The sequence below is a fragment of the Lissotriton vulgaris genome, chromosome 5, assembly GCF_964263255.1.
Source record: "Lissotriton vulgaris chromosome 5, aLisVul1.2, whole genome shotgun sequence".
NCBI classification, from domain to species: domain Eukaryota; kingdom Metazoa; phylum Chordata; class Amphibia; order Caudata; family Salamandridae; genus Lissotriton; species Lissotriton vulgaris.
In genome coordinates, this window is record NC_141693.1 from 1,591,144,299 (window position 1) to 1,591,216,387 (window position 72,089).

General features: G+C 47.0%; 1 protein-coding gene across 3 annotated transcripts; it reads right to left on the minus strand.

The window, feature by feature from the left end:
* Positions 1 to 6,064: 6,064 nt before the first annotated feature.
* LOC147716760 (neuritin-like) lies at positions 6,065 to 55,741 on the minus strand. 3 transcript variants are annotated; one of them, XM_086923711.1, is made up of 3 exons: positions 54,385 to 55,741; positions 30,629 to 30,791; positions 20,939 to 22,451 (listed from the first exon to the last, which is right to left on the minus strand). In XM_086923711.1, the coding sequence occupies exons 1-3, from the start codon at positions 54,434 to 54,436 to the stop codon at positions 22,190 to 22,192; spliced, it is 477 nt and encodes a 158-aa protein (XP_086779837.1). In that variant the 5' UTR covers positions 54,437 to 55,741; the 3' UTR covers positions 20,939 to 22,189. The 3 variants fall into 3 exon arrangements, with proteins under 3 accessions (XP_086779835.1, XP_086779837.1, XP_086779836.1); XM_086923710.1 differs by having other exon boundaries at positions 30,629 to 30,794; XM_086923709.1 differs by lacking the exons at positions 20,939 to 22,451; positions 54,385 to 55,741 and adding an exon at positions 6,065 to 10,121 and having other exon boundaries at positions 30,629 to 30,742.
* Between the last annotated feature and the right edge of the window lie 16,348 nt (positions 55,742 to 72,089).

A 72,089-nucleotide genomic window follows, 5' to 3' on the forward strand; every position in this document is an offset into this window, starting at 1 on the left:
AATTATGTATTAGTGAGCACACCAGACAATACTGAGTTGCTCTGTTGACACTGGTGGACTTCAGGGAGGAGGACCGATAACTGATAACTACTGATGCACAAGATGGAAACTACTCAAGGGACTCTGAGTCCCGAGTGTGCTCCCAATGCAGGGGGGCTGGTACCAGTGATAGAGAGACAGAAGAGAGATGCTAATAGGTCTTAAATCAAGGGCTGTTAGCAATGGTGTATGGATGCTAACGTTGCATTTTGGAACTGGTCTTCACATTGTGGGCTCGAGCCTCGTATTGGGAAGTGACTGTCCTGCTGGTTGGTGAGGATTGGTAAATTCTAAACAATGATGTTAAAACAAACACATTGTCTAAATAGAAATGGGGCACATTGGAGTAAGGGGGCACTTGTATATTAGACGTAGGCTCTGTTTGTGTGTAAGGGTTTAAGAAGTAGTCTGCAAAGGAGACTGTGGGGTTCTTGGTCTGTATAGCACTCCTGGTGGCTAAGAGGTTCGGTGTGAGAAGAGATAAGCAGAATGGGCAGGCAAGGAGTACCAAGCAGTCTCAACGAGACACGTATGTCTGACAGCTAACAGTATGGACCCAGGTAGTGTGTGAGGCATGCTGGGACATGGTAGATGTGGCAGATTGTGAGCGGTTGGATAGTTCTTCTCATGGCTGTAGTTTCGCCTTGCTTTGTCTTTTCTGGGTTGTAATTGTATGTTCCTCATACGCCTATCTCTTGGTCTTTTCTGAAGATCCTATTCTTGGTATTCTCTCTTCATTCTTTATGTAACTTCTTCTTTGCGATCTTTCTCTAGGTTTTCAGTTTTTGTCTTGTCGGTTCAAATATGGAGGTCGTGTGACAAAGATTCATAACCTTGTGTAGGCACGTGTAATGTGGAGGGTTGTAGGTGGTGTCTGGAGTTTGGTCCTGGTGCTGCTGGGGATGCTGTGTGGACAGGATGGTTGCACTAAACTATCTTCATCCGCTCCCTGTGCGGGAAGGAATAATGTGGGCCAGCGTCGGGGGGCCAGCGATGGTCTGAGAAGCTGGCAGGCTCACGGGCCTCGGGCTTGGAGCTTACACAGGCACATGGTGGGCCCTCCTTGAAACACGCCGGTGTCAGTAGGTGATCAGTGTGTCTTGGCTTGGCTGCACAAGGGCGGGCCTGACGTGTTTGTGGACCAGCGGCCCGGGGTACGGCAGGCACACAAGATCGTAGGCAACTCCGCTCACGAGGCAGCGTCAGCCTCGTGGTGGAGTGGGAGGCATCGCCCTGGCAGAGACATTGGACTTTCCGGAGGAGGACCACGCCCACGGCTTTTTATTCACACCCCTATGCTGGCCTCGCGTACTGCAGGCCATCCCACTCTGCTCACGCTTACGGGGGCGTAGCAGGCAACATTTCCGCAAGGATCCCCAGTGGCTGGGGTGACATCGTAGCGTCCACTGTCCACTACACTCCATACACCAGAGGTGTATGTCACCATGGATATGGGTGTGTTCTGGATACTGTGGTCTGTCCAGCACATCGCTGCCACTCTTAGCATTGTGTACTTTCCCAATCATGGTTCTACTGCATCATTCACACATGCCTGGTTGCCACTTCTCCCCACATTTGGCTATTGTGTGGCTGAAGTGCCATGCCGTTGATGGCTCATTTGCACGGCTTGCCCAGGTTACCATTGTAAGTTGTTCTGTCGTGTCTGGTGGGTGGGCATGTTGTTGTGCATGTTGGTTGTGATTTTTTGACGTGTGCATTGCCAGAGTTGTGGATTGTATCGTTGTGGAGTTGAGGTGATTGGGGTGTTAATTTGGAACTTGCCAAGGGGCTGTGCATTTCCCTTGGTGCTATCCTGGGAATGCTGGTTGCTGATGTGCTGTCAGAGGAGGAAGGGATCATGCACACTGGCTTTGTATTTGGAGACAACATTGGTGAAGGACCCACGGTGTTCTGATGTTGCCTGCACATTGATGTGTGACGTGTGCTTCCTGTTGTGGTGTTTTGTACTGTTTCACCAGGGGGCACAGGTAAGACATGTGTGCTGTGGATAGCCCCCGACATGTGTGTGCATCCGGATATGATGTATGGTCCTTGCTTGGTCTCCAGCAGTTCTTGGGCATTGTGTTGGACGTATGGGGACTGGGGTACCAGGGTGATGGTGATGTCCAGGCCAGGTGTGGGGGACTTGGGTATGGCTGGCTGTGAGACTCCTCCGACTCTGGCCATTGTTGGTTGGGGTGTGCCGGGGGTAACAGGTGCAGCACAGCCAGCAATTTGGTGTGGGGTGGGATGTTGGTTGTCCGCTGTGTTGGTGCTGTAGGCCTGTTAGGCGATGATGGTCAGGATGTGTAGGATGGTTGTCCCTTTCAGCCTGTTTTGGACAGTGAAATTGTCAGATGTTGGGTCTGTGAGGCTGGTGCGTTTCCTGTGGGGCCACTGTCTTTGTCTGTGCTGCCTCTGTGGTGGTCCGGGGGGTGTTCTGGGTGGGGGTTGGGGTCCTGGGATGGTGGCAGTGGGTGTTGTGGCCCGTTTGGGTGTTCGTGCTGCATGTTGTGTGGCTCCATGGCATCTGTTGATCTTCCGATGACGCCCTGGGCTAGGCTCCCTTTTGTGGTGCAAGCTGCCGGCTGACTTTACACCAGGTCAGAGCAGGTGTTAATTTCCTGCTGCTAACGCACCTTATTGCGTGTTTTATGTTCTTATCAACGATCTGGCTGGTCGTTTAGAATGTTAAGGTCTTGTGTTGTCGCAGCTTTTTGCACGGAAACGCCTACTCTGCATCTCATTAGCGATAGTTGCTGGGGTCCTCTGTGGCGATGTTTTTTGCTGCTGCTATCGCGGGTTAACTGGTGCTGTGAGCTGTAAAGACCAGCTTGTGAATGGAGAGGGAAATGTATCACGACTTTGGCTGCGATAAAGTGCCGTTAATTCGGAGATAACTCCTCGTGAATATACCCCTTAAACTTTGTTCAGATTTGCACCATTTTATAGCATTTTGAAAAGTTCGCCATCTTTCAGTAACACTTAGAGCATGTTCAGATTTACATAATATATCAGTGACATTTAGAGCATGCTGCACCCAAGTAGTAATCATCCTTCAATTTGATTTGCACAATCACTAGTGTAATCCTTGGTGCATGTTCAGATTTGCATAATCATACATTAATGTATCCGTGGGCACTATAAAATCACAGCTCCTTATGCTACCTGGACACTGTACATTCACAGTCCAGTGGCACTACAGACCCACAGTTTCCACACTAAGTACATTAAGATCGATAGGTCTTGGAGTTGGACAATGTAGATTTGTGTCACGTTGGCTCAGTCTCAGGACACTATAAGCCCACCAGTGACACAAACATCCACAGACCCTGCATTTAGCTGTTCACTACAGACTCTAGATCAGATTCCCAAAGCTATTTGCAGGTTTAATTGAAGTTTATTTGTGCAAATTACTTTAGGAGTGAGAGGAGTTCACAAAAGGGGTACTTGCACTTGTAAATCTATTTATCCATCCCTAATGTGTCAGTGGTGTAGTATTACCTATGAGTAAATTCTACTCCAGAGGTAGGAAGTGGATGTTCCAGGGTGGGCATTCACTGGGAAGTAATGGGGCATTCACTAACTATCTTTCAACCCTTCTCAGCCTGGAAATGATCAGACATTTACTGCTATAAAGGGCAGGAGTAAATCCTGTCCTAGATGTGGCAATGGTATGGGAACACCCTCACAATTACTTGCTGGATATGGGAAAGGATTTCTCCACAGGAAAAAAGTGCAATTCTGCAAATTTGGTGTCATTTCCACCTGAACAATCATACTCACTCTGCAGCTGTGCGCGTGGAAAGCCCTTCACATACACATAATTCGGAAATCTCTAAACTTCTCCAGAAGCACTACTGAAAGTCGGCGACTGTTGCAGTTTTCCACGAATACTCTTGTAAAGGATTGTGCCCTCCTGATATTCATAAATTTGCTCTCAAGTGAGAGTGTAAACCTGCGGATACACATTTCTGAATATCCCACACGCCATCACGAACACACTTGTGACATCATCAGTCACCCACGAGATATATCTCGAAACCTGAAGCAGAAAATACTTGCTGCATGAATTGGAAATAATAATACTTTAATAGAGCCAAAGTAAAAAACAAAACTTTTTTTAACAAACTTAGAAGAATGGGCGCACTACGTATACTCGACAGGAGAACACTTTGTTACGTATTTAAGATTGTTTTCAGATTATTTCGTTATGACTGTTTTGGAGTTCAGACAGTTAGAGGAAGCCCCAGGGTAAGACATGGTTCATTTTAACATGTATTGTGTATAGTCCCATGAAACAAACGGTAAATGTTGCGTTATTTTGTTTTTTGTAGAAATATCCCCTGGAAGAAGGCATGTGATGTGCCGAAATGCATTGGGAGAGATGAAATGTTCAGTACAATAATGAAAATGAAAACATTGGTTTATGAATAAAATGACCAGTGAGAAATGAGAAATAAAATGTGAAACCTAACTACCAAAATTTGTTATGAACTTATTGAACCTCTACTTCACGAGGATTTAAAGGAGCCCGGGGGACACACCCCAAATGCATGTAATTGTATGTTCCTCATACGCCTATCTCTTGGTCTTTTCCGAAGATCCTATTCTTGGTATTCTCTCTTCATTCTTTATGTAACTTCTTCTTTGCGATCTTTCTCTAAGTTTTCAGTTTTTGTCTTGTTGGTTCAAATATGGAGGTCGTGTGACAAAGATTCATAACCTTGTGTAGGCACGTGTAATGTGGAGGGTTGTAGGTGGTGTCTGGAGTTTGGTCCTGGTGCTGCTGGGGATGCTGTGTGGACAGGATGGTTGCACTAAACTATCTTCATCCGCTCCCTGTGCGGACACGCCTTACTTCGGGCTGTTTGGGTGGGATGAATACTTCGTGTGAGAACGCTTTCCTTCTGATTTAGTAGCAGTAGTAGTAGGCAGACATTGCTGCCACATCTGGCTCCTGCAGCCAGCTTCCAGGGCAATGACGCCTGTCACAGCTGTCAATAGCTCACTTGTGGGTTGGATACATTTAAAGAATAATGGCCCACCAACTCAAATGCACCAAGGGCGTATTCCTCTGACTCTGGCTTCCCCAAAGTCGATCCTGGAGGGTTGGATCCATGTCATATTTTTAAAATAACTACACATATCTAAATGGGGCTATGCTAAAAATTTAGCATGGATCTGGCCCTTGGGGACCAACTTTGAAGAACCCTCCTGTGACTGAAAGACAATGGGATGAGATTTTAGACAGCGTAGTATGTATCAATAACTTTGGCCCTACCAGTAGCACTGTAGCCACCCACATTAAGCACAACTGGCATACCATGACCTCAGGTAGTAGCACATAGACCTTGGCCAAATTCTTTCTGCTTCCCGTCAGCTTAGTTCTGAGGGAAATTGTTTCTTTAACAGTGGAGTTAGTATGACATGCTTCAAAGCACAAAGGACTGATCCTGGCTGTATTGAGGGACCGAGTAGCTCAGCAAGGAGTGAACTGAGGATGTCAGTGGCCCACGCCCATCTTTACAGAGTGGAGACAAGCATTGGTGGTTAGTGAGCTTGAGGCTTTCGCTGGTTTATTGCCATGAATAACTTGAGCTGTGAGTAATGTGGTTGCACCCCCATGCATTTGGGGTGTGTCCCCCGGGCTCCTTTAAATCCTCGTGAAGTAGAGGTTCAATAAGTTCATAACAAATTTTGGTAGTTAGGTTTCACATTTTATTTCTCATTTCTCACTGGTCATTTCATTCATAAACCAATGTTTTCATTTTCATTATTGTACTGAACATTTCATCTCTCCCAATGCATTTCGGCACATCACATGCCTTCTTCCAGGGGATATTTCTACAAAAAACAAAATAACGCAACATTTACCGTTTGTTTCATGGGACTATACACAATACATGTTAAAATGAACCATGTCTTACCCTGGGGCTTCCTCTAACTGTCTGAACTCCAAAACAGTCATAACGAAATAATCTGAAAACAATCTTACATACGTAACACAGTGTTCTCCTGTCGAATATCTATGTGAAGTGTGTATAAACTGAATGTTAAAACGTGATGCGCGTTGATTAAACAATAAAGCTCTTTAGTTACCTAAATTCGCTGAACGAGTTCTAAGAACTAAACTGCACAAGTTTAAACCCTAGAGTTCCTAGAATACTCTTCAAGCTGCGCTGGCTTACACTCGAGAATGCGGGCTTACCGTGAAATGTTTGTCTCTCCCACGACCGTTCTCCTAACCCGGAAGTGTTTGGTGTTCCGTATCCGGAAGATCTAACTATATAGGGCTATCGTTGCTAGGCAACGCTCGTCAGTGGTTTATACGCGCTGTTATTTTCATGATGTGTGATGAAAATAAATTGTGAGCTGAATGCGAGTATGACTAAACAATAAATTACCAAATCTCAAAATGACGGAGTAAACACGAGTCGTGTAGAAAAGTGTATAATTTACCGAGTAAGTAAGAAAATCCTAAACGTAGTAAAGGGGTGTGATGTAGTGTTTCAACCATGATATACATGTATGTGAATACGAAACGGTTCTTATTACAATTACATAGTCACTTAGCGCATTAAAGGAACAAACAATCGTTCTTTACAGATAGCAAGTAAATTCCATACGGTCATTAAGGCCGTGTGGGGTCATGCTGGTTAATAAGGAAATCCAATAGTTTTCTCTTTGCAATAGTCTCTTTTTATGGTCTTGACCTTCCCTTCGGTGTACATTTTCTAGAACACAGAATCTAAGTTGGCTGATGTTATGGTTCATTTCCACGAAATGTTGAGCTACTGTTGATTTGGTCTGCTTGGTCCTGATATTCGATTTGTGCTCATTCAGTCTCGTTTTTATTTTACGCTCCGTTTGACCCACATATGTCTTTCCGCATGGACATTTGAGCATATACACTACGCTGGCGGTATCACACGTAGCTGTTGCTCTTATGTGAATTTTGTTGCCCTTCATGGGATGATTTATGACTGTACCTTTAATTACACTATTGCAGTGATTGCAATTCCAACAGGGTAATGTCCCCTTATGTACCATTGGAACGATCTGTGATTGTTTCAATCTTTCACCTAAGTTCTTGGCTCTGGTATAAGCGAAGACGGGATCCTCATCGAAAATGTGTTGAAAGTCCTGTTCAATTCTCAGAATTTCCCAATGTCTCTTAATGATGGTTTTATATTTCTTGCTGGCTGTAGAATATTTAGAAACTACTGTAATTGAATCTTTGACCTTTGGTTGTGTTTTCGTCATTAGTTCTGTTCTGGTTTTTGATTTAACTCGTTCTTGCGCCTGTTGGAGGATATGATCAGGATACCCTCGTTTTTTGAACCTCAGTATCATGTCTTTAGACTGTTGCTCCAATCTGTTTGAATCAGAGACTATTCTTTTGGCTCGCAATAATTGACTGTATGGTAAATGTTCTTTCAACGGTTGGGGATGGAAGCTCGAATAGTGTAATGTATTGTTTCTATCTGTGCTTTTTCTAAATAGATCAGTCTGTATTCCAGTTGATGTTTTTGTAACTCTCACATCCAGAAATGATATTCACTCCTGTATTTCGTAAGTGAATTGAATGCGGGGATCTATGTTATTCAATTGTTTCAGTTGTGTTTCCAAGATGTTTTTTGGACCTTCCCAGAGCAGAAAGATATAATCGATGAACCTTAAAAATATCTTGATATGGTTTTTCCAAATTTCATTGTTCAATATGTTCTCTTCTTCAAATCTGCTCATGAAAATATTGGCATACGCCGGGGCTGCCGAATTTCCCATTGAGGGGCCTGTCTTTTGTTGATACCATTGATCATTCCATGTGAAATAGCTATGAAATAGCGTGAATTCTATTAGTTGCATCAGAAATACTTTGAAACTCTCATCTAGCTCTGTTTTCAATAAACAATATTCAATTGCTTCAATTCCTTTTGAATGGGGTATTGATGTGTACAAAGCTGTGACATCAATGCTACATAATAGTATGTCTTCGATGTTTGTTAACTCAAGACTTTGTAACTTCAATAAAAAATCTGTGGTGTCTTTGATGTATGTCTGAGTTGATGTCACACTAGGTTGTAAATATTTATCCAAAAATCTTCCAACTGGATCATGTATACTGCCTACTGTGGAGACTATAGGTCTGCACGGAGGAGTTTGCTGATTTTTATGTATTTTTGGTACCAAAAAGAATTTTGGACTTCTGGGGTGTTCCTGTGTGAGATATTTCTTCGTTTTCTGATTGATGATTCCCTGTTGTAATGAGTTTGAAAGAACAGTATCAATGATTGCTTTGAATTGTGTGGTTGGGTCTCCATCTAGTTTGAGATATGTATCTTGGTCCGAGAGGTGGAGGATTGCTTGGCTGTTGTAATATGTGATATTCATGATTACAATTGCTCCTCCTTTGTCTGCTTTAGTGCTTGTTATATCAGGATTAGAGGCTATGGTTTTGAGAATGCTCATTTGTTTCTGAGTGAAGTTTTTATGTTTAGATACTCGTTGGCAATTCATTTTGTTGATGTCATTTCTTACCAATGTTTCAAATGTATCAAGTGTTTTATGAGATGTTGGAGCCATATATGTACTGGTTGGTCTTAGTCCTCTTAATTGATCCTCTGTTGCCTCCGTGGTTGTTTGAACTACATTATTGAAAAAATGATGTAAGCGTAGTTTTCTCATTAGTTTAAAGAAAGAGATATCGATCTCAAGTTTATTCGTGTTAGACATTGGGACAAATGATGTTCCCTTTTGTAATGTTTGAATCTGAATTTGACTCAACTGAAAATCCGAGATATTTATTACTAGATTCTCTTCTATTCCACTGTCTTGGGTTTGTCTTTCTTGGCCGTTACCATCCGTGTTTGTGGAGGTTCTTTTGTTTTTTCTTTTTGCCCTCCTGGGTCTTCTTGTCTGTCTTGGCCTGCCTCTAAAAAAGGATCTGTAGAAGTTTAAGCTGTTTCTGTCTGACTCTGTACTGTACCCAATGTTGTTTCTGTCCTCTGTGGTTGGTAACGGTTCCCTCTTCTCTGTTGGTTAGTGGTTTCTCCTTCCGAGGAAGACGTGTCGGTATTGGCTGTATACGGTTTATTTTGGCGCCTCTTGGCGTAGATATCCGCCCACGTATAAACTTCTCCCATCTTATAGTCGATGGTGTCCCTTCTCAGTTTCCTTGTCTTGCATTCACTTACTTCAGTTGAATGTTTAGTTAACTGGATGTTGATATCTTCAAGAATTTTTGTTAATTCTTCCGGTGTGTAGCTGTTTTGCAGTTCTGATTTTACTATACTGATATCTCTGGCCAGTTCTTCCAAAATACTTGAAAGTTCTTCGATTATCAATAAGATCAGATCTAATGAACATTTATTTAAAATTGCATACCATCTATCCTTGAATTTTTGAACATTTTTACACAATGAGGGTTTAAGTGGAATCCTCAAGCCTCTCGGTATCCTCTGGGCCCTGTGGTATTTGATCATAGTACTCGCGTGCAGGCGTTGATTTATTTCTTTTTTTGACAGATAAAGTAGTTGTCTTATATTTTGTTCCTTTGTACGGTTCGTGGCTATGTCTGTTGCTTCTTCGTTAATAAGAGCATAAATCCTGGAAGCTTTGTCATCTTTATATGTGAATGTTTCAGCTCTGTTATCAGTCATACCTAGAATTTCTTCGTGTTGCATTTTGTTGTTATGCCTCCTGTAGGGTGTGCTGCCCTTGGTGAATCAGATAGTTCGTATAATCAAAAGGGAAGAATGGGCGCACTACGTATTTTATGTCTATCTTCGAAGTTGTATGGTGCTCCGGGGTGTCACTCTCCGTTACAAGTGTAGTTGATAGTAATGTGGTTGCACCCCCATGCATTTGGGGTGTGTCCCCCGGGCTCCTTTAAATCCTCGTGAAGTAGAGGTTCAATAAGTTCATAACAAATTTTGGTAGTTAGGTTTCACATTTTATTTCTCATTTCTCACTGGTCATTTCATTCACAAACCATTGTTTTCATTTTCATTATTGTACTGAACATTTCATCTCTCCCAATGCATTTCGGCACATCACATGCCTTCTTCCAGGGGATATTTCTACAAAAACAAAATAACGCAACATTTACCGTTTGTTTCATGGGACTATACACAATACATGTTAAAATGAACCATGTCTTACCCTGGGGCTTCCTCTAACTGTCTGAACTCCAAAACAGTCATAACGAAATAATCTGAAAACAATCTTACATACGTAACACAGTGTTCTCCTGTCGAGTATCTATGTGAAGTGTGTATAAACTGAATGTTAAAACGTGATGCGCGCTGATTAAACAATAAAGCTCTTTAGTTACCTAAATTCGCTGAACGAGTTCTAAGAACTAAACTGCACAAGTTTAAACCCTAGAGTTCCTAGAATACTCTACAAGCTGCGCTGGCTTACACTCGAGAATGCGGGCTTACCGTGAAATGTTTGTCTCTCCTTCGACCGTTCTCCTAACCCGGAAGTGTTTGGTGTTCCGTATCCGGAAGATCTAACTATGTAGGGCTATCGTTGCTAGGCAACGCTCGTCAGTGCTTTATACGCGCTGTTATTTTCACACTTCACATAGATACTCGACAGGAGAACACTGTGTTACGTATGTAAGATTGTTTTCAGATTATTTCGTTATGACTGTTTTGGAGTTCAGACAGTTAGAGGAAGTCCCAGGGTAAGACATGGTTCATTTTAACATGTATTGTGTATAGTCCCATGAAACAAACGGTAAATGTTGCGTTATTTTGTTTTTGTAGAAATATCCCCTGGAAGAAGGCATGTGATGTGCCGAAATGCATTGGGAGAGATGAAATGTTCAGTACAATAATGAAAATGAAAACATTGGTTTATGAATGAAATGACCAGTGAGAAATGAGAAATAAAATGTGAAACCTAACTACCAAAATTTGTTATGAACTTATTGAACCTCTACTTCACGAGGATTTAAAGGAGCCCGGGGGACACACCCCAAATGCATGGGGGTGCAACCACATTACTATCAACTACACTTGTAACGGAGAGTGATACCCGGGAGCACCATACAACTTCGAAGATAGACATAAAATACGTAGTGCGCCCATTCTTCCCTTTTAACTTGAGCTGTGCTCATCCGCTGGCAGTTGGGTAAATGGAACTTGGATTATGGGGGGTTAGTGGGTTAGGGCAGTCAGTCAGTATCTACTGATGTGTACATATTAGTCTAAAATAAATTACGTAGTTCATCAGAAAGCTGCAGCAATGCCAGAGAGGACCTTATCTGAAATTGGTTCCATAATCTAACGCTGCATTTTGAAGGGATACCCCTTTTCTTTCATGCTTCATGGGTTCGGAACACCAAACAAGTCTTATGTGACTTTCATACAGATATTCACTTGTGACAGCTGTAACATTGTAACTACATGTATTTTTTACCTTTGACTATGGCATTTTAATAAATTAATTACATTTCTTGTAAATGGTAGGTTAATGTTTGGAAACAGCAGTGGGTAACGTAACTTTTATCTGAAGTCTTCCAGAAACCTCCTTAGAATGTGAATTGATTGGAGATTGGTCATTAATCACCTTTTTGTCAGGCATAGTTATTTTACTGATGTGTAATTTTAAACATCACGTTCATTGAGGAAGCTTACCTTTACAAGGACCTTCAGTAACCCTGGTGTGCGGGTTTTCCTAGTCACAGGAGCTTGGCACAACACCTTTAGGTTGCAGGCAGGAGATCACCTTCTGTGGTCACTCACTTCGGGCTGGTACGGGGTTGCCCATGTGCTGCATGGTATGTAGCCTCTCTCCTAGGAGTGGACACACCGTGTAACCAGACACACAAGCTAGGGTCCAAAGAGGCTGCAGAAGCACCGCCAGTGAACCATGAGGGGTTTCAGAGGGAGCATAGTGTGTGTCCCCTGTGCTTTCACTGAGGCATCTCATAAGGAGCTGGTAGGGTCTCCCAGGCTGGGAAACCTGCCATGAAATAAAGCTGAGGTCAACCTGAAATTTCCATAACAGTATATGGCTGAAAGATCAGCATTAAAAAGGGAAAAATGAAGTGGCTAAGAAAAATTAAAATATTTCATGCACTTGAGTCAGAGATGTCCTGTCCATCTTTGTTGCAGAATCGGTGTCAAGGTAAGAGGGTGAACCTAGAGGAGGAGTGATAACGAGTTGGTATCACCCACTCTCTCTTTCCAGCTTCATCTGTGCTCCTCTCACGTCATGGCCAGTTGGGATGCGGGGTCCAGCTTTCTTTTACAGTTATGTCCCACTCATTTTCCTAGATAAAACTACCCTTATAACAAATTAGGTTGAGCAGAAATGGAGTATTGCCCAGTAGTGGAAGCCTATCCCACCTCCTTCCCAAACCATCACCTTCTTCCACAAGTAAAGATTTCGGGGGATAATCAGTGCAAAATAAGCATAACGCAACATTGCACATCGCAGTCTATCACAGAAAAACAACACTGTGTTAACAGTATATTCACAACATGACAGTACATGCGATAGGCTCACGATAACGCGTCAAATGTCCACGTTAAAACCAACGCCACGGCGAAAAAACGCGAAACACCAAAGCGAAAATAGTAGCGATGAGGCCAATCTTGATACAAACATCAGCGATAACCAGCAACAGGCCTGCAATTCCCATGCGTCATGCGGGAAAATGCTCCATTAAAGCAGAGTAAAAAAGACGGTGAGATGACAACGTATGAGCACAACACCACAGCTGTGACATAGAGCAAATAACCATTGTCCCGCATCAGATAGGCATCTCCTCAGAAACAGCCACAATGTACATTGGCATGCATTCTGTATGCAACCGGGGCCAATGCGGAAACATACAAGGGACACACTGTGAAACCGTATCTCCTCTTCACATTGCAGAGGGACAATTAACACCCCCTACACAGAGACGTGCCCTGTCCATGATCAAACTATAATGAAAGCATGGACTAATGTAGGGGCAGTGACTCCCCCTTACGTACATGTTGCCCATGTCGTGGGACTTGAGTCACAGGGTGCATCACTGCATCATGGCGGCACATATCAGAGCCCAAAAGAAGCCCTGTTGTCACTTGGAGGACACAAATGAAAGCCAAAATGGAATGAATCGGGACACATGTGAAACGCAGAGGAGTGGGATACAATACCAACTGTGACACACAGAACTGACAGTTTGAATACGTGACACACTAAACAGCCTCACTGCACCGAGGTGACACACTCACCATCCATTAACAAATTCCAAAATTGCGAGCACTACATGTCGCACCCACACCTTTCTGAGTGAAGTGCATGTACAGATGAGTGACATGCATGCAGGGAATGTGTCTTGGAATGCATTTCTTTGATGTGCCTGTGGTCATTCATCGTACTATCCCATGATTGCTAAGGACCGTCACAATGTGACGTCAACATGAGAAGAAATTGTCAATGATGGGGTTCTTACAGGCTATTCCTGCTGCAGCTGTAGTGGGGTGTGTCCACCTGCCTCATTTTCATCATCATCTTCCGGTGCATCTGTCACTCGTATCCATGTGGCATTGCTGCTTACACATATGTTGTGCAACACACAACATTTAACGATCATCTTGCACACGATGTCTGGGCTGTACAGGTGCCTTCCACCTGTGACATCTGGGCACCTGAAACGTGATTTCAACAAACCAAATGTGCGCACTGCGTTGCCCCTGCTGCATTTGTGGAGCAAATTGTACTGCCTCTGGGCCTGTGTGTTCGGGGCTCGGAGGGGTGTCATCATCCAAGAGCAGAGTGCATATCCGTTGTCACCTGTGACAGTGCAGAGAGACATGAGTCAAGACTACGTACTGCATGTGTGTTGGCAGGCTCTCTGGTTCATTGGTGTGTGATATGTGTGACTTAGTGATTCCTGTATGACATGAACTGCTTGTTGCAAATGAGCATCATCAATGTGTATTAAGTCGCCTGACTGCTGCTCCTCCCTCCCTCGAACATAGTCACTAGTGTGCGCAGAGGGGTTGCATCACTTGCACCCCTATGGCACACCATTGTCATGCCTGTCGGCGCATTTCCACAAGCCTGACTACTACACAGTGATCAGTGATGATGTGTGCTGAAGATGGCTGGCCACGTGAGTGTAGGCCCATTGTACGGACAGGGCTGACACAGATGTAGAGTACCTGCCTGGCTGAACTCGCCATGCGGTTGAGGGTAGACATTTGGTGCATGCTGCGCTAATGGCGACACACACAACAGTTGGCATGTGTGATCCTTGACCTCCCTCATGTACCCCTTCGGCCGAGCACGCACTCCGGGGGCATGCCACATAGCAACATTGTTCATTGCGGGACGGGTGGTGCAGACACTACAACAGAGACACACGCATTAGTCACTTCCTTGGCAAGGCCTAAACTTAACCACACCCAGATTTACATGTGTAAGAGCCACACCCTACACTGTACTGTTGTACGCCTGTCCACTCCGCTTATGCTCACACCGAGGTATGACACGGCTACATGCCCCAGGTCTACCCTACTGCCTGCAGTGACATGGTTGGACCCGCTGTACACAGCACAATGTAATGTGGTATGGCCTGGGGCCCTCATGCATACATTATGACTACATGGACACACTGAGTGAGTTTGTGGAACAGGCTACGGGCACGTGCGCCCGACCCCTTTTATTGTCAGGGTCACATGTCCAGTGACGCCTGTGCTGGATGGGTGTTGGGTAGGGTATGCCACCCCTCAGGGGTTGGTTGGTGCTGGCAACAACCACATCAGTGATCAGACAATCAGCAGATATGAACTCTGCCATAAAATTAGTACTCTGCCATAGTGTAATCAAGACTCGGTTCCAAATGTGTTCTACAGGCCTGTGTCGCAGAGGCTGTGATGGTCTGAGGAGACTGCCAAGGTCGGGCTTGGAGCTTGCATCGGCATGTGGTGGACCCTCCTTGACACACGCCGGTGTCGGCAGGTGAGCAGTGATGCCTGGATGCTCAGGGGCAGGCAAGACGGCTTCGGGGACCAGCGGCCCGGGGTGCAGCAAGCGCACAGGATCACAGGCAACACCACTCACGGCTTTGGCCTCGTGGTGAGGTGAGAGGCACCGCTCTGGCAGGGATGTTGGCCATTCTGTAAGAGGACCATGCTTTTTATTCACACCCCTACGCGGGTGTAGGACGGACCAGCCCACTCGGCACACGCTTTCAGGGGGGACGTATCAAGCTACATTTCTGTGATCTCCCCCACTGGCTGGGGTGACATGGTTGCGTCTACTGTCCACTAGATTCCATACAACAGTGGTGTATGTAGACATGGATATGTCTGTAGTCTGCATACTGGAGTCTGTCCAGCACATCCACGCCACACTTGTCATTGTGTACAATCTCATTCATCTGTCACTTGCCTCCTTGGCTCATGCCTGGTTCCCACCTCTCCCCACATTCTGCTATTGTGTGGCTGAGGTGCCATACCGTTGATGGCTTATGTACATGGCTGACCCAGGTTCTCACAGTAAGTTGTGCTGTTGTGTCTGGTGGGTGAGCATGCTGTTTGGCATGTTGTATGTGACTTTGTGACATGTGCATTCCCAGAGTTGTGAATTGCATGATTGTGGATTTGAGGTGTGTGGTGTGTTCATTTTGTACTTACCAATGAGCAGTGCATTTTTGCAGGTACCAGCCTAGAAGCTCTGGTCGATGATGGACTGTCGGAAGATGTAGGAATCATGCACACTGCTTGGGTAGTTGGCGACGACGTTGGTGAAGAGTCTCCGGTGGTCCACTATTGCCTGCACATTGATGGAATGCTTGTGCTTTCTGTTGCAGTAATTGTGTGCAGTGTCGGCAGGGGGCACAAGTAGGACATGTGTGCAGTCGATTGCCCCCAACACGTGCGGGAAGCCAGCTATGGCGTAGAAGCCTTGCTTGGTCTCCAGCTGTTCCTGCGCAGTGTGGGGGGGGAAGTATAGGTACTGGGGTACCACGCTGATGATGGCATCCAGGACAGGTTTGAGATACTTTGATAGGGCTGGCTGTGAGACTCCTCCCACTCTGGCAGTTGTTGGATGGAAGGTACCAGAGGCCAACAGGTGCAGCACAGCCAGCAGCTTTGTCTGAGGAGGGATGTTGGTTGTCCGCTCTGTTGGTACCATCAGCCGGTGGGCAATGATGTTCAGGATGCGGAGGATGGTTGTCCTTTTGAGCCTGTAGTGGGCAATGACATACTCTGGTGTTAAGTCTGTGAGGCTGGTGCGTTTTCTGAAGGTCCACTGTCTGTGTCTGCGCGGCCTCTGTGGTGGTCGGGAGGGAAGGGGGGTTCAGGGTGGGCCTAGGGGTGGTGGCGGTTGGTGTTGTGGCCCTGTTGGGGCTTCGAGCTGCATGATCAGGAGCTCCATGGCTTCTGTTTGTCTTCAGTTGTGGCTCAGACCTGTGCTCCCTTTTCTGGTACAGGCTGTAGTCACTGGCACCTGGAGTGCTGAGCAGGGTATCAGGCTGATGATGGCATCCAGAACAGGTCTGAGCAACTCTGTAGGTCTATTAGGACCACCGTTTAGACTCTGGCAGATGGAGGTTGGAGGTGGTCCTAGTGGTGGCGGCGTGTTGCTCCTGCGGTGATGCGACGTACGGGCCGATCTGGACTCCCTTTGGTGTGTGAGCCCTGGTGGGACGCATTTGGGCCCGGAGGATGCGTACAGTGCAAGCCACAGAGAAATGGCGTTGATAAGCTGAAGGCCACAGCTTCAAGGGCCATCTAATATCTTAGAAGAAGGGGTCCTGGCCCGGACCAGCACAGAATTAGTGGCCCTGGATGCACTGCGGCTGGCACAGGCCCCCAGCCACAGGACGGTGACTTGCAGTGTATCCTGATGGGCCATGCTACCTGAGCAGGTCCTCATCAATGTCCGAGGTGTATGTTGCGGAGGGTTGCGGGGGACGGTGGAAGGTGTCCTCCAGGGCATGATGCAGAAGGTTTGATTTTATCCGGAAGCAGCAAATTGTGGGGTGGAAAGCTCAAGCCTCGTTTTCACCACCAATTTGGTATCAGCTACACAAGGCTGAAAACTAGCTCCTAGTCCATAAACTCAGACGCCACCAATGTACGACCAGTGAGTGTCCATGAATGTCGGGGAACAGACTTATTGGCACCGGGGCTGAGAGGGGATGCAGTCTGCGATGATGCCGGCACACTGATATGAACTCCCCCATTGCTAAAGCAGGACTCTATGACCTACTGGACCGCAGTGTAGGCAGGAGGTAGCGGTCAGCACGGGCAATTAACCGAGTGTCTCTGGCATAGGTTGGTGGCCCCACCGGCCTGCGTAGTTCAGGTTCAGTGGCACCACGTGTTTGGTCACCTTTGTGACTGTGACCCGGCTTTCGTCCGGACTGGGTTGCATCTTCCTCTAACTCGTCTCCGTGCGACCACGGGTGTGGACTCGTGATTCGCGACTAGGTGCTGTATGTGAGACCTACTGGTCTGCAGGGTAGTCCTGGTCACTCATCCAAGTGTCACCGGCTGGTGTTGATCAGGGTTTGTGGCACCATGTGTTGCTGGCTGGCGTTGAACAGGGTTTGTGGCACCATGTGTCGCCGGCTGGCATTCAACAGGGTTTGTGGCACCACGTGCCTCAAGATACCCATATGGAACTATACCTCACTGATCGGGGGCTCTGGTGCTGTGGCCCCTGGCCCGGATTTGGGGTCACTGCCATTCAGGACCCAGGACACAGTTTCACATATGGGACCTACTGGGCCACCGAGGACGCCGGTGGAGTATGTTAATGAGGAAGGAATAATGTGGGCCAGCGTCGGGGGGCCAGCGATGGTCTGAGAAGCTGGCAGGCTCACGGGCCTCGGGCTTGGAGCTTACACAGGCACATGGTGGGCCCTCCTTGAAACACGCCGGTGTCAGTAGGTGATCAGTGTGGCTTGGCTTGGCTGCACAAGGGCGGGCCTGACGTGTTTGTGGACCAGCGGCCCGGGGTACGGCAGGCACAAAAGATCGTAGGCAACTCCGCTCACGAGGCAGCGTCAGCCTCGTGGTGGAGTGGGAGGCATCGCCCTGGCAGAGACATTGGACTTTCCGGAGGAGGACCACGCCCACGGCTTTTTATTCACACCCCTATGCTGGCCTCGCGTACTGCAGGCCATCCCACTCTGCTCACGCTTACGGGGGCGTAGCAGGCAACATTTCCGCAAGGATCCCCAGTGGCTGGGGTGACATCGTAGCGTCCACTGTCCACTACACTCCATACACCAGAGGTGTATGTCACCATGGATATGGGTGTGTTCTGGATACTGTGGTCTGTCCAGCACATCGCTGCCACTCTTAGCATTGTGTACTTTCCCAATCATGGTTCTACTGCATCATTCACACATGCCTGGTTGCCACTTCTCCCCACATTTGGCTATTGTGTGGCTGAAGTGCCATGCCGTTGATGGCTCATTTGCACGGCTTGCCCAGGTTACCATTGTAAGTTGTTCTGTCGTGTCTGGTGGGTGGGCATGTTGTTGTGCATGTTGGTTGTGATTTTTTGACGTGTGCATTGCCAGAGTTGTGGATTGTATCGTTGTGGAGTTGAGGTGATTGGGGTGTTAATTTGGAACTTGCCAAGGGGCTGTGCATTTCCCTTGGTGCTATCCTGGGAATGCTGGTTGCTGATGTGCTGTCAGAGGAGGAAGGGATCATGCACACTGGCTTTGTATTTGGAGACAACATTGGTGAAGGACCCACGGTGTTCTGATGTTGCCTGCACATTGATGTGTGACGTGTGCTTCCTGTTGTGGTGTTTTGTACTGTTTCACCAGGGGGCACAGGTAAGACATGTGTGCTGTGGATAGCCCCCGACATGTGTGTGCATCCGGATATGATGTATGGTCCTTGCTTGGTCTCCAGCAGTTCTTGGGCATTGTGTTGGACGTATGGGGACTGGGGTACCAGGGTGATGGTGATGTCCAGGCCAGGTGTGGGGGACTTGGGTATGGCTGGCTGTGAGACTCCTCCGACTCTGGCCATTGTTGGTTGGGGTGTGCCGGGGGTAACAGGTGCAGCACAGCCAGCAATTTGGTGTGGGGTGGGATGTTGGTTGTCCGCTGTGTTGGTGCTGTAGGCCTGTTAGGCGATGATGGTCAGGATGTGTAGGATGGTTGTCCCTTTCAGCCTGTTTTGGACAGTGAAATTGTCAGATGTTGGGTCTGTGAGGCTGGTGCGTTTCCTGTGGGGCCACTGTCTTTGTCTGTGCTGCCTCTGTGGTGGTCCGGGGGGTGTTCTGGGTGGGGGTTGGGGTCCTGGGATGGTGGCAGTGGGTGTTGTGGCCCGTTTGGGTGTTCGTGCTGCATGTTGTGTGGCTCCATGGCATCTGTTGATCTTCCGATGACGCCCTGGGCTAGGCTCCCTTTTGTGGTGCAAGCTGCCGGCTGACTTTACACCAGGTCAGAGCAGGTGTTAATTTCCTGCTGCTAACGCACCTTATTGCGTGTTTTATGTTCTTATCAACGATCTGGCTGGTCGTTTAGAATGTTAAGGTCTTGTGTTGTCGCAGCTTTTTGCACGGAAACGCCTACTCTGCATCTCATTAGCGATAGTTGCTGGGGTCCTCTGTGGCGATGTTTTTTGCTGCTGCTATCGCGGGTTAACTGGTGCTGTGAGCTGTAAAGACCAGCTTGTGAATGGGGAGGGAAATGTATCACGACTTTGGCTGCGATAAAGTGCCGTTAATTTGGAGATAACTCCTCGTGAATATACCCCTTAAACTTTGTTCAGATTTGCACCATTTTATAGCATTTTGAAAAGTTCGCCATCTTTCAGTAACACTTAGAGCATGTTCAGATTTACATAATATATCAGTGACATTTAGAGCATGCTGCACCCAAGTAGTAATCATCCTTCAATTTGATTTGCACAATCACTAGTGTAATCCTTGGTCCATGTTCAGATTTGCATAATCATACATTAATGTATCCGTGGGCACTATAAAATCACAGCTCCTTATGCTACCTGGACACTGTACATTCACAGTCCAGTGGCACTACAGACCCACAGTTTCCACACTAAGTACATTAAGATCGATAGGTCTTGGAGTTGGACAATGTAGATTTGTGTCACGTTGGCTCAGTCTCAGGACACTATAAGCCCACCAGTGACACAAACATCCACAGACCCTGCATTTAGCTGTTCACTACAGACTCTAGATCAGATTCCCAAAGCTATTTGCAGGTTTAATTGAAGTTTATTTGTGCAAATTACTTTATTAGTGAGAGGAATTCACAAAAGGGGTACTTGCACTTGTAAATCTATTTATCCATCCCTAATGTTGCAGTGGTGTAGTATTACCTATGAGTAAATTCTACTCCAGAGGTGGGAAGTGGATGTTCCAGGGTGGGCATTCACTGGAAAGTAATGGGGCATTCACTAACTGTCTTTCAACCCTTCTCACCCTAGAAATGATCAGACATTTACTGCTATAAAGGGCAGGAGTAAATCCTGTCCTAGATGTGGCAATGGTATGGGAACACCCTCACAATTACTTGCTGGATATGGGAAAGGATTTCTCCACAGGAAAAAAGTGCAATTCTGCAAATTTGGTGTCATTTCCACCTGAACAATCATACTCACTCTGCAGCTGTGCGCGTGGAAAGCCCTTCACATACACATAATTCGGAAATCTCTAAACTTCTCCAGAAGCACTACTGAAAGTCGGCGACTGTTGCAGTTTTCCACGAATACTCTTGTAAAGGATTGTGAACTCTTGATATTCGTAAATTTGCTCTCAAATGAGAGTGTAAACCTGCGGATACACATTTCTGAATATCCCACACGCCATCACGAACACACTTGTGACATCATCAGTCACCCACGAGATATATCTCGAAACCTGAAGCAGAAAATACTTGCTGCATGAATTGGAAATAATAATACTTTAATAGAGCCAAAGTAAAAAACAAAACTTTTTTTTAACAAACTTAGAAAAGTTACAATTTTTCAGTAAAAGAGAATTATAAAACCTTTTTATACTAACGAAGGAGGTTTATATACATATTGCAAGATAATTATTAGAAACAGGAGGAGTTTTGTGGAGTATATTGCAGGAAGTTCTGAAGTAGTTCACTTAACGAAGTTTTTAGCGATTGCCTGTTACCCCTCACGTGTTCAGGAACGTGTAAATGAAGGCCCGGTGTCTGAGGTCTGCGCATGCGCCGTCTTGTTTTTCTTGTGCCAGGAGACGACTACCAGAGGTACTCTAAAGGGACTCCAGGTTTGCTCAGACTGGTTATCTGGCGAGAGCATGCCTGGCACATAAGAGCCTCGAAGTGGTTGGTCACAGAGGAAAGCAGGCCTGGTATTGGGGCGAGCCCCAAGAGCTGCTTCCAAAGGACAGAAGGCCTGGTAATCTAAGGCACATTCCCGTTGCAGATTCCGATGAAAGACTCAAGGTAAAAGAGGATTTCAAATCCAAGTGCTTAATTTGAGCAGGTGGTTTCCGGTGCTCTGCACCGGCACTTAATTGTGAGCACTGGCTCATGAGAGTCTGCCAAAAGGTGGTGCTGTCTGGCTAATATATAGTTGACCGCAACAACAGTTCATTGATAATTCAATCTACATTAAAACTGACTATTGCGGGCTGCCAAAGCCCTTCTTATAGCTTTGGGAGCCTAAAATAGTCTGAGTTGTCACGCTTGTATTAATGAGATGATTAGTAGTTGTGTAGGTAGTGTCTTTGGCAGTCCTGGAAGGGGCAAAATGTGGTGCAAGCTGTGGTGGCCTCCTGACGAGAGCCCTGGCACTTATTTCTTTACAAATTAAGCACTGCGGAGATCCCTGTGATAGGGAAGCATGTGGTTGGTCAAACAGGTAGTGGGTGGAAGGAACAATACAAGAAGGTTCACATGGGAAAAAAGAAGAACTGGAAAATGGGTAAGAAATTGTATGTCTTGTATAAAATCATTGGACAGAAGTCGTCAACATTTTTTACAATGAGCTTTCATACTCAGACATGCAGGAAAGGTTTTAAAAGACCATGCAGGGGTTTCCTTTTCTTGATATCACTACCTAAAATTAAACAATTATTCTTTTATTTGAAAACGCAAAGGAAAACAGTGCATACAAGTCCTTATCCCAACTGTCACTCTGGAATGTGCCACCTCAGGCACTCTTCATTCGATTCTGAAGGTGAAGAGACAGAGGACAAGGGTCCAAGGGAGGAGAGCCGCCTGGGGCAGCCATGATGAGGAGGAAGGTGGTGCTATCATGCGGTCTAGTCTGCCGTCCTGGGTGTGGCTGGCGCACATCTCATACATGTTGCCCTCAAAGCTCAGCCGTGTGGATTCCCGCCGCAGGGAGTCCCAAACCGCCTGCACCTCCACACGACAATCCAACATGGCTGCCATGCCGCATGCATGGAACTCCTCCCAGTGACTGCAAGAGAAGAAGTGGAGAGCATTTAGCTACAATTCACTATATTCACACAAATTGATATTCTAAGCAGACATACCTGCAACCCCCACTTTGCTACTTTGGTCCCAAGAGAAGCTGACCTCCTCTCGGCTAAGCTGTTATTGTGTGCACTGTAGTTCATAATAGCAAATAGAGACAACTAGATTGTAGGTGAACCAGCCAGCCCCGTCCAACTGATGAGGCTAGCGGGCATGAATATGTGTATGGATGCGGAGAGAGTGGTATAGAAAGAGAGAGGATACCTAAGTAAATCCGTGAGGATGCGAGGCAGATGGGAGTCCATTATGGAATGACATGGGGTATAGCAGGAAGAGTGATCACTGTTCAGAGACCATCCACTGAATAAACAGGAACAATGCGTCCCGCGGGCGATATACAGGTTAGGGAACTCAATACACTGGGGAGTCAAGCTAGGGGAGCTTTCTCACGTTTGTGGAAGATCAGAGTATTCAAAATGTGTGCTAAATGGGATGATTGAAAACAATGGGGTGAACCCAAGAAATCGATAGGACCTGGGTAACTGTATATGTATAAGGAAAGTGGTCCTAGACACAGATTTCAAAAACACGGCTAGTGATGTGAGTTTTACTTTTTCACAATACACAACTAGTCAGACTGAATCTGAACATACAAACACATGGAGATGTATTATTTAATTCAACTCAAAAAAGGCAAAAAATGCAGGAAACCCAACACAACAGTATTATAGCAAATTCTACTGCAGTTTATTTACAAGTTCATAAAAAATTTCAGCAAAAAGAGAGGAAAGAAAAGGATGGTGCTCGAGTAGAGAAAAAGTGTAAGTATAGATTTACAGTGATTCAGTGCAAAAAGGGGATTATTTGTACATTGCACATATGAAGCCTACCCATTTACAATTTATATACAATATTATACAGGGGGACAGGGAAGGGCAGGTGTAGGCTTAAAAAACAACGGGGGGATCGTCGACGTTTCGCCCAATTGATCTGGAATTGCGACACCTTATCACTCTCAGTTGGTGCTTCCCCGCCCCCTGTCCCCACCTCCGTCCTGAAGAAGACCCGCAGCAGAGGTCGTGACTTTCCCGTATTGCGCCAGGGTCGAAACGTCGACGATCCCCCCGTAGTTTTTTAAGCCTACACCTGCCCTTCCCTGTCCCCCTGTATAATATTGTATATAAATTGTAAATGGGTAGGCTTCATATGTGCAATGTACAAATAATCCCCTTTTTGCACTGAATCACTGTAAATCTATACTTACACTTTTTCTCTACTCGAGCACCATCCTTTTCTTTCCTCTCTTTTTGCTGAAATTTTTTATGAACTTGTAAATAAACTGCAGTAGAATTTGCTATAATACTGTTGTGTTGGGTTTCCTGCATTTTTTGCCTTTTTTGAGTTGAATTAAATAATACATCTCCATGTGTTTGTATGTTCAGATTCAGTCTGACTAGTTGTGTATTGTGAAAAAGTAAAACTCACATCACTAGCCGTGTTTTTGAAATCTGTGTCTAGGACCACTTTCCTTATGCTAAATGGGATGGCCTTGTGTAAAAAGGATAAAGCACTATATTAAGTAGGAACCTAAATAAACACAGTTAATAATGTATGCACTACAATGTAATTTTATTTATCAGTGCCTCAAATGATATAAGTACCCCATCTACCCTACTATAAATCCCGATATATGTTGTCTTCCCTTTGATTTTTCTGGATCCCAATTATGTATTTGACCTGTAAACCTACCACAGTCCCCATGAAACTATTTCTATCATCACTGGTAATAAAATTGCAGCCACCCTCAAGTCAAGATTATAATGCGTACCCAAGGACTTCATTTTTGTATGAAGTGCGCAGATGCCACCTGCCTGGTACATGAACACAGCCTTCTTTTGCACAGTAGCCTGCTAAAGTTTAAAAGTGTGGGGTAAAGAAATTACATATTCTCAAGCTACCATGTATCCGTAATTGTCTTGACTTTAGGCAAACATGTAAATACATTGTAAGAAATAAATAAGATATTTTATGCAGCCAATAAATAATAACAATAAAGAAAATCCTTGATTTAAAAAAGACTCATGATGTTATTGTGTATTAATGTTCTTTCAACAATATGTATAATCCTTTAACAATGCATGCAGCAGTAATGCCCAGCCATCAGGCTCTCAGGGCGTTTGATGGACTATGCCCTCATCTTTATAATAATAACATGTTATTTTGTATTAACATTCTCCTACCCCCTCAACTATTCTTTTTTTTTTTTAATATGATGAAGTACTTGCAATTGTATTCTGTTAATTATATCAACTATTATGTAAGCAGAACCTTTATGCTTAATATTCATCTTTGTTTGTAGGTTGAGCCTGGGCAGTGAATGCGCTGGTCTGCGAGGCGTGCAGTATTGAGGGAGAGACTTGAAGCACGGCCCACATTTTCATTGGCTTGTGTCAATGTCCACTGTAAACTGTGGCTGTTCATTGGTCAAAAGGCTTAGTAGTCCCTCCTTAGTACCGCCTTGTCTCATATTGTAACCTTCCATGGCAACACCCCCAAGTGTGTTGTAGCTCGGCAGGTTAATTACAGCCACCGAGCACTATTTTCTCAAATAGCTTTGTTTTGCCTAATGTTGCAGGCAAGGCACGCTCTCTCCTAATGCTTTATTTTATTTTTATAGCACGAATTTGCAAGAGTTTAAGCTGATGGTATCGTAAATGACAATGCCTTATATTTATCTGTTTTAAAAACAACACCCTGGGACCGGTTTCGGGGTTCATAACCCTCGTCAGCCAGGCTATCTTAAATCCAGTGGCAAGGTACCTGTAATATCACTTTAATGTTTGGTGTTCTTACTTGATGATCTAATCTAGAATTTAGATCATGTTGTTACCCTGGTTACTGGGTTCTCCAGAGGCAGTTGCTGGTGGATCACCTGTGGCTAGGACGTTTATTATTTTGTTCTTAAAATAAAGAAGATATCTTTATTCAACTTTAACTTGGAGTCATCACCTCATTACAGTACCCACGTCTGGGCAAGACGTGGGTTCCCTTGCTCACTTTGCCACTGGATTCAAGCTAGCCTGGCTGATGACGGCTGATTAGCCAGACACCGGTCCCAGGATGCTTGTTTCTGGCTCAGGGAAGACATGGCTTGGCAGTTCGGGCTGGACTGTTCCTATGGGGCACACTGATTTGCATATGGCCATGTCTGAACTGGGGTGGCGGCCTGAGCTAAAGAATGATGGTGGATTAAACCAGATCAGTTAACTGGGGGTGAGTGCTTGCAATGTTCAACACTCCGTCCATCATCCCCTTTGGTTTTGCTTTGTTCGCCCTAAGTTGGCCGGGTATGTACAGACGTGGGTCCCTTACTCACTTTGCCACTGGATTCAAGCTAGCCTGGCTGATGACAGCTGATTAGCCAGAAACCGGTCCCAGGATGCTTGTTTACGGTCCAGGGAAGACATGGCTTGGCAGTTCGGGCTGGACTGTTCCCATGAGGCACAGGGTCAGACTGATTTGCATATGGCCACGTTTGAACTGGGGTAGCGGAGTTAGCTAAAGAATGATGATGGATTATAAACCCAGATCAGTTGACTGGGGGTGATTGCTTGCAATGTTCAACACTCCGTCCATCATCCCCTTTGGTTTTTCTTTGTACATGGGTGTTTCCATGCAACCCTGCATGGTTTTGATGCAAAACACTGTAGTGCAAAGGTACTTGTGTGGCGCTTGGCAGCAGCCTGATTGTGCACCAGAACTAGGGAGAGAGCAGGACAGTGCTTTATCTTTGTAGATATTGCTCTTTCCTGCCCTCTTCCTCTCATGCAACGTAGTGACGCAACTTTGGATGCTGCACTGTGTTGCGCAAGGGTTTTGTTAATCTGGACTGCAGTGTCTAACCACCTTGTTACTCCCACTGTAGGGAAAAATATATTACGGGTGACTTGTTAGATGTTTAGTTGACTAGTACATAATATTAAAGTAAGACATACGCACATCGTGCTTGAAATATGCAACTTTAATGGCCGAATATTTGTAATCACTAATATATACCCTTCACTATTGGCGTTATTGCTGCAACTCTGAAAATCAAAGCGCTGCACTAATGATTTTTACTATTCCATTATTTAAATGATAACAACTGTCTCCCAGTCTTTCCCCTGACTTTCCCCTCTTCTCTTCACGTGTGTCCACTTCTCTGGCTAGACAGTCACCTGTGACCCTGCTGAGTAAGAGAATTGGGACATGGCAAGATGAAAGAGATAACTATAGAGACAGACATGAAGTAAAGGGAGAAACTTTTAGAGATCATGTAGAAAGATATGTTCAGTATGGAGAGAAGTAAAGTAAATAGAGAAAGCTGAGGTAGCCAGAAGAAAAATGGGGAGTAGTCAAAAGAGGAAGATGTAGGTAGCAATAGAGAGGCAAAGCAATAGGTAAGGTTTTAGAGTGCGGTAGAGAGAGATATCAATAGGGAGAAGGAAATTTAGAGAGAGGCAGATGAGTACAGGAGTAAGGTAGAGAGAGAGGTAATGTAGAAAAAGAAGTGAGTTAGAGAGAAACAAACTCAGAAAGAAGTAGCCCTAGGCAGAAAGACTTGAGGAAAAACAGAGACGCACAGTAGACAGATAGCAAAATGAGAACTGGTATAGAAAAACGGGTCAAGTAAATAGTTGCTGGGAAGAGAGAATGGTGTAGAGAGGAGTGAAGGGTAGAAAGAGAAATGTGGGTTGGAGCAAAAAGTGAAAGCTGAGAGACATATGTGAAATAGAGGTGAGGTCTATACAGCAAGATAGTTGTGAGATAGAAAAAGAAGAATAGATGATGAGGTGTAAGTATGATCAATTATTTGCATAAGTGAGTAGGATGACTGCATAAGTGAATAGGATGTGTGCTAGTGTGTAATGTCGATGTAGGTGTATAAGTATATTTAATAGTGTTCTATTGAAATTTGTTAGCATGTATGAGTGAATCTATAGGTAAGTGTTTAGATGTGTGTGAAGATGTAGGAATCACTGAGTGGGTTTTTAGAATCTTGTATTGGTGTGTCAATGGTTTCAAATATGGTACTCCATATTTTATAATGAGTGTTGAAAGGTTATACAAGTGTATGTTAAGATGTATCAGATTGTCACCAGGATGATGTCATCAGTGATGTCATTTGAGATGTCATCAGTGATGTCATCAGTGATGTCACTGACCATGTCATGAATGATGTAATATGTGACATCATCAGCAGTGGATTGCGGGCGCGCGAGTTATAGTTAGTACAACTAACTATAACGTGGGAATTTCAATGGTTTTGTACGAGTGAAATGTCCAACTAACTATAACACCCCTAAAACCTATGTTTTTTTCAGTAATTTCTAAGGTTTTTTAAATGCTAATTCCTAACTATAACATGTCTGAAATCTATGGGTTTTTTTCAGTGAATATATATATACACACACATATATATAAGGAGAAGTGTGGCTCAGGGGTTAGAGGCGGCAGACCCGGAAGCTGAGATCGGCCCTGGACCAGGGTTCAATTCCCCGCCCCGACGGGGGTTGGGCTCAATAATTCCACGGACTCGATAATTCTTGCTCCGGTGCCTACTCGACTCACGGGTTCACACTCTGCGACTCTGGGCAATAGCTTGCTTAATCTCCACAACGGCCCCTCGCGGCGGGATGCCTGGCTTTCACCTTGTGGATACCCTGCCGGGGTATCTCACAGGGGAATACCAGGACGGGTTCCCTAAGCAAGCGCATAGATGCCTGCGATGTGGGCGATTTGCGCTATATAAATACATTTACATTTACATATACCTATATATACATACATATATATATATATATATACACATATATATATACACATATACATATATATGTATGTGTGGGTATAAGTGTGTATAGAGAGTGATAGAGAGAAAGGCATGGTCTAGAGAGAGATGAAGTAGAGTGAGGTATATTGAGAGAGAGAGAGAGAGAGAGGTGATGAAGAACATTCTGAAATAGAGAGAGCCAAGCTAGAGTGGAAGAAGGTACATTGAGGTAGAGAGAGAGAGGTTAATTGTCACCAACTGCTTAGGAGTGCAAGGGTTACGGCTGAGTAAGCGGGGTATGCATTCTAAGAGGCAGATTTAGTTTTTAACACAATGCACAGTTGTGCAAGGGCTAGAGAGTAGCGCAGAGCATTATCTATTAACCCCTTCCATGCGGGGCTGTTTCCCCCGCTGTGCTGGGGGGCGGGGGGGCGCGTATAGCGCCCCGGTGCTTATGACGAGGTCAGCTCGTCATGAGCTACGGCGCTACGGTGCTCATGACGAGCTGAGCACGTCGTGGCATACCCGTTCCAATGGAACGTTCAGCACAGCAGGGGAATCAGCCCAGCATGCGAGCGTTCCACGGAACGGGCGCGGTCATGACGAGCTCAGCTCATCATGAGCCCCGGAGCGCCGTAGCTCATGACGAGCTGACCTCGTCATGAGCACCCAAGGAGTTAAAAAAGGCCTGCTCATTATCCCCACACTGGTGTACAAACTAGCACCATGGCACTTTGGTGCGGAGGTGTTTGTGGGCTGTCTAGCATAGGAGTTATGTTGGAAGCATATCCTTCCATTAAAAAATCCTAAACCAAGACAATTTCTGAAAACTTCAATACATTGTATATATGCTGTACAATGCAGCTCACTTGCAATATGTGGAATGTTTGAAGAAATTAGAACATTTCTGCATGCAAGCACATGGTTACAAAATACGTTATTTTATTTTGTTTGTAAGCAAAGCTCTTTCTTGCTATTTTAGTAGATTAGGCTTTGCACTAAAAATTATACGTACTTGTACTAATCCACCCAAGTAGCACTGCTTTGATGTAAAGTGGTACAAAAGGGGATGATGTACGGAGCGTTTGAGCCACCCCTTTTTGTACCGCTTTTGGCCGCCATAAGTGTGGCAGGGTATGCTCAGACGTGAGTCCCTTGCTCACTTTGCCACTGGATTCAAGCAAGCCGGGCTGAATACGGCTGGAATGCCAGAAACCGGTCCTCGGAAGCTTGTTTCCGGTCCAGGGAAGACATGGCTTGGCAGTTCGGGCTGGACTGTTCCCATGAGGCACAGGGTCAGACTGATTTGCATATAGCCATGTCTGAATTGGGGTGGCAGAGTGGGCTAAAGAACGGTGATGGATCAAACCCAGATCTTTTGACTGGGTGTGAGTGTTTGATTGGTTCAGATGCTCCGTCCATCACCACCCCCTTTTGTACCGCTTTTGGCCGCCATAAGTGTGGCAGGGTATGCTCAGACGTGAGTCCCTTGCTCACTTTGCCACTGGATTCAAGCAAGCCGGGCTGAAGATAGCTGGTATGCCAGAAACCGGTCCTCGGAAGCTTGTTTCCGGTCCAGGGAAGGCATGGCTTGGCAGTTCGGGCTGGACTGTTCCCATGCGGCACAGGGTCAGACTAATTTGCATATAGCCATGTCTGAACTGGGGTGGCAGAGTGGGCTAAAGAACTGTGATGGATCAAACCCAGATCTTTTGACTGGGTGTGAGTGTTTGATTGGTTCAGATGCTCTGTCCATCACCACCCCCTTTTGTACCATTGATGTAAAGTGGAGCAAAGTGCTGTTTTTCTGACAAAAGGGCACCTTTGCTGCACAAAATACCTTTTACACTTGAATGTTCACACCCTGTGAAGAGTTTGTGTCGCTTTGCGTCACTTTGCTGTGGTGCAAACCCTTAGTAAATGTGGCCCTAAGTTTCTGATAGGCATGCTCAGCTGTCAAATTAGAACTGGAAGATGTGTTTAATGAGCCAACCTTATTAGGGCAGGAATTTTGACTGTCCCACTCACTTTTCCAGAAGGCCCTTCGGAAGGTAGGAGCCCTCTGCAATTGCCCACTTTGTCTGTTCCTTAAAAAGTCTCTGCATAGAACCAATTTATACGACAAGGTAGGCCCATTTTAGAAATACTTAATACATGAATTAATTAGCCCATGGGCCATGTCCTGTTTATAAGTCAAGCCAATACAATAATCATTTCATGTACAGACTATACCTCTTTTCCACACCATACCCATCTTAGCCCTCCTTCTGAATAGAGACAATTGTTTGTAGACCATTCCCACTGTATTATTGCTTGGAGCCCAGACCAAGTCCCGCTTATTCACTTACGCGCAGATGTTATCCAGATTCTGGGTGCTGTTGAGCTCTTCTTCGGTGTAGACACTCATTCGTGTGCTGAGTGCTAGAAGGCACTCGGAGAAACCCCGGTAAATGTGCTCACAGCGGGTGGAAGCTGCAGATGATGGCGGCTTCCCTACTGCACAGTGCAGTCCTGCTGAAGAAGAGGTGACGAGAAGATGGGATTAGAGGTTTCAAAGGGCTGACAAAATGAAAGTGATTTTGATAAGAAAAAGCCAACACTAGTTTGGTGTACCCCAGAGAGTGTCACCATTTTCCTACAGCTTGCACCTTTCTGTTTGGAATGCAGCACTCCTCCACTGTAGGTAACTCACTCACACGACAGGCTCCATGGCCCTTTGCATACCCCCTTCTCTAGTGCATGCACCACTCTTTCAGTTTGTGTGCCAGTCTCTTATTACAGGTAGAAAAACATACAATATCCCAACAGGTAACATTTTTGCAGACAATTAAGCATGTATGCAGCAAGCATTACAAGTGCAGAAATAAAGGAGACTACTATTCAATTGAGTTTAGATTGTTATTCATCTTATATTTCAACAAACATTATATAGAGTCAAGTTTATACAGTTATAGCAGCACTGTATGAGAGAAAGCATATGACAACCAGATTGCACTTGGTGCTCAAGTATATACAAGTAAAGAACGTGGCGACGCAAGTGACAAGGACAGCGTGAACGGCGCAAAGTGAACAATAGTGTAAATATTATACAGTGGGTGGCTCAAGAATGATAACAAATTGAAGTGACTGTATAGGATAATTCGTGATTTGTATTGACCCAAAGTAGAAGATTCGCCTAGTATTGCGCTGTAAAGTCGACGGCGTTTTGATCCTCATCAATTGGGATTGTCTTCAGGACGGGGTTTTCTGGTTTTCAGGGCGCTGCGGGATGAAAAGGACAGTTCAGAGGGAGGAAGGGAAATGGTAGAGGTGGGAAGGGGAGGGTGGTGGGCGCGAGGGAGGGCAGGAACAGAGCAAAAGATACTGGACTGCGTGAAACTGGCAAGATACATGGGGGAGTGGGTTGGTATGGGGGGTGTGGTTCGAGGCGATGAAAGGGCTTATCAGGGTAATTGGTGGTGCAAGCACGATGTTTGTGGGACGGGTGGGCAGTGAGCGTGCCCGGCGGGGGCGTGGGATGTGAGCGCAAGGCATTGACTGCGCTTGATGGCTGTGTGTGTGTCAAGGAAGGGGCACGGGATGTGGACGTAGGGCAAGGACTGCGTAGGATGGCAGTGAGCATGTCCAGGAGGGGCGCCGGATGTGGGCGCAAGGCATGGACAACTTGTTCCCGTCATTGGATGGTCCTTGGAATAGACACAGCCATAGAACATAGCCGCCTGGAACTAGAGATCGCAGAACTTGAAAAACTAATTTTGACAGATTCCTCACTCACGGACGCTAAAAGTCTTCTGGAAAAAATGAACACTACCATCTCTACTTTCAATACCTTTGAACTCAACAAGAAAATCACTAAGATACAGAAAGATATCAAGTATTACAAAGTTGAACAGCCCTATCATTACCTCAGTGACGAGTTCTTCAATACTCAATACATCCCACCTAGGACACGCAATTGGGGTCGCTACCGCAACAACCAAAGAATCACCTACTCAGACTTCTCTAACACCTCAATCGAGGACTCTGATTCAGGCAATTGCCCTAGTACCTCAGGATCGAGCAACAGGCCACAACCACTACTCCCTTCCGTTTTTTTAGGACGAGGCCGCGGCCAACCCCAGCCTCCAAGTCGTCCTACCAGAAACCGCCAGTACCAGACACAATTTGCAGGCGAGCGCCAAACACGCAACCGATACTATCAATGGGGTCCTCCCCAGTAAACACTACCAACACGGAGAGGCCATCTGACCAATCAATACCCATATTCAATTTGTCAGAACATATCCTGAGCCACGATGAAACTACACTTTTATCACGTGGCTTAACCTTTGTACCCACAGAACAGACTGATTACCTGGAACTTCAATTAAGTCTTCTGAAATTTTTCAGACGAATAAGACTTAAACACTTCTTCGCCGACAAACCTGACTCCACCACCCAAGCGGTTTCACTTTTTCGTCCACCTTCCACCTTCAACCCCCGTTCACATACGATGCCGCCAGAGATCCTGGCCTTCAAACGCCTGGTGATGCAAGATGTGATGAATCTCAAATCTCAATCCCATTTCATCCCATACAACCTCTCCATCGTTGAGAAAAAAGCTTTACTTTCCCTGAAAAACAACCCAGAAATCATTATCAACCCCCCATGTATCTTGCCAGTTTCACGCAGTCCAGTATCCTTGGCTCTGTTCCTGCCCTCCCCTGCGCCCACCACCCTCCCCTTCCCGCCTCTACTCTTTCCCTTCCTCCCCCTGAACTGTCCTTTTCATCCCGCAGCACCCTGAAAACCAGACAACCCCGTCCTGAAGAGGATCCCAATTGATGAGGATCAAAACGCCGTCGACTTTACAGAGCAATACTAGGCGCATCTTCTAATTTGGCTCAATACAAATCGTGAATTATCCTATACAGTAACTTCAATTTGTTACCATTCTTGAGCCACCCACTGTATAATATTTACACTATTGTTCACTTTGCGCCGTTCACGCTGTTCACCTTTTCACTTGCGTCGTCACGTTCTTTACTTGTACATATTTGAGCACCAAGTGCAATCTGATTGTCATATGATTTCTCTCATACAGTGCTGCTATAACTGTATAAACTTGACTCTATATAATTTTTGTTGAAATATAAGATGAATAACAATCTAAACTTAATTGAATAGTAGTCTCCTTAATTTCTGCACTTGTAATGCTTGCTGTATACACGCTTAATTGTCTACAAAAAAATTACTTGTTGGGATATTGTATGTTTTTCTACCTTTCTACCCCAATCCCGATGTGGTTTATGGGTCACACTCCTGTAACTTTTTACTCTACTACTCTCTTATTACAGGCACCCAACTCCCACCAAGTGGACCTCAGTCCCACACTGTGCTCCTCTTTTAGCACCACATGGATGGACTCTGGTGAACCAGAATCTATTCCATGTATTTGATAAAGTGTTTGGTAAGGAATAGGGCTGCCTGGGGCTTCTGCAATGTCCCTGCATATTCTTGTCAGTATTTCTATACATGCTAAAAGGATCGCAGCCTACCCAAGTGATTAAAAAGGCAGCAGAATGTAGTGCACATGGTTAATGGTGCGCACATTGTGCCACGTGCTGTCAAATGTGTAGTTATCCCTACAAAGAGCATGTAAAATGACTCAGCGGAGCAGATTTTTGGGCTTTCACTGATGCGTTCATGTGGGAAATGGAAGGTCCATGAGTCAGGTATATAAAACAGGTTGGATTTATTGAAACTTAGTTACAAGGTAAGTTCATTCGATGAAGATAGGTAGATTGAAGTACAGTCCCACCAGGAGCAGCCTCCCTGCTGCTCAACCTGCATCTCTCAACTGACACTCCACACACAAGCCAAGCACTCAAGCATTCTTTGGGGTCATCAGACATTCAAACACTCATCCTAGCTCAGCAGCAGGGAAGACACAGCTAGAGACGGGAATAGCATAAGTCAATTATAACAGTTCTGCTGGCTTTTGAGTGTCTTAGGAGATCCTGTAGGGCTAAGACATTTGCGGGTTATGTAGTGTATGGCTCTCGGTTGGCCTACATCATGAGCTACTTTCGGCAAGTCTGAGAGTGCCCATTATTTTTTCCACAAGTTTGGTGCTACAGGTATTTTCCTTGTGAGCTCGGCCTCTTTAGGGTTTTCACCATCTTTCTGGTTTCCAGTGTCTTAGGACTTTTAAATCCCCTGTCACACCCACAGGGGGTGCAGGGCATGGTGGATGCTTGGTGAGGCCAACTGGTGAGGCCAAACTGCGCCCTCCCACTCAGATTCATTGAGGTCCTCAAAAATAGTACTGAGGGTCACCTAGTAGAGTCCACCCAGAAGCCTTACCAGCCTCATTTTTAGGTTTCGCCTATTACCATTCGCTTGCGAATGGAATAGGCGAAAATTCATGGGCTTGATCGAATAGTGAAACCACTGCGGTTTCCACTGCGGTTTCTTTACAGTGCATGTGAGGTCACGTGACCACAAGAGCGGGTCACGTGACCACACACGCACGAGCATCTCCCTAATCCGCCTGCCCCCACCAGGCTCTCCTGCCCCCATCCGGCTTCCCTCCGCGCATCTGCCTATCACACTTCTCCCCTCGCACGCATTCCCGCCCCCCCACCAGGCTCTCCCGCCCCCATCCGGCCATTTGCTTTTTCGAGCCGAGCATGGCGGAATAGTCTTGCTTTCCCGGTTTTAGCTTGTTTTTCTTTCGTTTCTATTTTTCGATTCCCATCGTTTTCTCGTCATTCTATACCTTCCCGCCCCCCACCAGGCTCTCCCGTCCCCATCTGGCTTCCCTCCGCGCAGCCATCTGCCTGCCACACTTCTCCCCTATTCCCATTGTTTTCTTGTTTCCCCCCTCCCTTTCTCATCACGTTGCTCGTCATTCTATACCTCGTAGTTTTTTTTATATTCATAAGTGTTGTTTGCTTTTCAGCCGTCGCTCATGTGCCCCTCTCTCCCAATCTACTTTACATGTTGCTCTGTCGTCAGCGTCCTTCTCCCCCACCGCTCTACACTGCTCTTTCACCCATTGCTTCTCCTACCTACCCACGCCCTCTGTTGCTTCACCTCACCCGCACCTCACTGCTCGACTCTTCGCCCCCGCTCTCTGGTGTTCCTCGTGCACTCCTACCTGCTCCCTCCATGTGACTTCCGCCACAAACCCTGGCCCTCTGCGTTACTTCTCACAACCTGCGCCTTCAGCATTGCTTCTGCCCACACCGACCCTCCGTCTTTCTCTGCTATCAGCAGTTTAAAAAAAAAAATTGGTACCTTTCCAGTTCCGTAAATTAAAAATAACTGCTCTTTCATCTATCGTATCAATCTAGACTGGCATGTCTTTTTGCAATTACAGATGAGAATGTGCTCCATTTAGTTAATGTATAAATTTCATGAGTAACGTATATATACACCAGTAGCGGCTCTTTTAATACATCTCGTATGCCGATAACCCAGCTGTAGACTACCATAGACTCATTTCGAGCATATCGGTAGGGTTTAATCTTTAGATACCGGCGAATTCACGAGAGTCATGTGGCATGCACGAAGGCCCCATAAGATTAACCTATCTATTTCAATGAGTTTGGTTCCACAACACCCACCTTAGGCTTTACCGTATGGCAGATGCACCACACTGTTCTTTGTCTCTAATATAATACACATTGATTTGTCAGTATGCCATGTATATTCGTTATAATTCTGTTTCAAATCTAATCAAAGTGACTGATCTGGTCCTGTATTTTCCTTTTTCAGACCCCTGAAGAAGGGTCGTTCTTTGTGACCCGAAATGCATTGGGTGTTGTAGTAAACATATTATAAGAAGAATCATGTTACAAATGAATAACGGATTTCATTTAATCATGAAAGGATGAATTCGAAATAAATAAATAAAGCAAATTAACTTGCACCGAGAACGTTTGAATTCACTTCATTGAACCCCAAGTTAAAGATGTGAAGACACAATTTTGTTTTAAGTAAAGTGTGCGCACGTCTTGGTGATTGGAGTCCCCTATCACATTCAAGTCTGTAACATAAGGGCACTGTCAGACACAGTGTAACAGACTTTGCAGCACAACAGGAACTTGGTGCAACGGTAAAATGTGAAAATCACTAATCATTGGGATAACCAGAGTGCACAGGGATACCAAATTACTACTACCCAACTCATTTTTACCATTCTTCCCAAAAATGTGTGTCATTTTGTGTGCATGGGATTGTGCAGGAGCAGGTCTACTGGTGGTAAATCTTGGCATATTGTGTATATAATGACATGGTGTCCACCATTGGTACTGGTGGCACTGGCATGATGCCAGTACCACTTGGAATAGGGTGAACATCAATGCCCTAAACCCACTCTTGTCCCAAGATGGTAGATACCTGCCTACTCTGGCTGTCCTTAGCATGAGGACTACCACCCCGGAATGTTGCTGGCACTAGCAAAATAGTGGCAATTCTTGGCATATACTGGGCATCCATGGAACGAGATGGTGCTAAATATCCTCGCAATGGTGACAATTACAAATTTATAGTTGTGTACCTAATGTTTAGTTGAAACGTCACGGCAAATTAGTTATTTTTTTTACAATGTGTACTCATATGAAAGAATGCATATGTTTAACAAGCACTGGCGTTGCCAATAGGTTTCGCATTTTGAAAGTTGGAGCTATTGGTTTTGTAAATGACATTTTATATTTATATATCGTTATTGGCAAGGTCAATAACAATATATAAATATAAAATGTCATTTACAAAACCAATAGCTCCAACTTTCCAAATGCGAAACCTATTGGCAACGCCAGTGCTTGTTAATAGGTGAGTTCCACCTTATTTGACAAGGGTGTGCATAATCCCCTCCAGGGTATATTCTGGCAGGGAGATGTTCCCCCCCCTCTCCAAATGGTTTTGAAGGCCACGTAACCCAAACCTTATGAGGACCTCTCATATCATCTCCTCGCCACCATCAGATCTTGGCAGGTCTTTGGCATCTGCCCAGGTGCAGCGAGGACTCCGCTTAGACTAGAGGGATGTAGCACTGCAAGGATTCCAACATACCAACATTAGAGCTGGGAGCAGCATCCACAGTTCTGTCTGTCTGACTCTTGACTTAAAAGGTGTTCAACACCTTGGGGTGGGAATTACTTTTCAATGTGCTGACCAGATTCTGCTTCAGACAGCACACTATACGACTGATCAGATGGCTGGGCATAGACCGTATCACTAGGGTTCAACTGGGTAAATTAATCTAAGCCTCCATTGCATCTGGCACGTTGACTAGAAAAGGGTGCCCCTTCTGCCCTCTACTCTCACAGCTTGCCGTAGAGCCATTCGACTACGATGAGGAGAAGGGTGTGGGCACCCCCGATTGGCTGGACTTATGCTCTGTGCATACATGCCGATAACATTCTGATTGTCAGAGACTTCCAACCCCTCGAATGCGACAGATATCTTTAAAGGTTACAAAATACTCAACAAGGTCCGCCTCAGCGGAAGGGGACGAGGGGTAGCCATAGTATATAGGGAAAATAACTCACCGATGATTCCTATTGAAGACTTAGATGGAGTGGAAGCGCTGGGCTTCGGTCTCTCTCTGTCTCCTCATCAATCCATAGCAGGAGTATTAATCTACAGACCCCAGGGCCCTGCAATGGCCCTTTCTTAACTTCTTGGGCAATGTTCTAGCACCAGGCCCTAACATACGCACACTTCATGGTACTGGGAGATCTTAATCTACGTATGGATCCAACAGAAGATAACAACGTGATTGCACTGTTAGACACAATGGTATCGCTTGAACTTACACAACATGCACCAACCAGGCCATGTGCTGGACCAACTCTTCTCTAAAGTCAATCTGCAGACCTGTGAACCCGTCCCTAAAGTCGCGAAGGCTCACTATCTGATCACGCTCAGCTGGCCCGTCTCACTAAAAGCACAAGATTTGACAGCCAGAGCTCCCTATGTGTCAACAACGTTCCAGAGAGTCCAGCTATTGGAATTCACTCATTCTCTGGAAGAGAGCCCCCCCTTTCTCTCAGGAAGATGCTAGATTGCTGGATCAGAAATACGACCAATAAGTTGACACCCGTCTCTCGACGAGCACCTTGCAGAAATAAGCTGTCAGGTACCTGGTTCACAGATAGTCTTAGGGAAAAGAAGAAACAACGTAGAACTCTGGAAAGACAGCGTCGGAAAGACTATAGAGCCAACAGGAAAGTCTGATACAAGACAGCACTGAGAAAATACTATACCCTGTCAAAAGAGCTAATCGGCTCTAGTTTGAAGATAAGATAGAGGTAGCAGAGAATAAATCAAAGAAAATTTTCAAAGAGGCAAAAAACTTTATATCCCCTAAGGCCTGTGCCAGATTTCAACAACCATCGGTTGGATGGTGTGAACAGCTGGCCTAGTATCTTTTACAAATACAATGTAAAAGATACAGTGTTCATGGATGTGGTCTTACCTTGAGCATTCAGTCAAAAGCGGGTCTGATGGACGCAGTGTACTCGAGTACAGTCACTGCACTGGAGTCCACTCTTTACAGTTTCCACCATATGTCCTTGGAGGGGGCCCTGGCAGCCATTCGCAGCCTCAAAGCAGGGTCTCCCACAGATCCTTCTTCTCCCAACCTGGTAGTGCTTGGGGTAACTACCATAAAGCCACTAGTAAACAGGGTGTTAAATGCTTCTCTGTGCACAGCAACAGTATGCCTGTACTGGAACAGGCAAATGATCCCCCCCCGCAAAAAAAAAAAAACCACAGTTGAACCCATAGACCAGTCTAATTATGTCAGAACACGGGGGCTCACGATTCGATCCCCGGCGCATGATCCATTACTGATGCAGAGCCAGAAGCCCACTCCCTTGTCCAGACCTCGATCATGATAGGCGGCCGCAGGAAGCACGTCATCTGGTGTACAAAGGCCTTCATCCCCATATACAACTGTCACTGCGCCCCCTGCCAGGCACTTGAGACACCACAACAGGGGAGCAGCCAATGGTAGGGAACATGACACAGGGCCCAGGTATCCACACACTGCTTCACCCAATGTTTAAGTTCATACGATTTAACATCTTACACAAAGCCCACTTACCCCCTGCTAAAATTAGCGTTAACCCAGTGGTCGAAGTGAGCGGGATCGCCAGGGCACGGCGTGCCCCTACTCCTATAAATCAATGGATCCCGTTCTCCTACTTCATTTTAATAATGCGTCCCAGGACGGCAGAAATAACCAAGTCCTGCATAAAAGGCTCGGCTTAGGGACTTGTGAGGCGGGCAGAAAAGGTAAAGGTATCTTTCCCTTCTTGCCCAGAGAAGACAAGGACCGTGTCCACTTCTGCTCAGTCGCTGGCAGCTGCCCCCTCTCTTTCTTCCTCTTACTCCCCCTTTCTGTCTCGCTCCTCCTCACTGAAAACCGTGACTTCAAGAAACAGTCTCAGCCTCTCTTTCCTCATTTCGTTTATTTGCTCCCCTGTGAAATGGATCCAAAAAAGAAAAATACTTTTGGTGCAAATGTCTTTCTCTGACATTATTCTATTCCAAAGTACAACCTCAGGAGGGAGAGAAATAAAAGGTTCAACAATGAAAAATAAATAAATAACTAAATAAAGCAAGTCAGTGTTCACAAAGCCGCCAGAATGATTTTATTCACACCCAAGCACATTAGCGCCACTATACAGAGTTTGCCAATGAAGCGCTACTTTAGTTTTATCTTTTCTTTGAACAGCATTGTTTTCCCTGAATGAGGAAGTGCACCATTCCTGGAGATACTGCAATGCCGGATTTTTGGGTGGATTGGAAAACAAAATGCGTACCGCAGCTCAGTGTTCATGGATGTGGTCTTTTTAAACCATACTGCCTGCGTTTTGTAAGGATATAAGCAATGGATATTGAAATGGGTCCCTCCTGGGACCTGTAGTAATGTCCATCATTTTTCAGGCACAAGCACTCACTGATTTCTGAATAGTGAGTGTAAAAGCGTTAAGGTAACCTTGTTGTTCCTGCTTCCATTTCACATGCTTTACTTAATCTTGCATTCCCTATTAGTGTTTGCTTTTTGCAGGATGTTGTTGCTTTTTTTCCAGGCAGCATATTGCTCTTGTCTAGTGCGGAAATTTGAATCCAGTTGCATCCAGGTGTTTATAGCGGGGTACAATTGGGTTGTAGTTGAAGGCACTATGAGTTTCTGTCAGTGGAGCAGTATGGTGTTCAGTGGGGGAGAGGATGTTGCACTCTGGTCAGAGCTGCTGAATTCGGTACTGGGGAACTAGGTTCAGCCTTCATGACCGGTGCCCTAGACAACTCTCCTGAGGGAACACTTTCCCGTGCTATACCTTAGAAGGCCTCGCAAGACCTTAGAAGCCCTGGTGTCTTAGTACCAGCAGATGAACCGTAGCGGTGGAAAGTGTGGGTTAACCGTGAAGGCCTCTCCACCGTAATCCATACAGAAGTTCACCTCTAGTCTTGCAGGCAGGTCTATGAAACAGCACACCCTAGAGCAACAGTGACTCTGTCACTGAGGATATAGGATCCTTGAGAAGTGCCAGCTCTAGGGCAGTGTAACCAGTGTGTTCACACCGGGTGCTGACTTTGGGTGGCAAGTATATTATGGTTTTAGAAGTACTTGCTGCCTCCTTCCTGGCCTCCAGCAATTTTCGGCAACAATAAAAATGTTATGATAACTTCGTTGATTAATGTTCTTCCTAGAGAGAGATCAGAGTTTTGTCTAGTGGAAGTTTGGATTCATGGAAAGGTTGCGCAGAGGGTTAATGTGCCTGCTGCAAAGAACATGTACCATGCAGATCACAAAGTGCACATAATGTAAATAGGTCAGTGGGTTACTGCTTTTGTCAGACAGATCTTTGGTTACTGGCAGTAGGTTACGCAGCAGTGTTGACTAAATTATGCAGCAAAAAAAGGCTGCAACGTAAGGCAGTATATTTTTTTACATTTTTCCATATGCTAACAGTCTCTGGAAAGATTTTGCCTTATTAGTACCAGTAAAAGATACAAAGGTAGCAGCGAGAAAGGGGATCAGTCAACCTTTGCAAAGGGCCGTCCACCGCACAGCAACACAAGTCACATTTTTTTGTACCTTTTGATCCGTTTGAGCTACAAACAATTTATTAGTTAAAAATGTCAGATTATGTAGCAGATGTTGTATAATGTGGCATATATGAGAGATCCATAATTATATAGAAAACATTTGCAAATTAGGATCTTTTTCCCATTCATGTTTGAACTGCTCTTGTGGAAAAAGGGAGGAGAAGTGCTGAAGACAGAAAGTCCATGGATTAGAGACAAATGGCTTGTGCTTCCACTTTTAAGTGTATTTGGGACATTCTGTGATTGGAAACATATCCCACTTTGTGATTGTATTTTAATGTCAATAACTCATAATAAAACCTTGGATAATTATGTATATCCATTGATTGAAATTAATAACATAATAAGCTGTAACTGGTCAGTCAAATGCCAAACACATGCTAAAAATTGGGGTGTTTTGCGCATTCTGGCCACTCCTCTGACTCCGCCCACTGATCCAGTTCTCAGGTTATTCCCGCCCTCCGATTTTCCACCCACAGTTCCCCTACTTTTTTTCTCCCACTTCGACCACTGCGTTAACCCCAGCGCCAACACCTCTTGCACCGCGTAATGTTACTGCCTTGGGTAGTTTCTATCACATGTTATGTGATTGTCCTACTGGTGGCCTCTTTGCCCCGAAGCACTGAAATAGAATAATGTGGCAGCTCGTTGCTCAGATCTTGCCTTGCTGTTAGCCAAATAAGCAATTTCCATGAAATGAAAGGCTTCACAGCTAACACCCCCCCACCCACCCCCAACACTTGCGCCCGGGGCCTTGCCCAAAGTACTGTAATAGAATAGTGTGTCAGCTCAATTCTTAGAAATGTCTGTGCTGGTAACGAACTAAGCAATTATTATGAGCATGCCTCTGATGGGCCACAGAAGAGCCCATATTCCTGACCATAATAATAATAATCCACATTTGTAAAGCGCGAACCATCACCCGTTAGGGTCTCTAGGCGCTGAGGGCTGTCGGGAAGATTAAGCAAGCTATTGCCCAGAGTCACATGGTGCTGGGCTAATCTACCACCGGCCCCATGGATCGAACCGTGATCCCCAGATTCCAGAGTCAGTCACCCTGGCCGCAGCGCCACACCTCTCCTCGAGTCCATGGTGTCGAGACCGGACCTCAGAGGTTGTCTCGTAGCCCAAAACCATCCTGAACCCACATTGGCACAGTGTCCTCTCATGTGGTCCAGCAAATGGGGAAACCCCATCTGTGCCAATTTCCAAGGAGCTCCAGATAAGGCACCAGCGGGCACGTGTCATTGCAGGAATGAAGAACAGCCTCCCCAACAGACTCAATAAAGTAAATCTTTCTGTCTTGAAGTTTGGGAAAAGAAGGTCCCAGCAGACCGAGCTCCTCAGTTGACAAATGAGAGAACAGAAATATAGGTCATCTGGAGCTAGCCAATGATGACTTGCATCTTTTTTTTGTTTTTTTTGTTTTATGTAGCGCAAACTATACTAGAGTATCAGGGCGCTTTACATGAGCACCAGTTGCGTTACAGACAGACACGTTCCTTTGGTTGTTAGACGCGGGAGATTATGTGATTTTCCCAGAATCACAAGAAGTTGAGCGCCCCTATTGCTAAGAAGACCGCTGAACTTCTCCTTGAATATTTGGTCTTGGGCCGTCCATTACACTGAGACGACCATAAAAGCGGTCACATGCACTTTGTGTGCACCCTTTACCGTTTGGTTAGGACTGAACCAGTTTTACGTTTGCCCTGATGATGACCTCCAAAAAGATTTGCATATACCCCGTTCCTACTAAAGGTCTCGGGCCTTTAACGCTGGAGTGGGCCGTTAATAGCTGGCGTAGCCCTCTACGGCAGGCTATAAGGCTATAATATGCTATCCAATACCATGCCATTAGTGAGGGGTGATTTTCTCTGGCCACATTAGCCACTATTCTGGTTTGCTCAGTATATTGTGCTTTTTGTTTCAAGTGTTAATTGGATTATTATTGTGATTTGTTCATTGTTGGTGCATTCGTCTAAATTTGTGCTGTTGAGTGTACCAGATGGCTATGAAGTTCAAGTTCGATAGATATACTGAATTAAATATAAGTAAAATGAGAAAAGGTCTCAGACAAACGAGATTGATGTGTTTGTGTTTTTTCCATTAATGAATGATTAATGGCCATGTGGGGTTTCTTGATATTTATGATGTTTTGAAGAGTTTAAGTAATCATGCTGCCCTTGTCAACCCAGAAGTGAATGCCCAAACCAGAAGTGAATGACTCAACTTTTTAGAAGTCTAGTCTTTTTCTTCCTATCCTCCACTGCTCAGACCTTCATGGTCTCCAACTCTTTTACTTGCGGATTCATGTGAATCAAGAACGGTCAGTCTGTCTGTTCCTACTCGGACAATGGCCAGTGGGAACCACATGGATTGACCACTTGCCACAGGTGAGGTGGAAGTCAAAGGCAAAACACTGATAGTCAACGTGGAAGTCCAAGACAAACAGGGTGCTAAGTACTTGAATGGTAGTGACCTCACTGTGCTCAGCCTAGTGTCGGGCTGAAGGTCAGCATGGCTTGAACAACGTCAGCAGCTCTGGCTGCTTTCCCAAATTGTGGAAAGTTGTTCAATTTTACCGATCTTAAAGAACCCCAAACTTGATCCCAATGATACAGATAATTAGCCCTGCCAATTTCTCATCTTCCACTGCCTGCAAAACTTTTAGAAACATTTATAAACATTCAACTCTCAGAATACATCACGGAGCATAGATGGCCAGATGATACACAACACGGATTTAGGGATGGCCATAGCACAGAATCAGCTCGGATTAAGTTTATGTAGGAAATTAGAGAAGCATTGGACAACAGATGCAAAGTAGTCCTTATTTTACTGGACTATTCGGCCGCCTTCGACACTGTCTATCATGCCATCCTGGTGGATCCGCTAGCGGCTATAGGAGGGCAGGGATCTGCTCTCAACTTTTAAAGATTTTTTTTCTCGAAGATAGGATTCAATTCGCAGCCTTAGCTACTTTTAGGTTAGAACCTTTTGTATTTTCCTGACCTACAAATAGTAATACTCAGACAGCACACACCAGACAGAATCCTCTCAACATCCCCACGAAGATCTTCCCAAATAAAGCTAATTTTACTTTTACACACTCATAAAAACTATTTCTAAACTAAACACCCTCTGCTGCCACATGCAACAAAGAATATATAAACAATATGCACTATTCAAAAAATAGTTTCTACAGTCTTGCACAATAGTGTGTACAGATTAAGTAACTGTTACAGACCCATAATAATGTTTGAAATTACTATTCACATGCAAACCACACAATTAACTGAAAAACATGCATTATTTTTTAAATAAAGTCTCGGGCACACCTCAAACATCTATTGCGTTGCACCGACAGGCAAGTACACATAAAAATATGTGATTTCTATACAGACACATACATTGCATACATATATTTTCCTGCATATCTAATATATACAGTAAACCTTGAACCTCTGCTTTAACTGGGAACAAGCACTTGTAAAGCCACTAGGTATCGCCTATGAAAGAGCTATTGGCTTTGCCAATGAGTTTTAGCCATGTTGTACACTAGCGTGGCTGCTGTTCGGCATGACTTGAAGTTAGAAATGTAGATGAGAGTGGGGTGGAGTGGTATAGAGTGGAAGGGCGTAGTCTGGTGTAGCGTCATAGAGTGGAGTGGCTTAGAGTGTCATGGAGAGGAGTGTTGTAGAGTGGAGTGTCTTAGAGTGGAATATCTCAGAGTGGAGTATCGTGGAGTAGAGTGTCGTGGAGTATAGTGAAGTGAAGTAGAGTGAAGTGTTGTGCAGTAGAGTGAAGTGTCATGGAGTGGTGTACAGTGAAATAGAGTGGTGTGTCGTAAAATTGAGTGGCATAGAGTAGAGGATCTTGAAGTGAAATTGAGTGTTGTAGAGTAGAGTGGCATAGAGTGTTGTAGAGTAGGGTGGCATAGAGTGTTGTAGAGTAGGGTGGCATAGAGTGGCGTAGACGGCAGTGATGTATAGTGGAGTAGTGGAGCAGTGTTTTGTGGAATAGAGTGGAGTTGCTTATCCGGAGTTGCGTGGAGTAGCATAGAGGGAGTTGCGTAGAGTCGAGTCGAGTATTGTAAAGTGGAGTGGCATAGAGTGGAGGAGAGTGTCATTCAGTAGATTATCGTTGAGTGGGGCAGAGTGGAGTGCAGTGCAGTGTTGTAGAGTGGAGTGTCGTAGAGTGGAGTGTCTTAGAGTGGAGGAGAGTGGCCCAGAGTGAAGTTGAATAGAGTAGAGTGATTTAACGTGTCTAGAGTGGAGTGTTTTGGAGTATCAGGGAGTGTCGTATAGTGTTGTGGAGTGTCATAGAGTGGACAGGCGTCCGGTGGATGGGTGAAGAGAGGAGGGGTATAGAGTAGAGTGAAGTAAAGTGTTTTAGAGTGGAGCGGCGTAGAGTGGAATAGAGTGTTGTAGAGTGGAGTGTCTTAGAGTGTTGTGTGGATGTATGACGTTACAACGCATACTTTTACAACGCCTACCTTTACAACGCATTTTTTACACCGCAACATCCATTCAAACGCATACCATTACAACGCATACCATTACAACGAATACTTTGAAACTACCTTTACAACGCATACTACATTTACAACGCATACCATTACAACGCATAACATTACATTGCATGTAAGGTAAGTATTGGATAGTGTGGGGGTAAAAAATACTATTCTATCTCCAGGGGGTGCAACAGTAGGGTAAGTGTTGGATAGTGTAGGGGTTAAAATTACTATTCTAACTCCAGGGGGTGCAACAGTAGGGTAAGTGTTGGATAGTGTAGGGGTAAAAATTACTATTCTAACTGCAGGGGGTGCAACAGTAGGGTAAGTGTTGGATAGTGTAAGGGTACTATGTGTTGTAATGCTATGCGTTGTAATGGTATGCGTTGTAATGACTGCGTTGTAATGGCATGCGTTGTAGTGGTGTGCGTTGTAGTGTCATGCGTTGTAATGGTTGCGTTGTAAATGCATGCGTTGTAATGGATGTTGCATTGTAAAAGTTTTGTTGTAATGGTAGTGCGTTGTAAAAGTTTCGTTGTAAAGGTTGTTTCCCGTGTTGTGTCATTGAGTGGAGGGGCGTAGAGTGGAATGCGGTAGAGTTCCATAAAGTTGAGAGTTGTAGAGGAGAGGGGCTTAGAGTGGAGTATGCATGCTGTGGTAGCTCACCGCCCTTACAGACAACACATTTTCAATTGAAATTACCATTATACTTGCACATAGAGTTTTACTGATAAAACTATACAGTGCACAAAGAATGTGTGGAAATCGCACCACCTTGTGTATTGATTTGTTTGGATCATATTAAAATATTTGTTTCCACCACACTTTAGAATTACAAAATAAATGTTCTACATTTGTGCTTTCCTAATTCTGATATATTATGAAATATTTCCACAGATCATTTACAAACATTTAAATTTTTTTGTGTCCTAGAAAAATGTCTTTCCTTTCGCACCCTCAGATTGTCACATAAATCCTCTGACTTTGAAGCCGGAAAAAGAAAAGTAAACATCGTGCTCCCTCAAAGACAGAGCCTGACATTTGGCCTCTGTCTTTGAATGCACCACAAACGTGACTAGATAAGAGCAAAATGTAAAGACCTGTTTACAAAAGCAAGCACTCTTGGAAAAAAACATGGAGTGAGTCAGAAAAGAGGTAAACAGGCTATGCTCCATGACTAGGACAAAGACATACTGGACTGCCGAAAGCAATTAAAACCGGCAGACAGAAAGCAAGCATATGTGAGATGCAGACCACAAAGCCAATGGTAAGCAATGGGCAGAATGCATTCCTAGGTCACCTTTCAGAATGTCCCCTAGAAGTCTTCATCAACCAGACAGCTCTCTGGTAGTCTAAAATAACACTTCTCTGTTTAAGTGAGGGTGTAATAGGGTTGTAACAGTTTTTTTTAGGTTAGGATAGTAGCTTCTAAAGCGCTCGAATGCCGAGGCGTCTTGGCGCCGGGTGTGTGAGCAGGGTGAACAATGCTGTAGACTCAAGGGTTATTGTTTACCGGGAACAGCCAAGTCTTCAACAATTTCCTGAAAAGCATCTGATTAGGTTGAAGTCGCAGGTTGATCGGTATTTGGTTCCAGAGTTTTGCCGCGCAGTGTGATAGGCCGCGGCCACCCCATTTAACTCTGCGTATTTTTGGGATGTTAACAAGGCCAGAGTTAGAGGATCTAAGGGTTCTGGAAGGAGAGTACCAGGAGAACAGTCTCTGGACCTCAGTCGACCATTCTCCATAGAGAGCCTTGTGTACCATGCAGAGGGCATTAAATTCGACTCGTTGATGGACAGGGAGCCATTGGAGTGACCTTATGGCAGCCGAGGTGGAGTAACCTTTTGGTATGTTCATCAATAGTCGTGACTGAAGTTTGGTTTTCTGAGACTTGTCGATGCCCATGAACAAGGCATTGCAATAGTCTAGTTTTGAGAGAAAGAGCCCTACTACAACCGTTTTTTGAGCCAGCCTTTGCAGTTAGGAGGAGATTGTTGGCCTCTTCCTGGGAGAGTGGCCGAAAACGGACTAACTAAACAGGTGCAGTTTTTTTCTCCTGCACAGTGTTGTTACTGATGCGCGTGACATCATGGGTGCTGAGGAGCTCGTTATAGATCAGTTGAACCTTGCTTTGAAAGAATATAGCCATTTTGTTGCAAAAAAGCTTGATCTGGTCTAAACTGATTGTTCTAGGTGGGTTTGACTAACATTTGAATGGATTTGAAAATCTCCCCAGAAGAGTTGTTGGCGGCCTCAATTTTTGTGGTGAAACAGACCCGTTTGGCTTCAATAATGGCCTCCTTGTATTTTTCTAGATTTAAGTTATAGGCCAGGCCTCTTTGTGCTCCTTGCTGTAGTCTGATCTCCAGATTCGTTCACTTCTTCTACAGTCAATTTGTATCCGTTTGAGGTCTGGCCCGTACCAAGGTGCAGTTGGTGAGAATCTTTTGACTGAGATTGTATTTCCAATTGTTGACTGTGCTAATTAATCCACCACCTATTTTAGGGGTTTGTCTGCTGTCCACCTTCAAATGTGGGTAGCGTTAGTGTCAGGTGCTTGTTGTTTGGTAAAACACAAAACAATTTTTTTTCAGTGGCTTATGCATGCCTAAATGAACTGGGAATAATCCTAGATCTTATCCATGGAGCACAGGGCACATGGGTCAGACCGTCAGATGGGCTGTGCATGGCATTCGGCCTCGATGGGACTGTTCAAATGGCCTTGACCCACCACTAATTTAGTGAATTGGCTGCAACAACCATTCCTTCTTTTCAACATTTGCATGAAACCACTGTTATAACTAATCAACAGCTTCGACCTACCTGATACAGTTATGCATATGACACCAATAATACTCAAACTCAAAAACCATCAAAAAAACACATAGGACACTCAACAATTGTCTCAAAACTACAGAGCAGAGGAACACATGGAACCACCTCAAAATGTTTGCAGCTAAAACCAAAGAAATCACATGTGGAGAATGGAAAAGTAATTTTTAGCCTTCTGAGTGGCACCCCCACTAGGACCACAACTAAGAATAGCTAAGTATGCACAAAATCTTTGAATTGTCATGGACTCTGCACTCTCCAGGGACACTGAAGTGGACAAACTAACTAAATTAGCCTTCTACACTTCAAAACACTTCATAGCATTTTCCATATCTGAGATTCCCTCAAGCATTTCAAGCAACAACAACACTCTTCCTCTCAAAACTGGATTATACAAATGGCTTCTATCAAAGAATTCCAACTCAACTATAAAAGGATTCCAGATAATTCGGAATTCAGCAGCAAGACTGTTTTCACATGGAAAGATATGAACACATATATTTGCTGTCCTGAAGGGTCTCCACAGGCTTTATCACTCACAAGGCTAAAATAGTCGAGAATTCCTCCTAATGCAAATGAACAAATGCTCCCAGCGTCAGAACTTATGTTGCAGACTAACTCAATGGCTTATCAGTCTTTAGGTAGGCTACCAAACTATGGAACTCCTTTCTTCAAAAATAAGAGCTACTGACAATCCCCTGGAATTCAGAGGAATAGTTAACAATAGGTTATCCTCAACCTGATCCAACATGGACAACCGGATGCACCAGCTTTATAAAGAAGAAATACACAAGAAAAATTCCAGACAATCTCTCCAACTTCTGTTCGATCCAACTTGGCACCCCTTACGGGAAAAGGTAATCAATCCTATTGGTGGACAGACCTTTGGTCCATCTTTAGAGCTTATTAAAAGAACATATTAACCCCTTGGCCGCAGGGGTAATTCCCCTGCTGTGCTGGGGGGGAGCCCACAGCGCCCCGGTGCTCGTGACAAGCTCAGCTCGTCACGTAGCATGGTGCTGCTGTGCTCATGACAAGCTCAGCTCGTCACGGCAACGCCCGTTTCCTCAGAACGCTCAGCACAGCGGGGGAATTATCCCTGCGTGTTAGTGCCGCGGCCGTTATGACGAGCTCAGCTCAGCTCGTCATGAGCACAGCGCAACCGTGGCTCATGACGAGCTGAGCACGTCATGAGCATGGGAGGGGTTAAAAAACGGCCTCACTGGCAAATAATGCCAGCCCGTATTTTTTACACTTATACGCTTAAGATTGTGTGCAGTTTTCACAAATCACCTCCTCCTATGTTGTTAAATCCTGCATAGTACCTTTACCTTGGTTTACAAGTATTAAATGCCCCCTCTCCTCTTCTCCTTCACCACTATCAAACAACCCCTCTCATGACACACCATCGCCTGTATACCCTATCACTATTAATATTGAAAGTGTTATACAGCTCGAACATGATCCTCCCACCGCCCCTTGTACCAGAGCGCTTTACAATTGTTCAGAGACAAATAACCAGGGCTTGAGTCGGTGGTACACGCAGGTACACAGCGTCCACCCACTATTTTTACAGGGTGTTGACGCCGTCCCCCCTGCCAAGAAGTTAGGCCCCACAAAAATATTATGAACTTGTCCCGGTGTTAAGACACCTGTACACGTTCAGCAGTGTCTGTACTTTGTCTGCTTTCCATTCCCAGCAGCAACGTGCAGGCAGCGAGGGAGCCTTTTTTCCCCTCCAGCTAGACCGAAGTTAAGGGGCCATCCGGCCTCCTTTTGTTTGTATATGCTGGCTGGGGGCCGACTGGAACCTTACATTTAAATGTATATGCCACAGGAACTTAAGAGAGGCATGCTTTTGCCTTTGTGTTGTCCCTGTATATAAATACAAACATTGTAAGACTGCCTGTTGGGTTAGTCTCTCCCAGTATTTACACAAATAATTTAAATAGCACTATTTTATTTCTTTTATAGCGCTGTTTCGTGATGTCATGAGGTCATTTGCATATTGTCTTACTTGGTCAGTCCCCACACTTCTTTTTATAGGACTTGTGCCCTGTAAATAACATCAATGATATCACAGTGTAGAAAAATACAGGATAAGGAGGCACCAGCGGCGGTGTGTCCATTGGGGCGTTAGGGCGTTGCCCTCCCAAAGCGCACTGCCGCCATCCCGGGACCGCCACACTCTGGGCTCAGCACAAATTCAGCATGTAGTTTATGGCCGGCCGGTCACCGGGCCGGACCAGAAACCATCGGGAACAGAGGGGGGGTGGGTGGGGCTGTGCAGACGCGCGGCGCAAGTGCGCCTAGAGGACAGGCCATTTTCCTGCCCAGCTGGATCATGCGCACTAGCCCTCCCCCTTGGGAAACCGGGGGTTGCCTCATGCCGCAGCCCCCGGCCTCCTAATGGGGTGGGGAATTTGGCTGCTCCAGCCAATCCTGAGCTGGAGTAAGTCAGTCCGACCTGCCTGCCTGGTGACGTCTGGCATGACGTGGGTCATGTGACGTCACTTCCTTAGTCACTCTCACCCCGCACCCCGCACCCGCAGCCATTGCCACACACAGTGAGTGCTGGCTCCCGCTTCAAACGTCGTGTTCCGTGTTCGTGTCCTGATGGTGGTGCCGTGGTCTGGTGGTAACTCTTCTGAAACCCGCATCCGCCTCGTCGTGGAGCTGACTACGACCGTTACCTTACTGCAACTGGGGACATCGACGAGAACTACTGAGGTGATGAGGTGAGCCGTGATGGTGATCACAATGGCGATTACCCCCCTTTTGCATTGTTTTTCAAACTCTCACCACCCGAGCCGTTACATTTTACCCATCCCCCACATGCAAGACTTGTTTGGGAAGGTGACGGTGTCGTTGCTTGTACTCCTCTTGCTCTTGGACTTGTCACTCCGCCCTGCCGCTCCCTGCCTCCACCATTCATTAGGAAAATGAACATTCAACATCTCACGTGCACAAGCCGCCTTGTGCTTCGGCACCAACAGCAGCTTGTCCATATTTCGCACCATTCCATCATGCACTGTCATCTCTCACCGTATGCCTCCAATCTGTATGCCGAGCTCCCATCTACCTCATCTATCAGTTCTGTAAAATGAATGGCCTCATTGAAATCGCTACCGGCAACATTACTTCATCGTCTCCATTTCTTTGCGTTATTGACCATCATGCAGCATCACAGCCATTCGCATTCGCACCTGTTTTAAACCACATTCACATCTACATGTGCCCAATCACTCTACGTGCTCCCAACTCCGTGACTCATTACCCCGCTGCTATACCTCGGTAGCCCATTTTCAAACCTGGTGATTATTGCAGGGTCCGTGACCCTCCTCGCATGGGGATAAAATGGTGGGCAGAGCAGGCAAAATGTGTGTGGCAAGATTGTACACCTTGTATACCACGCGATATTTCGAGCTTTTAAAAGTCTGATTACAATAGGACTGCATTTAGACAATAGTGATTTTACCTGCCTGTCCTTTTAAATCAGCACAAACCATCGGAGACGTGGAACCCCTGAGCAATGTTCCTTTCATTTAGAGGAGAAGGCGAGAAGCGGGGACATTTGGTGGAATGAATACTAAAACGTTACAGTAGAGCAATGAAATACAAGTTAACCATCATAGGCTTTCAGTCTGCAAAGGTGAGGCGACTTGAGCCTCATTTAAAAACAGCACATGAATGCACGAGGTGATAAAGCTTGTATCTTTATTTTGGGAAGGTCTTCTCCAAGAACGTTAGGGACATTAATCATATGAAGTGCTGTTTGAGGAGGACCCTCTCTCAGGCCAATGCCTTGTGCAGGTTTTACAAAATGTATGGGAGACGTCATTTTGGGCATATCTTGTCGGTTTATAGGGCCAAAATCCCCTCTCCCACTGTTATGTGTGCAAAGTGTTAGGTATGAGTTACTGGCACTGTTTTGAGGGGATGGAAGGTCAAATTTTTCGTCAGATGTGAAACATGAATACACTTGCAACATCTCATGCTTTGTAACTGGAGTTTGGCTTCTTATTCCTTTTACCTGGCTGCTGGTTCAAGGTGGGGAAACTCACTCCTCTGTGAGGTAGTCAGAAATGCATTGTATCTCAAAGTCTGTTATGAAGCCACATATTGATAAGCAAGTAGCTACCTATGTTGTATGACATCTCTTTATTACTGTCATAACTGCACTTTCACAATTTCTTTATTAACCTTCCTTCCTTCTCAAAATTGCTTGCAAATGCACCATTTGTCCACTCGATTTTCACATTTATGGGGGGGGGGGGGGGGGGTTGGCCGGGGGTGTTCGGGCACGCTCTCGCGAGCTACAGTGCGGAAAACATTTTCCGGCCCACCAGGTTCAAATTTCACCAGCCGCCACTGGGGTACACCCAGATAAGGGAGGGTACGATACAGTGCCAGGACCGATACATCGAAAACAATGCCAGCAGGAGAGCAGGAGTCATGGATAATTGACGTGTCAGGTGCGATTCCCTTTCAGACCGGGCACGGCACATTCAACGAACTGAAAGTGGGCCAACCTGAAATGATGCTTTTCCTACACTAATTTGCATGCCCCTTTGCACTTATTTCCTATTATATATCTCTGTAAACTGGCTACACCTCATTCAATACATAACAACCTCTACTTTCTTTAAACCAAATAATACATACTCTGTTGCCGCCCTCGCATAAGTCATTTGCATTACGCCAGAAAGCCTCTACTAATGATGTCACCTCCGCGAGTAATTACATTTATCACAAAAGCAATTGAAGTAAATGCATTGAACGCTTTCCATGAAAGCACAAGACTAAACCTAGTAACCTAACCGCTGGATCGGACCACTAATCCTGGGTTACAGGCTAGTAGCATGCTACTCAGCGCAAAGCACCTAAACACCTCTTCAGGGGTAGAAAGCGCTACATGAATGAAATGATACGATACAACCATCCTTGAATCTTAGCAGGCCTCTCCTTCCGCCTACCTTGCTGCTTCTCGTCAGGGACCACAAATATTCGTTTGCTGGACCTTAGTGGCTCTTTATAGCAATTAAATGCCAAAAGGCATCTGTGGTCCAGCCCTAAGTTTCATACCACATAGTGGCTCTGAGCTTTCTGCTCAACACTGACACAAGAGCTCCCTGCTTGTCCTCGTTACCACCTCTAGCGCAAGGGGCAGGTCGCCGGGTGGCGCTCTAGCACCAAAAACTCGAGGGTCCAGAACATTCCTTTTACAAATCATTGTTTTCAGAGGTATTAGGTCAGTTGGAGCCCCTGAACCAGGACCACCACCGCTCCAAGATTGAGCTGAGTTGGCAATCGAACAGGCAGAACAGGAGCACTGAAACTTGTGAGATGGAGTCACCTAACCTTACACCAGGGGTTCAGTCCCCAAGGTCCCCTCTCCCTCTGCATGCTCTCTCCTCCCTCTGCATGCACCCCCTTCAACTGCAAGCTCTCCCCTTCCTTTCTACATGCACCTCTCCCTCTGTATGCTCTCTCCTCCCTCTGCATGTTCTCTCCTTCCTCTGCATGCTCTCCCCTCCCTTTGCATGCACCCCTTCCACTGCATGCTCTCCTTTCCTTCTGTATGCTCTCCCCTTCCCACTGCATGCTCTCCACCCCCTCCCCCCCTCTTCCCACCGGGCAGGACTTACCTGAACAGAAGATCCCCATCCACAGCCATGCTGCTAGGAGACGGGCCTCCATTGGCGCGGGCCTACAGGTACCCGGTGGTCCCGAGTTCACTCGAGCGGCCTGGAAGGGACCAGAGGTCAAGTGCTCGACAGACAGGCCCCTCGTCAAAGGACTGGCCAGCAAAGCTTGAGTGCACTTGTGGAAGCAACGCCGGATGAGCAGCACTGGCACTGCTTCTGGGCGCTAGTTGTGTGTGCTTCCAGGCACTAGTTGTGTGCGCTTCCGCAGAGCACGGGAAGCGCAATCGGTGCGCGAGGGGAGAGGCGAGCAGGCATCAGAACAGGTACGGTCTGCAGCAGAAGAGCTGGGGCCTTGAGGCGGAAGTCGAGAGGAGATGAAAAGGGCTATAGTAAGCAGGAAGGAAAGAAGATAAAAAGGAAAAGAGCGTTGGGAAAGGAGGAGAAGGGAGTGGAGGAAGGAGAGGCGCTGGGATGGAAGGCGTGAGATAGGAGGAAGGTGGGATGAGAACGGAGGGTGTGTTTCAGATAAGGTGGTGGCGTGGTTAGGAGGACGGACAGGGCAATGCTGAAGAGAAGATATGGAAATGAGCGGGAGGGAGAGGGGAGAGGAGGTCAGAACGCGCGATGGGTTGAGAATGAAGCAAGGGCAGCGGAAAGGAGAGAGGATAGGAAGTGACGACTAGGATGGAGAGGCGATGGCAGAGGAGAGATGGGATGAATGGAGGGTGAGGAGGGGCACAGAGAGCAGCTGAGGCGGCGAAAAGGAGATGGAGAAGGGGAGGAGCTAAAAAGATGACAGGGAAGGGCAGGTGACGAGAGGCAAGGAGGGACGAGGCAGGATGCTGAAGGAAGGAGAGGTTGTAAGGAAGAGGGGCAGAACGAAGGGAGAGGGGAGATGAGAGCGAGTGTGTGAGAACAAGGACGGATGGGAAGGCAAGGAGGAGAAAGTGTGAGGAACAAGGAAACGAGGTGAGAAAGAAGGTGGGGAATCAGAGAAACGTGAGGAAAGAAGAGGGAGAACCACATCTAAAAACAACTCGGAATAGAGAAATGCAAGGGGTGTTAAGAAGGGGGTAGGCGGTGGAATAAGTGGTGACGACAGGGAAGAGCGTGGCAGAGTGTAAAAACGAGGCGGAGGAAAGAAGGTCATAGAAGGGAAGGTGAAAGAAAGGGCGGGAATGACAAACGCGAGGTGAGAGCGGAGGCGAGGAACGAGCAGCTGCCGGCCTCGGTTAAAGAAAACCGCTCAATGCCGCGGCTCTGCCTGCATCGTGCATCACCTCTCCTCACACCCCCGCCTCCCTCACCGCTTCACTATTCAGAGCGCCCTGGGGGTTTCACGGCATGGAGCGCTCGCTGGTGAATCCTCCCCCTGCCCCTCCATCCCTCCCACCACCGCTTCTGTCAGAGCAGCCACAAGGGTGAATGTGAAGGATAAAGGCGGCCGAGGGTCACTGCCCCCACACCGCCAGTACTGCATGCTGCAAAGCACCGTGCACGCGCTGCTCGTCGCACTACCTCCCCGCCCCCCGCTCACATGACACACAGCACTGCACGCTGGACCAGTGCATCCACGCCAGTCAGTGCCCGGCACTGCACACTGCCTGCGTATCCATCTCCCTCCCTTGCCGTGCAACCCTTCTGTCAAAGCAACCTCCAAGAGGACGCATTGGAGAAAGCGGGCCAAGCCCCGCCCCCCCCCCCCCCAACATGACGCACTGCCCTCAGCATCTGCATCCTCTGCACACCAAACTGCCCTGTCTATGCACACTGCAACAACACTGCACACTGTCCGACCCTCACCCACGAATACTTTCCCACACACACACACAGGACAGTGACCGCCCCATCACCGTTCCTCCTTCATTATTCATAGTCACGGCACTGCAATGTCACACACATCTGAAAATAACTCTACAACACTGCACAATGCTCTTCATCAGTAATCAGTGACCATCTTACACCCTCTCCATCCTCAACACTGTATACTGTCCCAGAGCACTGCCCACTTCTCTCCTCGTCATGCGCACTTGCGCCCCAAACTGCACATTGTTGGTGTGTTAGTCCCCAACACTGCACGCGGACTCCTAATGATGCAACACACTTTCGCTATCCCCAAAAGATATACCCTTTCACTACGGTCCCTAAGAGAAGCCAACTCTCAGATTTTCACAAGGTGGGGCAACTATATGTCGCTTGATGGAGCTACAATTCCCACAACACCTAGATTGACCCCTTCATAGTGATTAGTGACCAAATGAAATTTTGCTGAACCCAGTGCTTAACTAATAACAAGTTGACGACAAAGCCATAAAACAAGCACTATGAAATACTTTGATTTGATTGGCAAATTTATAAAGCGCACAATTGCCCATGGGCGTCTTGGCGCTGAATCAATGAAAATCAAGGTCTGCCGAAGAATGGTGTTCTAAGAAGTAAACAGCCAGGGGTCTTATTTATGAAGGCCTTGCGCCACCGGTGCGTGTCTTTTTCCCATTTTAAAAGTCACGTAAAAGTCGCGCAAGACCTTCATAAATAAGGCCCCAGGTTTTTACCTCTTTCCTGAATGCAAGTAGAGATGGGCTGTTTTCGATTGTAATAGGGAGAAGGTTCCAGGTCTTGGCAGCCTGAAGCAGGAAGCTTACCCCCCTACCCCCACCTAACTTGCTTGACCACTGCGCCTCTCACCAGGCCGGGTCACCCCCTTGCTTCTCCTGCCGCCTCCTGCTCCTGCCTGGAGGCGGCCAGGAGGCTCCTGCCTGCTCCTGCCTGCCTCAGCAGAGCCGCCCGCTTGCCAGTTTCCCGCCGTAGCTCGCCACAGGCCCCGCCCACCACCGGCCCATTGGCCGAGCCGCTCCCGCCGCCCAGCTGACCCGCCCTCTCGTCCCCCTTCTTAAGGGGACAGCAAGGAGTGCTCGGGAGTGACCACTGCGCCTCTCACCAGGCCGGGTCACCCCCTTGCTCCTCCTGCCGCCTCCTGCTCCTGCCTGCTCCTGCCTGCCAGCCTTGCCGCCTTTTCTCGCCGCAGACGCCCCCCTGGCCCCCCGAGCGGCCCAGCCTCAGCAGAGCCGCCCGCTCGCCAGTTTCCCGCCGCAGCTCGCCACAGGCCCCGCCCACCACCGGCCCATTGGCCGAGCCGCTCCCGCCGCCCAGCTGACCCGCCCTCTCGTCCCCCTTCTTATGACGCCCCCAGAGCGACCGCGCAGTGGACGCGCGCAGCGGGAGCACCGATTGAGCGCCGAAGGTGCGCCAAAGGTAAGCCCGTCTGCGCCCGTCCGCGCCTGGACCGCGCCCAGCGCCAGGACCCATGGACCCCGCAGACCCCAGCCCACCCGCCGGACGTACGACGCCGCCACCCTCAATGCACTCAACGCCGGCCGAATCCCAGGATGCTACAGGGCCACCCCGAGACGCACCCACGGACCTTTCTGCTGCAACGCCTGCAAGTTCACCTGCATCCGGACCAGCACTACTCCTGCACCAACCAAGACCAAGACGAGCAACAGCAGCAGCCACCTGAAATGCATCCTGCTCAACACCCGCTCCGTCCACAGACACGCCATCGAGCTCTGGAACCTGCTCGACACAACCTCACCAGACGTCGCCTTCCTCACGGAAACCTGGATGAACGCCTCTTCAGCGCCCGCCATCGCCATCCCAGACGGCTACAAGATCATCCGAAGGGACCGCATCAACCAGACCGGAGGAGGCATCGCCATCATCCACAGGAACACCATCCGCATCACGACCAACACCCAGGACACCCTCGCACCCGCCGAGCACCTGCACTTCCAGGTCCACATCAACCCCAAGACCACCCTCAGAGGCACCCTCATCTACAGACCCCCTGGACCACGCACACAATTTAGCGAAGACATCGCCGACTTCATCCGCCCGCACGCCCTCCCCTCCGCTGACTACATCCTCCTCGGGGACCTCAACTTCCACCTGGAGAACAACAACGACCACAACACCACCACCCTGCTGGACAACCTCGCAAACCTGGGACTCAAGCAGCTGGTCACCACCCCCACCCACTACGCCGGACACACACTCGACCCCGTCTTCTCATCCAGCAAGGACATCGCCTTCAGCCACGCCACCGGACTCCACTGGACGGACCACAGTTGCGTCCACTTCAGCTTCAGAAGGACCACGATCCACCACCACCAGCAACAGGTTGCACGCAGAAGCTGGAACAAGATCACAGCCGACCAGCTCGCGACCTCCCTGAGCATGAACCCTCCCACCAGCGCAACAAACCCAAGCCAGGCGGCCACCAACCTCGCGAAGTGGATCAGCAACTGCGCAGAAGACCTCGCCCCTCTGAAGACCCCACCTAGCAGACCCGGTAGCAAGAAAGCCCCATGGTTCACCGACGAACTCAAGAGCTCCAAGAAGAACTGCCGAGCCCTCGGGAGAACATGGCGCAGAGACCCAACACCGGACAACATGACTGCCCTCAAGCTCGCCACCCGAAAACACCACCAACTCATCCACGCCACCAAGAAAACCGCATTCAAGGAACGACTGGACAACAACGCACACAACAGCAAGGAACTCTTCAACATCGTTAAAGAGCTCTCCAACCCCAACGCCGGAAACAACGACATCACCCCTTCGCAAGACCTCTGCAACTCCCTCGCCTCCTACTTCCACAACAAGATCGCGGACATACACAACAGCTTCAGCACTCAACCAACGCACACCACGACCAAACCACCGCCCCCCACCACCACCCTCCGCGCCTGGACCCCGATCAGCACCGAAGACACCGTCCGCACGATGAACTCCATCCACTCCGGATCTCCTACCGACCCCAGCCCTCACCACGTCTTCAACAAGGCCGACGCTGTCATCGCACCCCACCTGCGGGACATCATCAACACCTCCTTCGACACCGCTACCTTCCCGGAGAGCTGGAAGCACGCCGAACTCAGCGCTCTACTAAAGAAGCCATCAGCCGACCCCACCGACCTCAAGAACTACCGCCCCATCTCGCTGCTCCCGTTTCCTGCTAAAGTCATCGAGAAGACCGTCAACAAGCAGCTGGCCGCCTTCCTCGAGACGAACGGATCCCTCGACCTCTCGCAGTCGGCTTCCGGGCCAACCACAGCACTGAGACCGCCCTGATCGCAGCCACCGATGACATCCGAGCACTGCTTGACAACAGAGAAACAGCAGCCCTCATCCTCCTAGACCTCTCTGCGGCCTTCGACACTGTCTGCCACCATACACTAGTGCAGCGACTCAGCAACGTCGGAATCCAGGAGAAGGCACTGGAGTGGATCATCTCCTTCCTCGCCGGAAGGACACAGAGAGCCCGCCTCCCCCCGTTCAGATCTGAAGCCACCGAAGTCATCTTCGGCGTTCCTCAAGGCTCCTCGCTCAGTCCAACCCTCTTCAATGTCTACATAAGCCCCCTCGCAGACATCGCACGCCAGCACAACCTCAACATCATCTCCTACGCCGACGACACCGAGCTGATTCTCTCCCTCACCAACGACCCCGCCACCGCCAGAGCCAACCTTCACGAAGGGATGAAAGAGGTAGCCGAATGGATGAAGAACAGCCGCCTGAAACTGAACTCGGACAAGACGGAAGTCCTCATCCTGGGATCCACACCCTCCGCCTGGGACGACTCCTGGTGGCCCCCCGCCCTAGGCAGCGCACCCAAACCAACAGACCACGCACGCAACCTGGGCTTCATCCTGGACTCCTCCCTCTCCATGACCAGACAAGTCAACGCCGTCTCCTCGTCGTGCCTCAACATCCTGCGCATGCTATGTAAGATCTTCCGGTGGATCCCCACCGAGACCAGGAAGACGGTCACCCAGGCCCTCGTCACCAGCCGGCTGGACTACGGCAACTCCCTCTACGCCGGAACCACCGCCAAACTCCAGAAGAGACTCCAGCGGATCCAGAACGCCTCAGCATGACTCATCCTGGACATCCCCCGTCGCAGCCACATCTCCGGACACCTGAGAGACCTGCACTGGCTCCCGGTCAACAAGAGAATCACCTTCCGACTCCTCACCCACGCACACAAAGCCCTACACAACCAAGGCCCAGGATACCTCAACAGCCGCCTCAACTTCCCTCCCAAACGCCAGCTTCGATCGACCGGCGACGCCCTCGCCGCCGTCCCCCGCATCCGAAGAGCCACCACAGGGGGACGGTCCTTCTCCTACCTCGTCGCCAAGACATGGAACTCCCTCCCGACCCACCTCCGCCTGACCCAGGACCACCTCGCCTTCAGGAAGCAACTCAAGACCTGGCTGTTCGAGCAGTAGCGGACCCCCCTCCCCCAGCGCCTTGAGACCCTCTGGGTGAGTAGTGCGCTATATAAATGCTTTGATTGATTGATTGATTGATTGAATTTAGGAACCTGAATCAACTTTGCCTGGCTCGATCTCAGGCTTCTGGAAAGCTCATATTGTTTCAAATGCATTTTAAAAAAATGGGATCCTACCCCATGGAGGGCTTTATAGGCCAGACAAACTGACTTAAACGTTATCCTCTTTTCAATAGGAAGCCAATGGAGGGCTGCTAATCTGTGGGCCACTGGCTCAAATCTGGGAATGTCCAGCACCAGCCTTGCACCTACTTTATTTCGCTACCTACTCCCACTCAACGCCTGTCCCTACACTCGCCCTCTCTCATTGCTGCTGCACGTTTGGTTCCTCTATTCATCCTCCTTCTGTGACTCTCTCCACCACCCACCAGCTTTCCCACCCTTTACTGCTTGGAATCTGTAAACTCACCTATGCCATCTAGATTCTTTTTTCTTCTCCTGCTCCACCCGTTTCCTTCTTTGTATCACCCTCTTCTACACTTTTTTCATTATCGTCCGTTTCCTCCTGATCTTCAAACCCTACTCTTTCTATCAGCCGTAGTTCATTGGGTAGTCGCACGAGCGCACAAACAAGATAGTCGCCTCCCACTGATCGTCCATGAAGCCTGCATTATCGACAATCTTTTAAAATATGAAAGGCTGGTAATACATGTTTAATTCTATACATGGCAGCTCTGGGAGACCAGCACTTCATGGTGATGTATTTTCTGGGGCTTTTCATGTGGTTTTGAAGACATTTTATCCTCAAGTCTTTCTCCAGTCTTTCCATCAAGGCTCTGCTGAAGCAAAGACTGGAGAAAGGAGGAGTTATCTTAAGGAAAGGGACCAGCTGAGGCCTAAACCACTCCCACAGCTGGTCTTAGCTGCTTATGTGGTGACTTTCATTTATACTCTTTTATATCTCCAATTTAAACTACGCTTGATTTTATTACAGTTTATTTACTAATATGAAAGGAAAAAATGTACATGGTGTGAATAACAAACGCAAACAAACAACATCTCCTCCACCAGTCAAATAAAAAATTGTGGACTTTAATGAGGAGAAGGGAGAAGAGGGGAGTAGGGGATTACATGGGGAGGATTTATGGAAGTCCCAGGTGTTGCCGAATCTCATGTATCTGCCGGTTGAGGTATAGCAGTTCGCTACGAACGTCCTCCAACATCTTGTTGTTACAGTTCACCGACTCCAACATCCCCATAATTGCCTCCATCATATGTGGCAGAGTTGTGGGGAGGACTGGCACCTGGCTGGGTGTGGGGGAACTGGCACCTGGGCGGCTGTGGTCTGTGGTTGCACATCAGATTGTTGTCCCACACTGGCACCAGCGGTGGAGGTAATGGGGTGCGGGGTGACCTCTGTGATTTCCGGCAGTGACTTCCATCTTCCAGCCTTCTTCTCGGCCCGGTGTCTCCTCGCAATATCACGGTACCCCTTGTTTACACGCCGGACATGGTGGTACCGTTCCTTAGAGACCTGGAAGGCATGGACCTGCGCAGGAGTCATGTTGTCTGTAAAATATAGTAAATGTCAATTTCAAGCCAATCACACTATGTCATGGTCCAACATGAAATCAATGTTCCAACTCCATTATAACATGGAAGGCCACACACAAGTCTAACTCTGTGAAGTCACAAAGTGACCTGTCCAAAAAATGTCAAGGCATGATTCGTTCACTACAGGCTATGGATAGTGACATGACAGTGCATAGCAGGGGACATGTACAGACAAATCTAAATGCTATTGACACGGTCAGAACATGGCACCATTATGCACCCTGAGTGTGTGCAACATGTACAATTTACTCAAGTAGGGAGGCATTAGCCCTCCGTGGCCAGCACCACCCTCATCCGATCCCGTGACACACTGCTGCTACTTCTGTACAATGCACATGAGCAGTCATTTGTGTCTACCAGCAACTGGGTACAGTTCATTGAGTCAGTGCCAAGACTGGCACTCTTGCACATGAGTGCTAGTGTGGCTGTGTGCAGGTGTGAATGTCAACCTATTGGAAGCTCAGCCTACATGCACAGGAACAAGACTGGGACACCCCTACTAACAATTAGAATGTTGCTGCATCACGCATCACACATGAAACATGTTTGTTGTATGAATGCTGACTTTACCACGAAGTGCAGTTACTCACTCAACAATCACTATCCAATGTCTGCATATTTGACACTGCGAGGGGAAGACATCATTTAACCAATTAGGCCACTCATGGGTGTCTTGTAACAACTAATCTCACTGTGTAGTAGATGAGAACACACATGCATTCACAACGCAAACAATTAAAATGGATTACACATAGCAATGGCACCCTGGGGTCATGAGGTTATGGTATTGCCAATGCCAAATGCCTACTCACAGAGTGTTGTAGAGTCCCGCATTGCTAAATCAATGTGAAATCAGATTATGCAGAGGAAAAGCATGCTTACTAAATGCCTGTTGTGTGATGTCACCAATTGTGACAGAGGAGTTTGTACACATGATCCAGAGTCAAGCATGGTATGTCACCACAGACACAGCCTGACCACACCACTGCAGTGCATAAATATTCAATTGCAATTGATATACACATCTATTTAATGTGTTTGTAACATTCCCTTTACATTTTTCCCTATGAGCTACATACTCTCACTTCTGTGAAGCTGAAATGCAGCATATCTTAGATTTCACTGTGCCAACATGTCTGCGCTTACATGGCGTGAACAGCACTGCCTCCTGGTGCATAACGCAACACCCACTGCACGCACTTTGGACAATATAGACAGCAGGGAAGAGTGCCTTATTGACTATGCAGTGCTACTCAACATGTGCTAAAATCAAGGAGCTTATTGCCTGCAGCATTGTTTGAACAATGACTAGTTTGCTTGATTCAGTGCTAGATATCATGCACAGGAATTGAAAGCTGTATCACTGTCTGTTGATGGGCAAAGTCACAACTGTGAATGATATGCCTTGCCTCACATCTAACTACCAATTATCAGACAAATCTGATTCACAAAATACATCTTCACTTTGTGGCAGAGTGACATGCGATACACACCCATAATGCTAAACAACAAAGTGTAGAATTTGGTACTGACATTCATTACACCCCAACATGACAAATATTTTATGTCAAAACTCACCAGTGGCGTGTGGGTTCCGGAATCTATCGATGTCACCCTGTGTGATGGGTTGACAACCATCTGTGAGTGAACAAATGTAAATATGTGCTATTACCAGGCATCAACAAATGTGACATAAACATGAGTAAATACAGTACAGTCACAGAAAAAGCAACATCACTGTGGAGGTGAATGACATGTTGTCCACATGACCGTATTGACTTTGACTGCCATGCACACACGACCTGTGAATGCAGTGTTGGGCCACACAAAACATCAGTCCTGTAAGACATGTACATATGAGTTGTGTCACGCAATCTCAAGGCACCATTTGTACACAGGCATGATGTCTAAATAGTTCTGCGTATAATGGCATCTCTGCAGTTTGTACGAGGCAGTTCCCCAGTGCTTTGGGATGTGCTACACTCTGGAGCAGTCAAATTTCCTTAGTGTCATTTGAGCTGACAAGGACTTTACTGTACATAAACCATGAACTGGGGCAATGTAGGTACAGTTCTGCTTCTCATGTAGCTCTGCGTTTGTCACACTGTGTTCTGTCCTGCACATAGGTCACACACACAATGGCTCTGCTTGTACATGTACAGTTACCCTTACTGTACACACACATACAGCGTCCTGCACACAGTCTCTGCCCAACTGTTAAAACTTTGGCCCTAAAGTGCCAAGTGTTGATTGTGCACAGCGGGTCACACATAATAGCCCTATGCTTGTCAAAATGATGCAGCATTGTGTGTCAGATGTGACCACATCATGAGTAGACACATTGCACCTCCCACATCACTTTGCAAATTTGCAACCATTGCACCACGACTCAATGACGTACACTGTAGGGTCAGAGGAGCAGGACCACTGACTATTTGTCTGTGGAGTTGCTCTACCCACTAACAGATCCAACATTGCATGTGGGCTCACACAAGCCTGTGCACTACCTAGTGTGAGTGTCTGAAGGCCTCCTCCATCCACCGGTTCACCTGTGCCTCATCCATGGTGTTCGAATCGACCTCTGTCACCTGCTTACCGATCCATATTGCAATCATTGAAATCTTTTGACATCCAATCTTTTTACCCTCATCCATATGCTGATGCTCTTTCTTCCCTGGCCGTCTGCTACTCACTCTTTATGTCCATTCAGCCTTCTTTTCTACCATCCATGCACATGTCCTGGCCACCAATGCTTCCCCGGCGTGCCTCTTGCCTTCTCCATCACCGACATCTCCCTGCATGCCATTGCAACCATCAAGTACACCCCATTTGTGAACCGCAACTTCCACGTTGGTAAACAACTGTACCCCAGCACAAATTTAATCCAGCACAACATACATAACATTGTACTCTGCCAGATTGTGGCTGAGCACAGGCACTCATCGAGACCCACAGTTGCGCCACCCTTCACAACAGGAGAGTCAATGACCTTCTGCCACATCCCCAAAATGGAACTGAATGACTGTTGATGTGTCCACTCCACCTTCAAGCCAGTCACCATACACAGGAACATGCTCCTATTCCCACAAACAGACAGCACCGGAATCTGTGCTCAACATCCAAACTCATCACTCAGGAACTTTATCACAAACATTGAGAAGGAATAGACAAACGCCATCGCATGGGCTGAAAATTCGTTCCGCTAGCGGAATTTGCGGATTTTCTGCGATTTCGCGATCCGCGAATCTCACGAAATCCCGGTAAAATCCGCGAATCAGCGGGGATGAATTTTCAGCCAAGCACTTACAGGGTTACAGCAGCAGGTGCAAAAGTTGAAGCTAATTTTTTGTAGTTCGTTGGTCGTAGCACGCCCCGCCCCTTTAGAGGGACGGGAAGACCCCAATGATGAAGCATGACACTAAAGGACTTTTTAGTGTGTGAGGGGTATTTTAAAAAGCACATAGTGCTCTCGTCTTTTCAGACCTAAGAAAGAACCTAGTATTCCACTAGACACGAAAAATACTAACCTTAAAAATATTCACCATAACACATTGATAGAATCCATTTGTTTAGATAATTCTGCCAGGGGAGTGATTCAATCATCACCTCTACGCTTCCTCTTTTGTTTTGGAGCAAATTTTTTGTAACCTTTTACAAAAGGGTTACAAAGAAATTAACTTCAACTTGGGCACCTGCTGCTGTAAGCCTGTAAGTGCTTCCTGGCGCCTCGTTGCCTACTTGCAACTATTCTCTGACCCTGCTCTGACCCTTGAAGCAGGGTCAGTGAATAGTTACAAGTAGGCAATGAGGCGCCTGTCACGAAAATTAAGACTCAACTGGAAGCACTGACAGATATAAAAACTAGCATTTGCAATGCAATAGGTCTCGCATTAGGAAAGTTTGAGCTAAACGTTGTTTGTTACCTGGGAGAGACGAAGGACCCACGGACCCGCGGAGCTGCCCTGCCTGTTCTTTATCCCTCGGGATACCGCTGCTACCGCTACTACTCGCCGCACCCGCTTCGCGGGTGCCGCTTCGCGGTTTGCAGCGAGGGGCCAAGGCAGTAAGGCTGTTGGGCGGTTGTGAAAGCTACAAGGATTAGTGAACCATCTACAGAGGGCGTGTGCTAGCAGGGACTCGGAAGAACAGGAGTCCCTGCACCGCTCAGGTGTGCACAGCCGCGCCCCCAGTGAGACACGCCCCCCGCCCAACCAGGATCAAAAGGAGTGTGCTTCCTCTTGCCTGTGGGATGCCCAAAACGTTGTTTGTTACCTGGGAGAGACGAAGGACCCACGGACCCGCAGAGCTGCCCTGCCTGCTCTTTATCCCTCGGGATACCGCTGCTACCGCTACTGCTCGCCGCACCGGCTTCGGGGGTGCCGCTTCGTGGTTTGCAGCGAGGGGCCAAGGCAGTAAAGCTGTTGGGCGGTTGTGAAAGCTGCAAGGAGGAGTGAACCATCTACCATGTACTGGGGCAATGTAGGTACAGTTCTGCTTCTCATGTAGCTCTGCGTTTGTCACACTGTGTTCTGTCCTGCATATAGGTCACACACACAATGGCTCTGCTTGTACATGTACAGTTACCCTTACTGTACACACACATACAGCGTCCTGCACACAGTCTCTGCCCAACTGTTAAAACTTTGGCCCTAAAGTGCCAAGTGTTGATTGTGCACAGCGGGTCACACATAATAGCCCTATGCTTGTCAAAATGATGCAGCATTGTGTGTCAGATGTGACCACATCATGAGTAGACACATTGCACCTCCCACATCACTTTGCAAATTTGCAACCATTGCACCACAACTCAATGACGTACACTGTAGGGTCAGAGGAGCAGGACCACTGACTATTTGTCTGTGGAATTGCTCTACCCGCTTACAGATCCAACATTGCATGTGGGCTCACACAAGCCTGTGCACTACCGAGTGTGAGTGACTGAAGGCCTCCTCCATCCACCGGTTCACCTGTGCCTCATCCATGGTGTTCGAATCGACCTCTGTCACCTGCTTACCGATCCATATTGCAATCATTGAAATCTTTTGACATCCAATCTTTTTACCCTCCTCCATATGCTAATGCTCTTTCTTCCCTGGCCGTCTGCTACTCACTCTTTATGTCTATTCAGCCTTCTTTTCTACCATCCATGCACATGTCCTGGCCACCAATGCTTCCCCGGCGTACCTCTTGCCTTCTCCATCACCGACATCTCCCTGCATGCCATTGCAACCATCAAGTACACCCCATTTGTGAACCGCAACTTCCACGTTGGTAAACAACTGCACCCCAGCAAAAAATTTAATCCAGCACAACATACATAACATTGTACTCTGCCAGATTGTGACTGAGCACAGGCACTCATCGAGACCCACAGTTGCACCACCCTTCACAACAGGAGAGTCAATGACCTTCTGCCACATCCCCAAAATGGAACTGAATGACTGTTGATGTGTCCACTCCACCTTCAAGCCAGTCACCATACACAGGAACATGCTCCTATTCCCACAAACAGACAGCACCGGAATCTGTGCTCAACATCCAAACTCATGACTCAGGAACTTTATCACAAACATTGAGAAGGAATAGACAAACGCCATCGCATGGGCTGAAAATTCGTTCCGCTTGCGGAATTTGCGGATTTTCCGCGATTTCGCGATCCGCGAATCTCGCGAAATCGCGGGAAAATCCGCGAATCAGCGGGGATGAATTTTCAGCCAAGCACTTACAGGGTTACAGCAGCAGGTGCAAAAGTTGAAGCTAATTTTTTGTAGTTCGTTGGTCGTAGCACGCCCCGCCCCGTTAGAGGGACGGGAAAGCCCCCATGATGAAGCATGACACTAAAGGACTTTTTAGTGTGTGAGGGGTATTTTAAAAAGCACATAGTGCTCTCGTCTTTTCAGACCTAAGAAAGAACCTAGTATTCCACTAGACACGAAAAATACTAACCTTAAAAATATTCACCATAACACATTGATAGAATCCATTTGTTTAGATAATTCTGCCAGGAGGGTGATTCAATCATCACCTCTACGCTTCCTCTTTTGTTTTGGAGCAAATTTTTTGTAACCTTTTACAAAAGGGTTACAAAGAAATTAACTTCAACTTGGGCACCTGCTGCTGTAAGCCTGTAAGTGCTTCCTGGCGCCTCGTTGCCTACTTGCAACTATTCTCTGACCCTGCTCTGACCCTTGAAGCAGGGTCAGTGAATAGTTACAAGTAGGCAATGAGGCGCCTGTCACGAAAATTAGGACTCAACTGGAAGCACTGACAGATATAAAAACTAGCATTTGCAATGCAATAGGTCTCGCATTAGGAAAGTTTGAGCTAAACGTTGTTTGTTACCTGGGAGAGACGAAGGACCCACGGACCCACGGAGCTGCCCTGCCTGCTCTTTATCCCTCGGGATACCGCTGCTACCGCTGCTACTCGCCGCACCCGCTTCGCGGGTGCCGCTTCGCGGGTGCCGCTTCGCGGTTTGCAGCGAGGGGCCAAGGCAGTAAGGCTGTTGGGCGGTTGTGAAAGCTACAAGGATTAGTGAACCATCTACAGAGGGCGTGTGCTAGCAGGGACTCGGAAGACCAGGAGTCCCTGCACCGCTCAGGTGTGCACGGCTGCGCCCCCAGTGAGACACGCCCCCCGCCCAACCAAGATCAAAAGGAGTGTGCTTCCTCTTGCCTGTCGGACGCCCAAAACGTTGTTTGTTACCTGGGAGAGACGAAGGACCCACGGACCCGCAGAGCTGCCCTGCCTGCTCTTTATCCCTTGGGATACCGCTGCTACCGCTACTGCTCACCGCACCGGCTTCGGGGGTGCCGCTTCGCGGTTTGCAGCGAGGGGCCAAGGCAGTAAAGCTGTTGGGCGGTTGTGAAAGCTGCAAGGAGGAGTGAACCATCTACCATGTACTGGGGCAATGTAGGTACAGTTCTGCTTCTCATGTAGCTCTGCGTTTGTCACACTGTGTTCTGTCCTGCACATAGGTCACACACACAATGGCTCTGCTTGTACATGTACAGTTACCCTTACTGTACACACACATACAGCGTCCTGCACACAGTCTCTGCCCAACTGTTAAAACTTTGGCCCTAAAGTGCCAAGTGTTGATTGTGCACAGCGGGTCACACATAATATCCCTATGCTTGTCAAAATGATGCAGCATTGTGTGTCAGATGTGACCACATCATGAGTAGACACATTGCACCTCCCACATCACTTTGCAAATTTGCAACCATTGCACCACAACTCAATGACGTACACTGTAGGGTCAGAGGAGCAGGACCACTGACTATTTGTCTGTGGAATTGCTCTACCCGCTTACAGATCCAACATTGCATGTGGGCTCACACAAGCCTGTGCACTACCTAGTGTGAGTGTCTGAAGGCCTCCTCCATCCACCGGTTCACCTGTGCCTCATCCATGGTGTTCGAATCGACCTCTGTCACCTGCTTACCGATCCATATTGCAATCATTGAAATCTTTTGACATCCAATCTTTTTACCCTCCTCCATATGCTGATGCTCTTTCTTCCCTGGCAGTCTGCTACTCACTCTTTATGTCCATTCAGCCTTCTTTTCTACCATCCATGCACATGTCCTGGCCACCAATGCTTCCCCGGCGTACCTCTTGCCTTCTCCATCACCGACATCTCCCTGCATGCCATTGCAACCATCAAGTACACCCCATTTGTGAACCGCAACTTCCACGTTGGTAAACAACTGTACCCCAGCACAAATTTAATCCAGCACAACATACATAACATTGTACTCTGCCAGATTGTGACTGAGCACAGGCACTCATCGAGACCCACAGTTGCGCCACCCTTCACAACAGGAGAGTCAATGACCTTCTGCCACATCCCCAAAATGGAACTGAATGAATGTTGATGTGTCCACTCCACCTTCAAGCCAGTCACCATACACAGGAACATGCTCCTATTCCCACAAACAGACAGCACCGGAATCTGTGCTCAACATCCAAACTCATGACTCAGGAACTTTATCACAAACATTGAGAAGGAATAGACAAAAGCCATCGCATGGGCTGAAAATTCGTTCCGCTTGCGGAATTTGCGGATTTTCCGCGATTTTGCGATCCGCGAATCTCGCGAAATCGCGGGAAAATCCGCGAATCAGCGGGGATGAATTTTCAGCCAAGCACTTACCGGGTTACAGCAGCAGGTGCAAAAGTTGAAGCAAATTTTTTGTAGTTCGTTGGTCGTAGCACGCCCCGCCCCGTTAGAGGGACGGAAAGACCCCCATGATGAAGCATGACACTAAAGGACTTTTTAGTGTGTGAGGGGTATTTTAAAAAGCACATAGTGCTCTCGTCTTTTCAGACCTAAGAAAGAACCTAGTATTCCACTAGACACGAAAAATACTAACCTTAAAAATATTCACCATAACACATTGATAGAATCCATTTGTTTAGATAATTCTGCCAGGAGGGTGATTCAATCATCACCTCTAGGCTTCCTCTTTTGTTTTGGAGCTAATTTTTTGTAACCTTTTACAAAAGGGTTACAAAGAAATTAACTTCAACTTGGGCACCTGCTGCTGTAAGCCTGTAAGTGCTTCCTGGCGCCTCGTTGCCTACTTGCAACTATTCTCTGACCCTGCTCTGACCCTTGAAGCAGGGTCAGTGAATAGTTACAAGTAGGCAATGAGGCGCCTGTCTCGAAAATTAAGACTCAACTGGAAGCACTGACAGATATAAAAATTAGCATTTGCAATGCAATAGGTCTCGCATTAGGAAAGTTTGAGCTAAACGTTGTTTGTTACCTGGGAGAGACGAAGGACCCACGGACCCGCGGAGCTGCCCTGCCTGCTCTTTATCCCTCGGGATACCGCTGCTACCGCTACTGCTCGCCGCACCCCCTTCGCGGGTGCCGCTTCGCGGGTGCCGCTTCGCGGTTTGCAGCGAGGGGCCAAGGCAGTAAGGCTGTTTGGCGGTTGTGAAAGCTGCAAGGATTAGTGAACCATCTACAGAGGGCGTGTTTTATCAGGGACTCGGAAGACCAGGAGTCCCTGCACCACTCAGGTGTGCACGGCCGCTCCCCCAGTGAGACACGCCCCCCGCCTAACCAAGATCAAAAGGAGTGTGCTTCCTCTTGCCTGTGGGACGCCCAAAACGTTGTTTGTTACCTGGGAGAGACGAAGGACCCACGGACCTGCAGAGCTGCCCTGCCTTCTCTTTATCCCTCGGGATACCGCTGCTACCGCTACTGCTTGCTGCGACCGCTTCGGGGGTGCCGCTTCACGTTTTGCAGCGAGGGGCCAAGGCAGTAAAGCTGTTGGGCGGTTGTGAAAGCTGCAAGGAGGAGTGAACCATCTACCATGTACTGGAGCAATGTAGGTACAGTTCTGCTTCTCATGTAGCTCTGCGTTTGTCACACTGTGTTCTGTCCTGCACATTGGTCACACACACAATGGCTCTGCTTGTACATGTACAGTTACCCTTACTGTACACACACATACAGCGTCCTGCACACAGTCTCTGCCCAACTGTTAAAACTTTGGCCCTAAAGTGCCAAGTGTTGATTGTGCACAGCGGGTCACACATAATAGCCCTATGCTTGTCTAAATGATGCAGCATTGTGTGTCAGATGTGACCACATCATGAGTAGACACATTGCACCTCCCACATCACTTTGCAAATTTGCAACCATTGCACCACGACTCAATGACGTACACTGTAGGGTCAGAGGAGCAGGACCACTGACTATTTGTCTGTGGAATTGCTCTACCCGCTTACAGATCCAACATTGCATGTGGGCTCACACAAGCCTGTGCACTACCTAGTG

What these genes read in the sequence shown, in the direction of transcription:
- LOC147716760 (XM_086923709.1), bottom strand. Translation starts at nt 8,775, where the DNA reads ATGTCTAACACGAATAAACTTGAGATCGATATCTCTTTCTTTAAACTA.